Source organism: Myxine glutinosa, chromosome 1, assembly GCF_964187855.1.
Source record: "Myxine glutinosa chromosome 1, kmMyxGlut1.1, whole genome shotgun sequence".
Lineage (NCBI taxonomy): Eukaryota > Metazoa > Chordata > Myxini > Myxiniformes > Myxinidae > Myxine > Myxine glutinosa.
The window spans coordinates 207,432,080-207,504,168 of record NC_136261.1 but is presented as its reverse complement, the minus strand read 5'-3'; the positions used below and the strand labels follow the sequence as shown (position 1 = coordinate 207,504,168).

Below are 72,089 nucleotides of genomic sequence, written 5' to 3'. Positions count from 1 at the left end.
AAATCCTTATTTTTTGAGTAACTTTGATCGGATCGTCTCCAAACTTCATGGGAATCTAGTATATGGTCCGGCGCTCAGCTGATTAGTTTTTGGTGGCGATCGGCCTTGACCTTCATGGTTAGCGCTGGAGGTCGAAAATTATTGACCCCAAGGTCAAATTTTGAAATCGTAGGTACCATATCGAGTAATACCTCATATGAATGCCCTTGATGAGTGCTTCCCAGATCTGTAAACAGTTTGACGCTATGACGTCATTTGATGACGTCATGACGAAAAAACGGAATTTTCATGAAAAAATTATTTCCTCAGTTCTCATCAAAATCTTTCAATATTTCATGTGCGTTGGTCATGAAGACATACTATTCACGATACGAAATTATTAAGGTCAAGGTCAAAGGTCAAGGTCACTTTGCGGTCAATCATGGAGGTCAACGAAACCCTGGCAAGATACGGTTCACCCTGTGGGTGATGTTTTTTTTTGAGTAACTTTGATCGGATCGTCTCCAAACTTCATGGGAATCTAGTATATGGTCCGGCGCTCAGCTGATTAGTTTTTGGTGGCGATCGGCCTTGACCTTCATGGTTAGCGCTGGAGGTCGAAAATTATTGACCCCAAGGTCAAATGTTGAAACCCTTATCTTTTGAGTAACTTTGATCGGATCGTCTCCAAACTTCATGGGAATCTAGTATATGGTCCGGCGCTCAGCTGATTAGTTTTTGGTGGCGATCGGCCTTGACCTTCATGGTTAGCGCTGGAGGTCGAAAATTATTGACCCCAAGGTCAAATGTTGAAATCGTAGGTACCATATCTTCGCATATCTTCGCATGTAACTTCGCATATCAGAGTCCTATAGAGATACCCTTCAGCACACAAAATTTTGAAGGTCAAGGTCAAAGGTCAAGGTCACTTTGTGGTCAATCATGGAGGTCGACGAAACCCTTATTTTTTGAGTAACTTTGATCGGATCGTCTCCAAACTTCATGGGAATCTAGTATATGGTCCGGCGCTCAGCTGATTAGTTTTTGGTGGCGATCGGCCTTGACCTTCATGGTTAGCGCTGGAGGTCGAAAATTATTGACCCCAAGGTCAAATGTTGAAATCCTTATTTTTTGAGTAACTTTGATCGGATCGTCTCCAAACTTCATGGGAATCTAGTATATGGTCCGGCGCTCAGCTGATTAGTTTTTGGTGGCGATCGGCCTTGACCTTCATGGTTAGCGCTGGAGGTCGAAAATTATTGACCCCAAGGTCAAATTTTGAAATCGTAGGTACCATATCGAGTAATACCTCATATGAATGCCCTTGATGAGTGCTTCCCAGATCTGTAAACAGTTTGACGCTATGACGTCATTTGATGACGTCATGACGAAAAAACGGAATTTTCATGAAAAAATTATTTCCTCAGTTCTCATCAAAATCTTTCAATATTTCATGTGCGTTGGTCATGAAGACATACTATTCACGATACGAAATTATTAAGGTCAAGGTCAAAGGTCAAGGTCACTTTGCGGTCAATCATGGAGGTCAACGAAACCCTGGCAAGATACGGTTCACCCTGTGGGTGATGTTTTATTTGTTTGTTTTTTTGTTTTTTTGTTTGTGGTTAATCATTTTTTTTCACGTTTAGATCACTCTGTAGACCACAGTTATTATTGGAAACTCCTGTAACTTCGCATATCAGAGTCCTATAGAGATACCCTTCAGCACACAAAATTTTGAAGGTCAAGGTCAAAGGTCAAGGTCACTTTGTGGTCAATCATGGAGGTCGACGAAACCCTTATTTTTTGAGTAACTTTGATCGGATCGTCTCCAAACTTCATGGGAATCTAGTATATGGTCCGGCGCTCAGCTGATTAGTTTTTGGTGGCGATCGGCCTTGACCTTCATGGTTAGCGCTGGAGGTCGAAAATTATTGACCCCAAGGTCAAATTTTGAAATCGTAGGTACCATATCGAGTAATACCTCATATGAATGCCCTTGATGAGTGCTTCCCAGATCTGTAAACAGTTTGACGCTATGACGTCATTTGATGACGTCATGACGAAAAAACGGAATTTTCACATTTTGGCAAGATACGGTTCACCCTGTGGGTGACATATGTTTATTTGTTTTTTTGTTTGTTTTTTTGTTTTTTTGTTTGTGGTTAATCATTTTTTTTCACGTTTAGATCACTCTGTAGACCACAGTTATTATTGGAAACTCCTGTAACTTCGCACATCAGAGTCCTATAGAGATACCCTTCAGCACACAAAATTTTGAAGGTCAAGGTCAAAGGTCAAGGTCACTTTGTGGTCAATCATGGAGGTCGACGAAACCCTTATTTTTTGAGTAACTTTGATCTGATCGTCTCCAAACTTCATGGGAATCTAGTATATGGTCCGGCGCTCAGCTGATTAGTTTTTGGTGGCGATCGGCCTTGACCTTCATGGTTAGCGCTGGAGGTCGAAAATTATTGACCCCAAGGTCAAATGTTGAAACCCTTATTTTTTGAGTAACTTTGATCGGATCGTCTCCAAACTTCATGGGAATCTAGTATATGGTCCGGCGCTCAGCTGATTAGTTTTTGGTGGCGATCGGCCTTGACCTTCATGGTTAGCGCTGGAGGTCGAAAATTATTGACCCCAAGGTCAAATGTTGAAATCGTAGGTACCATATCTTCGCATATGTTCGCATGTAACTTCGCATATCAGAGTCCTATAGAGATACCCTTCAGCACACAAAATTTTGAAGGTCAAGGTCAAAGGTCAAGGTCACTTTGTGGTCAATCATGGAGGTCGACGAAACCCTTATTTTTTGAGTAACTTTCATCGGATCATCTCCAAACTTCATGGGAATCTAGTATATGGTCCGGCGCTCAGCTGATTAGTTTTTGGTGGCGATCGGCCTTGACCTTCATGGTTAGCGCTGGAGGTCGAAAATTATTGACCCCAAGGTCAAATTATGAAACCCTTATTTTTTGAGTAACTTTGATCTTATGATCTCCAAACTTGGTGGGTATATAGGGTGTGGTATGGCGCTCAGTTGATTAGTTTTTGGTGTCGATCGGCCTTGACCTTCAAGGTCATTTTGAAGGTCATTCAATTTTGACCAAAAGGTAAAATTTTCAAGTTTCAGTTACCATATCGAGTAATACCTCATATGAATGCCCTTGATGAGTGCTTCCCAGATCTGTAAACAGTTTGACGCTATGACGCCATTTGATGACGTCATGACGAAAAAACGGAATTTTCATGAAAAAATTATTTCCTCAGTTCTCATCAAAATCTTTCAATATTTCATGTGCGTTGGTCATGAAGACATACTATTCACCATACGAAATTATTAAGGTCAAGGTCAAAGGTCAAGGTCACTTTGCGGTCAATCATGGAGGTCAACGAAACCCTGGCAAGATACGGTTCACCCTGTGGGTGATGTTTTATTATTTATTTTTAGTTTGTTTTGCTTTATCCTTACATGTTTCTAACTTTCTCTTAACCCCTGACCTGTATGCTTTGTCTGGGGTGATATCCATAAAAATAAACTGCACCTCAAAGAGGCAAGTGCTTTAATGGAGAGTCGAAACAGCCCAACATTGCATGAAAATGCCAAATTTCAAATACAGTACTCACTTCCAGCAACCCTCCACATTAGCGAGTGCTTACTTTGAAAGTCCAAGATTGGATGGATGAGGGAAGTGCAATGCATGTCCTGCATTTAAACTTTCAGAAGTTTAAACTAAGAACTAACTGGAGGAGTGATAGGAACCAAAGAGTGTCTGTGACTGGGAAAGTGTCTGCCTGGAAAGATGCATGTCATGTAGTACCTGATGGATCAGTACAAGGACCGTTATCATTAGTGACTAAACCGACACCCATCACTGGCTTTGCTAGCGGGGAGAGTGACTGTGATACCCTGCCAGGTCTAAAAACAACACCTGACAAAGGGTGGCTGAGCTCCCTTCAGGAGCCAACGGCCTTCCAGTATGGAGATGGGGTCTCTTGAAAGACACCCAATGGGGGTAGGAAAATTAATTTTTCCACTGGCCAAGTTACCCCCTCTTACACAGTGGTCCTGTGAAGAGGTTTCCTTGTTTCAGGACTAAGTGAAGGTTTTGGCAGTTTTTCCTCTTCTTTTTCCTTGAAGCTCTTTACATGTGGTGGCTTTCAGCCTTGTTTTGGGGAAAATGGTTTTTTTTTATGCCTGCGCCCCCGAAGGTGGCCAGAGGCATTATGTTTTCGGGTTGTCCGTCTGTCTGTCCATGCGGGCTAAACCTTGTTTTTCTCAGCAACCACGTGTCCGATTGAGATGAGACTTTCAGGGTAGGAGTGACACCCATGCACAATGTTTTTTTATGATAATTGTGACGTCATAGGTTACATGGTATGGCAACCGTTTTGGATTAAATGCGAATAATTAAAAAATAATTTATCGGAAACCTCTGAATGGAAAAATTTGAAACCTGACACATTGTCAAGTACTCCCAATGGGGAACAAAAGCATGATGATGATGTCATCAATGGTGAAGTGGCACACCAGCCAAAAAATTACCGAGAGAGATAAAAATTAAAAAGGCAATTGTTAATATTCAAAACAACGATAATAATTGTTTAATTTGGTCTGTTCTTGCTCATCTACATCCACCACAATGGAAACCTGAAAGAGTATCACATTATAAAAAGTATGAAAATACTCCAAATGTTAAAGTTTTAAAGTTTCCTATGTCATTGATTGATATTCCTAAATTTGAGAAAATGAATAATCTATCTGTTAATGTTTATGGACCAACAGAAACAAAGTTCAAATTTTGATTATGATTATTAATTTATGTGATTTAATGTTGGTGCTTATCGCATGGCTGGTATTGTTTGTGTCATAAGGAACAAAGGGAAAACCACGGAGGCAATTTACACACTGGGAAAGTTACCTTTATCCCCGAACTAAGTAGCATAGCTCCACCCCTCGCATGGAGACATGTAACGCTTACACGGACATCTGGGCCTGATTTAATTAAAGGAAGGTTTCTTCTTCTTTGCGACAGTCAGAGCACACAACCCTAAACAATTCTACCTGGACTAAGGTATTTCATTACCTACCCCCACAAATGTAAATGTCATTCAAATATTTCAACAAATCTATAAAACATCCATTTGTGATATACGCTGATTTTGAAAATAACCTTGAAAAGATATAGGGGAAGGCGGGGCAAGTTGAGCATAGGGGTAAGTTGAGCCACCACCTCCCAGCCAGTTATGAATGAGTCAGACTTTGTGGTGGCGCCATCTATAGATGCCCCATTGCATAACTCCAAATTCTGCCATATTGTTTTCTAAATTGAAACAGAAACCAGTGTTGCAGAGGGAAAAATCCAATTTTCAGCCATAAAAGTAAAAAGGTGTAAAACAGGTAAGTTCACGTTTCTTCCATATGCAGCATAGATATAATATGGATATCAGATGACAATTGTTAGTCCAGGTATGTGTCTCCATTCTTGTCATAGACTTTAATACGATGGATGCATAGAATATTAAATGTATGTGGAGACATAGTATGTGGAGACATCTCAGAAAGTTCAGACTGGGGTAAGTTGAGGCAGACCCTACGGGGCAAATCGAGCCATGGCTCAACTTGCCCCATAGGGTCTGGCTCAACTTGCCAACTCATGTTGGTGGAGATAATAATAATTAGCATTTATAATGCGCTTTTCCCCAAAGGCTCAAAGCGCTTACAGAATACCATATTATTACCGTCATTGGATACATTGCGAGCCTGCACCACAATGGGTGTACCATCTCCACTCCCCAGGGAGTATTCCTTGCCGTGCTGCCATTTCAAGCGCTCCGAGCAAAGTCATTCACAGAGGCTTTCACATCCTACCAGGTCCCCATTTCACTCCTGGGTACGCGGAGCAGCAAATGTGGATTAAATGCCTTGCCGAAGGACACAAGTGCCACGATTGGGGATCGAACCCGGGACCTTCTGATTGAGAGTCAAGCGCTCAATCCACTACACCATGACACCCCCACACACGTGTGTGTGTGTATGTATATATATATATATATATATATATATATATATATATATATATATATATATATATATATATATATATATAACGAAGCAATTCACATGGTATTTTAGATTTTTAAAAACAAACACACCTGGAAAATCTGTTTAACTGTAGACAAAAAGGACCAAAAATCATTGTAGTATTTAGAGCATGTTTTGAGCCTATAGTTAATAGGCAAGTGATAGGCCTATTTGATTAAGAAAAGTCGTGCTGGAACTTGCCCCATAGCTTTTGTACACACGGCGGCCATTTTGGAAAAATAATATAAAATATCAAATAACGTGGACCTGCCTCCTCGTTTTTTAAAATCCTGATGAGAAACTATTATTAATTCTTTTTACTTGGCCTTAAACTCATTGCATTGAAGTAATAACAATGTTTTGAGGTGGACTTTCATTACCATGTAAAACATATATATTAATATCCATTTTTCTCTTTCAGAAGCACATGAGAAATGCGTAACTACAAGCGAAAGACAAACCGAGGACAAACTCCCCACGATGTTATGGAACGAGCGGCTGATGCTGTTTCTGGCGGACAGAGTGTGCGGAGTGCAGCTAAGGACTTTGCCATCGATCAAATGACGCTTAAACGATACATTGGAAAGAGAGATAGACAACAAGGGACTGCCTATGCACCCGTCGCCTTGCGGCATCTGGTGTTTTCTCCTGACATGGAGAAAGATTTGGGCAATCATGTGAAACAGTTGGCAGACATGTTTCATGGTTCGTCGGTGAACAGGTGCTGTACATTGGCATATGAGCTTGCCAAACGAAACAATGTTGATGTGCCAGCCAGCTGGGATCGTGAGAAGAAGGCTGGCCAGGATTGGTGGTCAGGCTTCAAGAAGCGACAAAACCTGGCAATAAGGCAACCAGAGGCCACATCTTTTGGACGTGCCACTGCCTTCAACCGACCAGTGGTTGATAAGTTCTTCAACAATCTTGCCCAGGTGATGGACAAATATAAGTTTTCACCATGTAATATCTACAATACTGACGAAACTGGGTGCACCACAGTTCAAAACCCTGCAGCTGTTGTGACCGAGAAGGGAAAAAAACAAGTCGGCACAATCACCTCTGTTGAACGTGGGGAACTGGTAACCGTTGTGTACACTGAGTGCAATTGGCTCAGTCGTGCCTCCTTTAATAATTTTTCCAAGAGTACACTACAGAGAACACTTCATTAGGGGTGGACCAACTCAGTGCATAGGCAGAGCAACGCGCAGTGGCTGGATGAATGAGGAGACATTCGTGGAATACCTAAATCACATCATCAAGCACACCAGATGTTCACCAGAGAGGAAGATTCTCCTGATACTCGACAACCAAGACACCCACATTTCTCTCAATGCTGTGGACACTGCAAGATCTCATGGTGTTGTCCTGCTGACAATACCACCTCACACTTCGCATCACCTCCAGCCTATTGATCGATCAGTGTATGGGCCATTTAAGACCGCTTACAACAGAGCCATGGATGGGTGGTTACGTTCTAACCCTGGGAAAACCGTGACAATCTACGAAATTCCAACCATCGTGAACCAAGCCCAAATGACTGCCTTGACGCCATTGAACATCATTGCAGGCTTTCGAGCGACAGGTATCTACCCATTCAACAGGGACATTTTCAGTGACACAGATTTTGCCCCTGCTGCCCCAACCAGCCGTGAGCAAGATGATGCTGTTGCAGATGGCGCTGAGGTGAATCCAATCCCTGAAGATGCAAGGCCACCAGATGAGACTCCTGCTGCTGACTTGTCATGTGATGATGTCCAGCCACAACGACAGCAAGTAGATGGTGTTCAACCAACCACCTCCGGGAAACCCAATTCACCCAATCTGAGGGATGTCGTTCCTCCTCCATACGTATCACCATCTGATGTTCACCCATTTCCGAAAGCAACAGCAAGAAAGAAAACGAAAGCTGGTCGCAAAAAAGGCAGCACAAAGATTCTGACTGACACCCCAGTACGCCAGGAGCTTGCAGCCCTATCTGAAAATCGCAAACGGAAGCCATCAGCCAAGAAATCAAAGAGATGCTTGTTCAAAGCTAATGGGAAAAAGACATGTCCCCCAAGATCAAAAACCCCGAGTTCCAGTGAGACAGATGGTGATTCAGAAGTTGAGTATGATGACGAATCAGATGTGGACAGTGATATGGATATCATTGAAGGTGACTTTGTAGTTGTCAAATGTGCTGGCAAATCAAGATTTGTGCATTACATTGCTCGGGTTGATGTACTGAATGGAGAGGAATTTCAGTTTGAAGGTGTCTTCCTGCAGAAGGTTGCTGGAAAAGTTGGATCTGACAACCCAGTGTTTGTTCCAAACCCAAAGGATGAAGCAGGATTTGAACTGGAAGACATCGTGCGTAAGCTGCCACAGCCTAAGTGCGTTGGCAGTTCTACCCGTTGTTCTGGACAGCTTGTGTTCAATTGTGACTTGTCAGTTTGGCAGCTTAATTGACTTTTTTTTTTTTTTTTTGTATACTGAATCGAGTCTCGTGAAAGAGCTAACATTTATTTCACAAACAAATCAACCAGACAAACAAAATATACAAAAAGAGGGAGCGGAAGACAAGATGGGGAGAGAAGGGGAAGCACACAACCACAACATTTGAGAGCAGGGAGAAGTGTGGGAGGGAGAGGGCTTGGGGGGAGGAGGCGTGGGAAGGGGGGGGGGGGGGAGGTATAAAACACAAGGGGACCGAAATTAGCGGGGGTAGAAAAGATCAAGGTTTTGGATGGGGGAGGATAAGAGATGGTGGTGAACAGCTGTTTTAAAGACCTGGAGGGTGGAGGAGTGGGATTGAAGAGAGTGAGGGAGTTTGTTCCAGAGGCGGGAGAAAAGAGGAATGAAGGAGTGAAGGTGAGCAGAAAGTCTTGATTTTGGCAGTTTAACCATAAGAGGGTTGCAGGCAGATCTTGTGCGACCTGTAGGAATATTTGGGGGACAGAGCCCAGAGAGAGCTGGGGGGGCAAGGCCAGAGAGGAGTCGGTAGAAGACGGAGAGACCACCAACCTGCCTGCGGTGAGCGAGTGAAAGGCCCTTGGAGTTAGCTTCATCGCGGGAGATTCCAATGATTCTGAACGCTTTGGTTTCAACAGCGTGAAGACGAGCTAGGTGTGAGGCAGGAGCACCAGACCAGAGGGGACAGCAGTATTCCATAGAGCTGCGGATGAAAGCCTTGTATGTGGTGAGGAGCTCAGGTTTGCCGAGAAAGGACTTCGCACGACGGAGGATGCCCAGTCGGCGACTGGCTTTGGAGGCCAGATTTGAAATGTGGTTTTCCCAGGAAAGACCATGGCAGATAGCGAGACCCAAAAGCTTGAGTGACAGAACTTCTTGGAGAGGATTATTCAGAAAGTGGATGGGAGGGTTGTCCAGTCGGTCCTTTCGGAGAGACATCGTAAGAGTGTGAGATTTATCAGGATTGAAAGACATGTTCCATTTGTTTGCCCAGTCTGTGATTTTGTCCAGGTCTGCAGAGAGTGAGGAGGCTGCAGACTGCCGATCTGAGGGATGAGGAATGGAGCGACAGAGAGTAGAGTCGTCAGCAAAGAGATAGAGAGACTTGATTTCTGACATGTTTTAGTTTTAGTTCCAGATCCAAATGATGAAGCTGGCATTGATGAGCAAGATATTGTGCCTTAATTGCCACAGTCTGACTGTTGGCCTTTCTGGGTGTATTTGGGACACTTTTGTTTTATTGTGACTTAAAACTGTGGCAGCTGTTTTCAACTCAATCCAGCTGCCACATTGAATTATAACCATGAACACAAGGTACATGTAAATATTTCGTTCAGTGTTGTAACAAGTACATTAAATATTTTTCAGGCAGACCAATTTTTGTACTTCAGTTATCTTTATTTGGGGCAATGATCAACTATTTGGGATACTTTTTGTTTAATTGGGACTTGAAACTGTGACAGGTGGATTGAGTTGACTTTTCTTCCCACAGTTGACAATCTTGTTTTTCTATGAGAGTGACTCAATTTGTTCGTAACTGATTACTATAACCATGAACACAAGGTAATCATTTCGTTCAGTGTTGTAGAACTTTACAACATTAAATATTTTTTTGGCAAAACAATGGTTTTCTACTTTAGTTATCTTTATTTGGGGCAATGATCAACTTACCCCTATGTGGTACAACTTACCCCAGAGGTTGGATCAACTTACCCCTCAGGTGGACAAGTTGAGCCATTTGGCCTCCGTTTTTTCAAAGGTCACAGTGACTTTCAGTGTGGGGATAGAAAGTAAGAACTAGCTACAAAATGTTTCCCAAGGATTAAATTAGAAGGCAAGATACTCATTTGTGCAAGATCATCAGTAAGTTCAGTCCTAACATTCCAAGAACAAAAACTGGCTCAACTTGCCCCGCCTTCCCCTACTGCTTCTCCAAATCCAGATCAATCACACACAAATAAATATCAAAAACAAACTCCTTGTGGTTTGTGTGGTTTCTACCCTCTGGACTGTGGCTTGTATCGAGCGATAAAGTTATTGGAGCATGGAATGAAGGTATTGGAAAGGGTGTTGGAGAGGAGGATAAGGAAGAACGTGAAGATTGACGAAATGCAGTTTGGATTTATGCCAGGAAGAGGAACGACAGACGTGCTTTTTATTGCAAAGCAATTGCAGGAGAAGTACATGAAGAGGAAGAAGTTGTTTCTTGGGTTTGTTGATCTGGAGAAAGCATTCGATAGGGTTCCACACGAAGTAGTGACATGGGCATTGAGGAAGTTAGGAGTGGAGGAATGGTTGATCAGTGTAGTGATGGCAATGTATGACAGAGCGTGCACAGCTGCAAAGACGAAGGATGGGAACAGTGGTGAGTTTGAGGTGAAGGTGGGAGGGCATCAGGGGTCGGTACTTAGTCCACTACTATTTGTAGCTGTGATGGAGGTGCTGGCTCGGAATGTAAAGGAGGGTTTACCGTGGGAGTTGTTGTACGCAGATGATCTGGTGTTGATTGCGGAAAGTATGGATGGACTGAAGAAGAAGATGAACAAGTGGAAGGAATGTATGGAGACAAAAGGTCTGAAGGCGAATATCGGAAAAACGAAGGTGATGGCAAGTGGTAAAGCATGTGGTGAGGTGGAAAGAACTGGGAAGTGGCCGTGTGCTGTGTGCAGGAAGGGTGGCCCAGTGAACTCCATTCAATGTACAATGTGCACAGAGTTGGTTCATCAAAAATGTAGTGGTCTGAGAGGGTCATTAACCAGCGTGGCAGCTACATTCAAGTGTAAGGTGTGCACAGAGGGAGCTGCAGATGGAGGAAATCTTGAGTTGGATCTTGGAGACGGCATGAAGCTGGAAGGTGTGAAAACATTTTGCTACCTAGGAGACATGTTGAATGGATAAGGTGGATCAGACTCGGCAACGGTTGCTGGAGTGAGATGTGCATGAAAGACGTTTCGGGAACTGAGTGGCGTGCTGACGAGGAGGGGGGTGTCGTTTAAGTTGAAGGGAAAGGTGTATGCTGCATATGTGAGAAGGGTTATGATTTATGGGAGCAAGACATGGGTAATGAACGTAGAGCAGCAACGAAGGCTGGAAACAACTTGCCTCCATCTCCTCGAAAGCAAATCCAACGGAAGGAAATCTCATTTCTTTTCAAAAAGCCCGAAACAAGTGTGTGTCCACCCTCAGGAGAGCAAGGAAACAATATCTCTCCGTTCTAAAGACCGAACTCTCTTATCTGTCTCCCTCTTCCAAATCCTGGTGGCGTCTGGTCAAATCTGTTTCTGGTGTTTGTTCCCCCTCCATCCCCTCCCTTACCTCAAACGGCTACACAGCTGACTGCGCACGTGAAAAAGCTGAATGCCTCAACTCTGTGTTTGCCTCTAAATCTTGTGTCCCAAACCCATCCCTCTCTGTACCCACCGTACCCAGTCGTACCCAGCTGCTCCTGGACTCTGTGTCCTTTCCTCCTGACAAGGTGGAAAAGTTTCTGTCAACCCTCGACTCTGATTCTGCAACTGGACCTGACGGCATCAGCCCACGGGTCCTAAAATCCTGTTCTTCCGCTGTTTCACTCCCTCTCTCTGTTCTCTTCACCCTCTCTTTTGCTCAAGGTCAACTGCCATCTGCTTGGAAATCAGCCAACATCACCGCTTTGCACAAAAAAGGTGCAAAAACATATCCTAGCAACTACAGACCAATCAGCCTTCTCCCAATTATCAGCAAAGTCATGGAATCCATCATTGCTTCAGATATGAAATCTTTCCTCTTCTCCAATGGCTTGATCTCTGATCATCAATTTGGTTTCAGACCAGGTCACTCTACTCTGGACATGCTGCTTCTGCTGTCTCAACAATGGATGGAGGTCCTCAATGCCAAACAAGAAATTAGAGCCGTCTCCCTCGACAAATCACGTGCTTTCGATACGGTCTGGCACCCCGCTCTGCTCACCAAAGTCTCCTCCTTTGGTATCCATGCAAATCTCCACGCATGGCTGGCGGACTTCCTCTCTCGTCGTAGTCAACGTGGCCCTGAATGGGTTTCTCTCATCTGCTCTTCCTGTTCAGGCTGGAGTTCCCCAAGGTAGTGTTCTGGGCCCTGTGCTTTTTCTGGTCTTCATCAATGATCTCTCTGACTCTCTTGAAAATCCTCTCTATCTCTTTGCTGATGACTCAACTCTCTGCCGCTCCATTCCTCATCCCTCAGATCGGCAGTCTGCAGCCTCCTCACTCTCTGCAGACCTGGACAAAATCACAGACTGGGCAAACAAGTGGAACATGTCTTTCAATCCTGACAAATCTCACACTCTTACGATGTCTCTCCGAAAAGACCGACTGGACAACCCTCCCATCTACTTTCTGAATAATCCTCTCCAAGAAGTTCTGTCACTCAAGCTTTTGGGTCTCACTATCTGCCATGATCTTTCCTGGGAAAACCACATTTCCAAGCTGGCCTCCAAAGTCGTGCGAAGTCCTTCCTTGGCACACCTGAGCTCCTCACCACATACAAGGCTTTCATCCGCAGCTCAATGGAATACTGTTCTCTCCTATGGGCCGGTGCTCCTGCCTCACACTTAGCTCGGCTTCACGCTGTTGAAACCAAAGCTTTCAGAATCATTGGAATCTCCCGTGATGAAGCTATCTCCGAGGGCCTTTCACTCACTCACCGCAGACAGGTAGGTGGTCTTTCTGTCTTCTACCGACTCCTCTCTGGCCTTGCTCCCCCAGCTCTCTCTGTGCTTTGTCCCCCAAATATTCCTGCAGGTCGCACAAGATCTGCCTGCAACCCTCTGATGGTTAAACTGCTGAAATCTCGGCTCTCTGCTCACCTTCACTCTTTCATTCCTCTTTTCTCCCGCCTCTGGAACAAACTCCCACGCTCCCTTCAATCCCACTCCTCCCTCCAGGTCTTTAAAACAGCTGTTCACCACCATCTCTTTTCTTTCCCCATCCAAAACCTTGATCTTTTCTACCTCCACTAATTCACCCCAGATCCACCTTGTTTGAAATTCCAACTTCTTTCCTGGAAGTCCTGGCAGTGTCCATATGTTTTATACCTCTCCCACCCCCCCCCCCCCCTTCCCATGCCTCTCCCCCCCCCCCAAGCCCTCTCCCTTCCATAGATCTCTCGATGTCCCTGCTCTCAGATGTTGTGTTTGTGTTCCTCCCCCTCTCATCCCATCTTGTCTTCCGCTCCCCATGTTATATGTTTTATGTGTCGGTTTGTCTTTCTGTGTGATTAATGTGAGCTCTTTCACAAGCCTCGATCTTGCATACAAAAAAAAAAAAAAAAAAAAAAAAAAAAAAAAAAAAACTCCGAGGGCCTTTCACGCACTCACCGCAGGCAGGTTGGTGGTCTTTCTGTCTTCTACTGACTCCTCTCCGGCCTTGCTCCCCCAGCTCTCTGTGTGCTGTCCCCCAAATATTCCTACAGGTCGCACAAGATCTGCCAGCAACCCTCTTATGGTTAAACTGCCCAAATCTAGGCTCTCTGCTCACCTTCACCCTTTCATTTCTCTTTTCTCCCACCTCTGGAACAAACTCCCCCACTCCCTTCAGTCCCACTCCTCCCGCCAGGTCTCTAAAACAGCTGTTCACCACCAGTGTCCATTTGTTTCATACCTCTCCCACCCCCTCCCCTTCCTCTGCCCTCTCCCTCCCACAGATCTCCCAATGTCCCTGTTCTCCACTGTTGTACTTGTGTGCTTCTCTCTCACCCCATCTTGTCTCCCGCTCCCTTTATTATATTTTTTTGTGTCCGTTTGTTTCTTTGTGATGAATGTTAGCTCTTACACAAGCCTCAATCTTGGATACAAAATAATCTATCTATAATTCCAGTAATCTCTGTGTGTGTGTGTGTGTGTGTGTGTGTGTGTCTGTGTGTCTGTTTGTTTGTCTGTGACCGCTGTTTCTCGACAACCACGGGTCCGATATACTTGAAACTTGCCAGGTATATTGCTGGGGACCCGAGGATGTGCCTTTTCAAGGTTTGAAATTAATCGGACAAGTAGTTACCGAGCTATGTCCAAAAAACGATTCAACCAATCAGAGAGCAGCGAGCTATCACGTGTGCCGAACGTGGCGAACAGACTCTGCCTCGGACGGCACATTTGAGAGCGTATTCATTTATTTCACGTTGGAAAACTATGTTGCCGTTAAACTATGTTTTAAAACTAATTAAAACTAATTTGCGATTCTTTCGCTTTCCTGCGCGTTTGTGCACGCTATGGCGATTTCTTTACCAAACTCCGCAAGCCGTTCGCTTTGGACCAAACCATTTCATGTAAATAGAGGGGGGGGATTGTCACCGTACTCGCAAGCCGTTCGCTTTGGACCAAACCATTTCATGTAAATAGAGGGGGGGGGATATAATTTTAGATATAGATATAGTACGGGCATGCCCTAGTAATAATAATAATAATAATAACAACGAGCCGAAACCCGTGGAACATCCACGGAAGGGAGGATGTGGTGCATGGATAGAGTGTACCATTATGGATGGCATAGGCCATAGGGGATTTGCTTGTCCGAGTAAGAGTGAGGAAGAAAGATGAGAATGAAAAGTGCGTATATGAACAACAATCGCCGACACTGGCACAAATGCATGCTCTGGATTGTCCACTCAGTGGACGGCTTGCTTTCGCCTTCACCTGTCCAATCAGCGGACGGCTTGCTTCGCCTTTGCCCAGCAGACGCCAATACGATGGCGTCGTAAGATGGCGTCGTATCGGCAGTTAATCGGATGCTTTTGGGCCCCAACGTCGGCTAATTCAGATTTTTCGAGTATGGCTGTACGTGATAAACAAAGAGCGCGGTTCGTAGATCGTAAATCCATTAGTGCCGTGGGCATCGGATCACTGGGTACGGCATAAAAGGGATAACAAAGTCGAGTCCTTAGGCTATTATTATATAGATAATAATAATTCACATTCCTCTCTTCAGATCAGGTACCTCCTGACGCTTGTCATTTGCACTTCTCGATAGACATTCGTATCACCTTTAACTTTCTCTTCTTCGTCAGATACCTCTCCCTTATTTTGGAGTCTGGCTGTGGGAACAGTTGTAGCAGTGGGAACAGGTGTGGTTCAAGATTTTCACGAATCGGTTGACCAATCGTTTTGTTGACTGGCAGGAATTTGTCATTTGTTCAGGGTGCCGGCAATAATTTGTCAACTCTTCACAAGAGACATGTCAACTCAGTTTAAACAACTCAGTGGAATCCATCAGCTCTGAAACCTCCAAACAATGGTCCTGAAAATATTTTAAGAACAAGATGTGATTGAGGTGCGACAGGGAGAGCTTGAATTTCCTTAAAGGAATACCATTTCCATTGCGTGCACGTTTCATGTCAGGACATTCCAAAGGGATATTTTCTCATACTTACACGTCACGTGCAATGTCACCACAACACTTGCTCTTCTTTTGTGTGGTAAACTTTTGCCTAGGTTGAAAAAGATTGAAATGTTAGCTTCTTGTACATTTGTTATGGTCGACATAGTCAAAAACAAGTTTAAAAAGTCAAGAGGAGGAAAACAAAATTATTTACTTCAGATGCCTCAAACAACCGATTTTCTTCGTCTTGGATGGTAAAGACTTGTTAATCTTTGGTTCCCTGCAAAAGAACAGATCTATTCATCCACAACCGAGTTCAAATGTGCTAAACCGGTGAATAATCAATAAATTAATGAATTCAAATAAATAAATATGTAATAACGGTAATAAATAATAATAAATGGTAATAATGCTAATGATGCCACTAATCTGTATATATAAAACAAAGTTTTTGTTTGTTTGTTTGCACGCGGTAATCTCATGAACGGTGAAAGATAGGAGGAAACCTCTGAAACCAAAAATGTAGGAACAGGCCACGGGAAGGTTATAGGCTGGGTGGCGAGGCTGGTCGAGGCCGCCTTGGCCGGGCTGGGCCCATTTCGCAATTGAAACCCGAGCTGAATTATAGTAGTCAATCTTCTATGGCCACGAGTAAAAGCTGAATTATACTAGTAAATTCATTCAAAAAGAACCATAAATGTCGGGACGGGCCACGGGAAGGATATAGGCTAGGTGGCGAGGCTGGTCAAGGCCGCCTCGCCTGGGCTGGGCCCATTTCGCAATTAAAAGCTGAGCTGAATTATAGTCGTCAATCTTCTACGGCCGCGAGTAAAAGCTGAATTATGGCAGTAAATCATTCAAAAGAACCCGGGCAACGCCGGGTGAATTCGGCTAGTATGTAATAATGGTGAATAATGGTAATAAATGTGTGAATATGACAGGGGGAGCTTGAAATACGCCAGGAAGATACGACAGGGAGAGCGTGAATTTCCTTAAAGGAATACCATTTCCATTGCGTGCACGTTTCATGTCAGGACATTCCAAAGGGATATTTTCTCATACTCACACGTCATGTGCAATGTCACCACAACACTTGTTCTTGATATCATGTGTGGCAAACCTTTGCCTAGTTTGAAAAAGATTGAAATGTTAGCTTCTTGTACATTTGTTATGGTCGATATACTCAAAAATAAGTTTAAAAAGTCAAGAGGAGGAAAACAAAATTATTTACTTCAGACGCTTCAAACAACTGATTTTCTTCGTCTTGGATGGTAAAGACTTGTTAATCTTTGGTTCCCTGCAAAATAACAAATCTCTTCATCCACAACCGAGTTCAAATGTGCTAAACCGGTGAATAATCAATAAATTAATGAATTCAAATAAATAAATATGTAATAATGGTAATAAATAATAATAAATGGTAATAATGCTGATGATGCCACTAATCTCTTCTCTCTTCTCTCTTTTCTCCATATTATAAAAGAAAGTTTTTGTTTGTTTGTCTGCGCAAGATAATCTCCTCAACGGTGAAAGACCGGAGGAAGCCTCTTCTACAAAAAATGTTGGGACGGGCCCCGGGAAGGTTTTAGGCGAGGTGGCGAGGCCGGTTGAGGCCACTTCGGCCGGGCCGGGCCCATTTCGCAATTAAAAGCTGAGCTGAATTATAGTAGTCAATCTTATATGGCCGCGAGTAAAAGCTGAATTATGGTTGTAAATTCATTCAAAAAGAACCAAAAATGTCGGGACAGGCTAGGTTAGTCGTAAATTCATTCAAATATTATTTCAATTCGGGTAAATTCAAAAATTATAGTAGTAAATTCATTCAAAAAGAACCAAAAATGTCGGGACGGGCCCCGGGAAGGTCATAGGCAAGGTGGCGAGGTCGGTTGAGGCCGCCTTAGCTGGGCTGGGCTCATTTCCCAATTGAAAGCTGAGCTGAATTATAGTAGTCATTCTTCTACGGCCGCGAGTAAAAGCTGAATTAAAGTCGTAAATTCATTCAAAAAGAACCAAAAATGTCGGGACGAGCCCCGGGAAGGTTATAGGCGAGGTGGCGAGGCCGCCTTGGCCGGGCTGGGCCCATTTCGCAATTAAAAGCCGAGCTGAATTATAGTAGTCAATCTTCTATGGCCGTGAATAAAGGCTGAATTATAGTAGTAAATTCATTGAAAAAAAAACCACCTTTAGAGGCCATTTTTCCCCGCAAAGCGGGGGTTGGCCTTTTTCGGGAACCGTGGTTGTTGTTGTTTTTCGGTCCCCTTTTTGAAGCAATGTTTTACGGCCGGATGCCCTTCCTGACGCCAACCCTTTTTGCCGCCTTTAACGACAAACAGGGAATTACCAGTGAACTGGTACTCAATTAGCCGACCTCGGAAGGATGAACAGGCTGAGTCAACCCCCCTGGTGTTAATTCAGTGATTGACCGGGATTCGAACCCAGGATCCTAAGATCCTAAGCCGGCACCGTAGCCGCTAGCCCAACACCAGGGACTTAAATTCATTGAAAAAAGAACCAAAAATATTGGAATGGGCCCTGGGAAGGTTATAGGCTAGGTGGCGAGGCCGGTTGAGGCCGCCTTCGCCGGGCTGGGCCCATTTCGCAATTAAAAGCCGAGCTGAATTATAGTAGTCAATCTTCTACGGCCACGAGTAAAAGCTGAATTATCGTAGTAAATTCATTCAAAAAGAACCCGGGCAACGTCGGGTGCATTTGGCTGGCATGTAATACAACAACAACAACAACAGGCATTTTAAGGCCATTTTCCCTGCAAGAGCGGGGGTTAGCCTTGCGGTCCCCATGACAATGTTCTCCATTTTGCCCTATTTTCTGCATCTCCCCTTGTCAACCCCCTTGCCTGCATTTCTTCGTCGACCATCTTTAGCCAAGTCTTTCTCTGTCTTCCCCGTTCTCTACTTCCTTCTACATTCATTTCCATCACTCTTTTCAACCAGTCACTTTCATCCTTCCTCAACACATGACCAAATCATCTAAACCTGTTTCTCTTCACAGCATCCATCACAGGCTCTATTCCCATCATCTTTCGCAATTCATCATTTGTCTTCGGCTCTCTCAACGATACTCCACACATCCACCGAACCATTCGCATTTCCACCCTTTCCAGCCTTCGTTGCTGCTCTACGTTCATTACCCATGTCTCACTCCCATAAATAATAACACTTCTCACACATGCAGCATACACCTTTCCCTTCAGCTTCAATGACACTCCTCTCCTCGTCAGCACGCCACTCAGTTCCCGAAACTTCTTCCATGCACATCTCACTCGAGCAACCGTTGCAGAGTCTGATCCACCTTATCCATTCAGCATGTGTCCGAGGCAGCAAAATGTTTTCACACCTTCCAGCTTCCCGCCATCTCCAAGATCCAACTCAACATTTCCTCCATCTGCAGCTCCCTCTGTGCACACTTTACACTTGAATGTAGCAGCCACACTGGTTAATGACCCTCTCAAACAACTAAATTTTTGATGAACCCACTCAGCGCACATTGTACATTGAATGGAATTCACTCCGACACCCTTCCTGCACACAGCACACGGCCACTTCCCAGTTCTTTCCACCTCACCACATGCTTTACCACTTGCCATCACCTTCGTTTTTCCGATATTCACCTTCAGACCTTTTGTCTCCATACATTCCTTCCACTTGTTCATCTTCTCCTTCAGTCCATCCATACTTTCTGCAATCAACACCAGATCATCTGCATACAACAACTCCCACGGTAAACCCTCCTTTACGTTCTGAGCCAGCACCTCCATCACAGCTACAAATAGTAGTGGACTTAGTACCGACCCCTGATGCACTCCCACCTACACTCAAACTCACCACTGTTCCCATCCTTCGTCCTTACAGCTGTGCATGCTCTTTTGTACATTGCCATCACTACTCTGATCAACCATTTCTCCACTCCTAACTTCCTCAATGCCCCTTGGCTAGCATGTAATAATGGTGAATAATGGTAATAAATGTGTGAATATGACAGGGAGAGCTTGAAATACACCAGGGAGATTGAGATACGACAGGGAGAGCTTGAATTTCTTAAAGGACTACCATTTCCATTGCATGCACGTTTCATGTCAGGACATTCCAAAGGGATATTTTCTCATACTCACACGTCATGTGCAATGTCACCACAACACTTGTTCTTTTTATCCTGTGTGGTAAACTTTTGCCTAGGTTGAAAAAGATCGAAATGTTAGGCTATTGTCCATTTGTTATGGTCGATATAGTCAAAAACAAGTTAAAAAAGTCAAGAGGAGGAAAACAAAATTATTTACTTCAGACGTTTCCAAAAATTGGGGTTCTTCGTTGGCATTGACGGTATAGGATGGTTCACACCGTCCTCATTTGAACAAGTAGACTTGTTCATATTTTGTTCCCTGAAAAAGAACAAAACCCTTGAATCGACAAATGAGTTAAAATGTGCTGAACCGGATAGATAGATAGATAGATAGATAGATATAATATATATATATATATATATATATATATATATATATATATATATATATATATATATATATATATATATATATATATATATATATATATATATATATATATATATATATATATATATATATATATATTATATATATATATATATATACTGTTATATATATATATATATATATATATACTGTTATATATATATATATACGTATGAAGGAACTGCGCTCCAACGCGAGTCGAAAGAATTGACGCGACCAAAGACGGAATTCGTCCGAGTTGCTTTATTGAAACAAAACAGCTCAGGTATTCTGACAAGCCCGTTTTTCGGGCAACAATATATATACACATTTATGTCGGGAAGTTTGCCCGACAAAAGCTATACCGGGCATGCCCGGGTATCAAGGGCGAGCCTTGGAAAGGCGAGTCTGGACCTGCCCGGGCGTGTTTGGCTGCGGCCTGGCAAGTCGAGGCTGGGCGTGCCCGGGCGCTCTGGGCGAGCACTGGAAAGGCGATAGCGGGCATGCCCGGACGCTCTGGGCGAGCCCTGGAAAGGCGATAGCGGGCATGCCCGGACGCTCTGGGCGTGCCCTGGAAAGGCGATAGCGGGCATGCCCGGACGCTCTGGGCGAGCCCTGGAAAGGCGATAGCGGGCATGCCCGGACGCTCTGGGCGAGCCCTGGAAAGGCGAGAGCGGGCATGCCCGGGAAAGACGAGACCGGGCGTGCCCGGGAGGTTCGGGCGTGCCCGGGAACAGTGAGTCCGGGCATGCCCGGGAGAGGCGCGTCTGGCCGTGTTCTGGCCGGTGCAAGGCGATTATGTACATCCAGCGGTAACCGCTACACGTATATATATATATATATATATATATATATATATATACACATTCTCCATTTCAACAACTGACACCACAATGCCCCTGCACTAACTAAACATCACGTAAAATAAAATATCGGGCAAAGGTGCATAAAAAGAATAACAAAAAAACCCCATGATTCTGGTCGAGATGAGCAGGTGGACAAATGAATGTGCTCTCGATGTTTGTTCATCCATCAGCTGACACACCTCATTCCCTGATGATGCTCTTGTATGTCCTCCGCAATCACGCACCACTCCTTCCTCCCACCGGCAAGTGATCATAAGTAAACTAGAGAGTTCAAAGAACACCTTACTCCCCGCAATCTTGACGGGCCCCGGGAAGGTTGTAGGCCAGGTGGCGAGGCCGGTCGGGGCCGCCTCAGCCGGGCTGGGCCCATTCGCAAAAAATCTTCTTCTTCTTTCGAAATTCTCTTCAAGTACAACTTATGCACTTAATAGGAATATCTGACTGATTGCAACACACGCTTGCAAAATTCTCTTTCGCGGGGCCCGACAGAAGAAAGAACAAGGAATCGTTGAGCACCAACTGATACTCATACTGGGCCCGCGTCAGACCGATGGAGCCGACAGAAGATTAAATTCATTCAAAAAGAACCCGGACAACGCCGGGTGCCTTCAGCGAGTCATAAATAAATGATAAACTACCCGAATGAGGTGATGACGCCGATTTCCTGAGGCGATTCCGTACATTGATTAGCACACGATACTCGACATGAAAAGAGAAAATTCACTCAATGCTGTGAAAACCAGGTGAGATACCTTCGTTGCGATCTCTTCGTAAAAAACCGCATCTTGGGAAATAAAAACGTACGGAGGAAGAGGGGTCGAGAAAATTTCGATGAAAAAATTTGCCAGGTGACGAAAAGACGTCCAATGTCCACGAAATGTCTGCATCGAAATGATTGTTTTAATGTTATTGGTCCATGGTTACCACGTGATACATTTGTGACGTCAGCCTTCCGAGTCCTAAAATGACGAGGCGCTCAAACACGATCAGATTGGTCGATTTTAAGTCTTCATCATCGGTATTTATTAATTTTTAAAATAAATCAATCGTTATATATTTATTTTGGGGAAGTTTCTTTCAGGGTGGCTTGGGACACCGGAAGGGTCTGGAGACTATTTCGATATTAAGCATGGTGATCGTAATGTGAATTTAAAAATTCCTTTCTTGAATTAATAAAATACTAGGGCATGCCCGTACTATATCTATATCTAAAATTATATCCCCCCCTCTATTTACATGAAATGGTTTGGTCCATGAAATGTTTTGGTCCATTCGCAACGCCAAAGCGAACGGCGAACGCTTTACATGAAATGGTTTGGTGCATGAAATGTTTTGGTCCATTCGCAACGCCAAAGCGAACGGCGAACGGCTTGCGAGTACAGTGACAATCCCCCCGGGGTTTTTATTAGTTTTAAAACATAGTTTAACGCCAACATAGCGCCAACATAGTTTGCAAACGTGAAATAAATGAATACGCTCTCAAATGTGCCATCCGAGGCAGAGTGTGTCCGCCACGTTCGGCACACGCGATAGCTCGCTGCTCTCTGATTGGTTGAATCGTTTTTTGGACATAGCTCGGTAAGTAATTGTCCGATTAATATGAAACCTTGAAAAGGCACATCCTCGGGTCCCCAGCAATATACCTGGCAAGTTTAAAGTATATCGGACCCGTGGTTGTCGAGAAACAGCGGTCACAGACAAACAAACGTACAAACAAACACACAGAGATTACTGGAATTATAGATAGATTATATAGATTTTAAAATGCTCGTACCCGACTGCAAAGCCGCAATGAGCCGCTGAGGCCAAAGCATCACTATTGGTGTGATTGGTACTGCGTACTGCGTAGTGCGTAGTGACGTAGGGGGCGTGGCTGGAGTTGTTAATGGCGGTTGGCGGCTCGTCATGATGGCCGTGTGCTCTGTGAGAACTTGGTATCGTCTTTAATAAACGACTTGATTAAAGGAGATTCCTGAACCTACTACATGGTGGCAGCGCAGGATCGTGAAGATCAACAAGCAGTTTGAGGTTTGGGCTTGTTTTCTTTGCGGATTGCCACGTCGGCACGTTCCGTGTGGTTTCAACATGGCGAAGTTCCCGACAATGGACTGGTCCAGCTCGGACCTGGCGGAGACCTTCAAGTTATTCAAGCAACGAATGAACTTGGTGCTGTCGGACGAGGGCATCGATACTAAAGCCAGGCAGGCCATCAAGATTCAGATTGCTGTGGGAGACGAAGGACTGAGGCGGATCAATGCATCGACTCTGACTCTGAGTGAGGATGATAAAAAGGATCCGGATAAATTATATAAATTATTCGAGGATCAGTTGGACATTCATGTAAACTTTCGGATTCACCGGCTGGAAATGATGAGATTTCAGCAGCAAGAAGGAGAGTCCATTGATGATTTCGTCAACAGATGCCGACGGAAGGGAAGGTTGTGCAATTTCTCCGAAGCAGAACTGTCGGAACGGATTATCGAGTTGATTGTTGCGAGCACCCCACATGATGATTTTCAAAAGCATCTGCTCGACCAGGAGGTCAGGTACTACATGGACCTGGTTTTAAGTGAGGGACGCAAGTACGAAGCAATGGTAATCGGAAAGCAGGCCATCCAGAAGATGGAAGGGCCTTCATCGTCTGTGAATGCCATGACACATCGACAAAAGTGCAAAAGGTGTGGACTATCACATCCACCACGGAACTGCCCAGCATACAATGATTATTGTAAGTATTGTGGTGAACTGGGACACTGGGCCCGTTGTTGTGAAAATCCCAAACGAAGCACGAGATATGCTGATGGATACGAGTGGAGCCGCCGTCCTGCAATGGGTGGAAGAGGCCGTCGAGTCAGCAGAAGCAAGTTGAGAGGTATGCTTCGGGGAAGTAACAATAATGGGACCTCGGTGAATGAAGTGTCGGGGTATTGTACTGAAGGCGATGAAGACAGTTACGAAAGTGACACTGAGGCATATGAACACACCAAGCCGTTTCACGTGATCAGGGTATCCGCATTGTGCATGAAGGAGACGAGGGATGAAGTGTACACATTGTTGAACATTGTATGCCCTGACATGAAAGGTGTATACAAACTGCAGTTGAAAGTGGATACAGGTGCGTCAGGGAATACTTTGCCAATGCGTATTGTGAAGGACATGTATGGAAACAAATGGATGTCAAAACTGACTCCGCTTGGTGGGACCAAGCTCACTGCTTACAATGGCAGTGAGATCAAGTGTCATGGAATCCTCAAGCTTTTGTGTCGATATAAAGACTCAGATTGGTTCAAGAACAGGTTCTATGTGGTTGAAGTACCTGGACCTGCAGTACTTGGACTACCAGCGTGTGAACGGCTCAACATCGTCACCATAAACAGCATTGCTGGGCAACGGAGGACATTGCTGAAGGCTGCACCTCCAGCATCAAGGATTCCGAAACCAATGCGCCATGAGGAACAGGCCTACAAGGTGAATTCCGTGGATGATTTGAAAAGGCTGTTCCCGGACAGGTTTGACTGCATTGGGAATTTTAAAGGAAAAGTGAGGCTTCATCTAAAGCCTGATGCAAACGCATCGATTGACGCACCAAGGAAGTGTAGTGTTCACATCAAAGGGAAGTTGAAGGAGGAACTAATGAAAATGGAAAAACAGGGTATCATCAGGAAAGTGGACTATCATACGGATTAGTGCTCTTCCATCTGTAATAGTGTAAAGAAAGATGGGAGCTTAAGAGTATGTCTCGATCCGAAACGCCTGAACTCTTGGCTGAAGAGGTGTCCACATAAAATACCGACATTAGACGAGCTGAACCCAGAATTTGCTGACACCACAATATTCTCAAAATTAGATGCTCGGGCTGGTTATTGGGCTGTGCATCTGGACGAGGAAAGCCAGGATTTGACCACATTCCGCACACCTTTTGGGCGCTGGTGCTTCAAGAGATTGCCTTTTGGGTTATGTGTCAGCCAGGATCTGTTCCAGCAAGCCAGGGACCGCATACTCGAGCAAGCACCAGGCTGTATTGGTATCTCCGATGATGTGGCAGTATCAGGACGAACTGAAGAGGAGCATGATCGTAATCTTCTGAACCTGATGAAAGTAGCACAAAGAGAGGGTCTGGTTTTCAACTCTTTGAAATGTATCATCAAGACCGACCGTATCAACTTCTTCGGCTCGATCTACAGCAAACAGGGAATCTCACCTGATCCTGGGAAGATCTGCGACATCCGGAAGATGCCGTCACCGCAGGATAAGGAAGACTTGAGCCGATTCATTGGACTGATGAGCTATCTGTCACCACATATTCCCCACTTTGCGGATAAAGTGGCACCCCTCCGAGATTTACTGAAGAATGGAGTGCCATTCATGTGGCAGGAAGACCATCAGTTTGCATTTGAGCAACTGAAACAGAGTGTTGATGCAGATGCCTGTCTAACATACTATCATCAAGACAAGGAGACAGTTTTGGAAGTAGATGCGTCACAGAAGGGAGTGGGTGCATGCCTTTTGCAGGATGACAAGCCTGTTGCTTTTGCGTCACGTACTCTGACACCCACTCAGTCTGCATATTCAAACATTGAACGAGAAACCCTGGCCCTTGTTGCTGGCATACAGAAGTTCCATACTTATGTGTTTGGGAAACGCTTCAAGGTATACACAGACCACAAACCATTGGTCATGATCATCAGCAAACCGCTTACAAGCGCCCCTCCACGGCTTCAGCGCCCTCTTGTGAAAATCCAAGGCTACGATTTTGATCTGGAGTATAAGGCCGGCCGTGAGATGATGCTATCAGACACGCTGTCGAGGCTACCGAACCCAGAGAACAATCAGGAACTGCAGTTGGACACACGTGTAGATGGTATTGAGCTTGATGATGTGGATGATCATCATCGCTTTGACCTCATTGATTTCAGCTCAAGGAAACAGGACCAACTCGGAGAGTGTGGAAAGGCTGATAGAACCTTTCGAGCATTGCAGCAGGTTGTACATCGAGGGTGGCCTGCTAGGATTACAGAGCTGCCTGTGGACCTACGTCCGTACTGGCCATACCGTGATGAAATTGGTATTTGTGACGGTGTTCTCTTCAAAGGTCGGGTACTAATTCCAGAGCAGCTACGGAAGGATATCCTCGACCAGCTCCATGAGGCGCACATGGGGATCGAAAAGACAAAACGTCTAGCACGCGAATGTGTTGACTGGCCAAGTATATATCTGGACATTGAGAGAGCTGTCAGAACATATAAGGCATGTCAAGAGAACCAACCAGAACAAAGGCGTGAGGCTATGATAGCTCATGAGATACCAGCGGTACCATGGACAAAGGTAGCCAGTGATATGTGTGAGCTACACGGGCAGACCTACCTCTTGGTGACGGATTATTACACCAAGTACCCAGTTGTGAAGAGAATGGAATACACGATGAGCAGTGCAGTAGCCAAGGCCACATCTGAGTGTTACAGTATGTTCGGCCCACCTCTGGAGATCATATCGGACAATGGACCTCAATATGTGGGTAAGCCGTACCGTGATATGTGTACCAAATGGAATGTAAAGCACACGACAACATCGCCGAGGTATCCACGCAGTAATGGATTGGTTGAGAGACAAGTTCAAACAGTGAAGAACATATCATGTTTATAGCTTCAGTCAGCTAACACCATGCAGTTTTGGTATACCGTCCACCAATCCATTAACGAGCAATTTTTGCAGAGCAGCTGAGGCCATCTATTTTCCACATACGTGTGGAGTGGGGCTAGAATTATGAGGTTGCAATAAATAGGAGATGTACTGTTCATAAGGGAACATAAGGTAGGGGAGAGTGTAGAGGAGATGGGTATCTTCTCTGATGTGCAGCACGTTGCTGCGGGTTACATCATTCCTGTAGGTTGGGACAGGCATTTGTAATTTGTTCAGGGTGCCGATGATAACGCAAACCTACTCTTCATTGTAAGACTACATTGAGCATTTGGGATATTTTGGGATATTTTGGGATTTGGGATATTTTTGGGATATTCATCATTTTGGGATATTTTCTCAGCATGGCTTTTATATTTACAGCATGGCTCTTAGATGTTCTGATGTACATCAAAGATATTGCAAACAATGGGGTTCAAAAGTTAACTTCCTGATCTTTTCCTCCAACCTATCCCAAAGCGATGAAATGGTACCAGTGGCGGCGTCAGGAAAACGAGGTGAGATATCCATCCGAACGACTCTGCCATAATTATCCCGTCCTCCAGGTAGCGGGAGATGGGTTTTGCGTGTGTGTGCAGGTTTGCTTGTGCCTCCTGGTTATAACTCTTTTGAAACCATAAATTGAGCTTTTGTCATCAAATTTTCAAAAAGCCTTTATTGTGAGATAATGGACAACACTCATTAAAAATAGGACCACGGGTCCTGAAACTCACAAGCATCAGCAGCAACTGTCAATGACGTCATCAAGTTTTGCTGCTGATGCAATGCCCTCTGAAGGTAAGGGCAGGTATTCTTTGCGTTTTAGGCCTGATTTCAACCAGTTAATGAGCACAGAAGTTGATGCTGTCAATGCACCTTCGCTAAGCATCATATATGAAGCATGTTGCCATGTTTCATCAAAATCATATGTTTGGTTCCCTGAAAATGACTGAAGTGTTTACAGACTCTCTGACTTTGGCTTTTGACTTTGGCTTTCACTCACTCTCTGGCTGACTGACTTACCAATGGACTCTGCTCAATCACATAAGCTCACCGGACTGAAGTCCAGGTGAGCTAATTATGTTGCAGTTTTCCTCCGTGGCATGAAGTGAAAGGTGGGGTTAAGCAATTTGGTCAGTTTGTCTGTCTGTCCACAACGTCAGTTTATGATCGAGGAACAAGTTAATCCCAATCGAACGTTATATTTTGAACACGAGTTGCAACATGAATAAGAAACTGAACATGTAATTTAACAGGACTTTGGCTCCGAATTTGTCTTGATCGCTCATGTGCTGAGTGGAGTGAGATCATATTGTCACTCTGCCTGTCTGGCAGTCAAATAGAATAATTGAAAAGAATTGAATCATCAAACTTACTGTTTTTGAGGATGTCAGAAAGGACACAAACAAGCACAAATAACTAATTAACTAATGACATGACTAATATAATATAATAACTAATATATAATATAATCACTAATGATCATAATATTACTAATAATAATATATAATATAATAACTTATATAACTAATAACAAATAACTAACGTGTTAACTAAGGTGGTGTGAAAAACGCTGCATCAACGGTGTTAAACTTCCCCAAAAAATCTACAACTTTTTAAATGTTTTTTATCTTTTTAAAAACTTTTACTTTGTTTCAATTGAAAATATATATTTGAACACTGGAGAATACAAATCGCCCTTTTTGCCACTTTCAAAAACCTTTCCTTTAGCAGTAATTGGACAAAATATTACAGCATTTTACATCATCTTGACCAATCCAATTTGCCGCTTCCAGCCCATGTCCATGTCCTTTTTTCTCAAGAAAGCATGGGGAAAGTATTCTATGAACTCTCCAGTTGTTTTTTAAGCTGTTGTTTTCATATAGTTTCGTTCGAGTACAAATCGGATGCGGATGGGCTTTTCATTTTAAGAGACATTTTTAGTTTTTTTCACTTTTATTACTTGAGCTGTAACAAAATGAAGTTCGTCCTGTTAGCCAGTTCGTCTTGTTTGTTTCAGAATGTTTCATGTTCATTTCTATTTATCTTCACACCTTTTCACCGAAAGGACTATTGTAATCGGTCTGGATGTCAGTGAGTGTGTCCACGCACAGATCTACCTTGATATAGATCGTTTACTCTCAGCCGTTCCTGGAGGGATGAGAGAGTCTATTGTAGTCTATCTGTCAGTCAGTCAGTGAGTGTAAGTTCGTACAGAGATTTACTTTTGAAATAATAATTAATTATATCGTATAATTATCTAGTGGTTGGTGTTATCTATCGTATATTATGATATCGTATATTATCGATATCGTGTCGATAGAATTATCTATCGCATAATTATCTATAAGCCTGGTGTTGCCTTAGCGGTTCGGGTGCAGGCTTGGGATCATACGATCCTGGATTCGAATCCCGATCGATCGCTGAATTGACATCAGGGCGGTTGACTCAGCCTGTCATCCTTCCGAGGTCGGCAAATTGAGTACCAGCTTGCTGGGATGAATGATCACGGTGTGTACCCCGATTTAGAATAGGGACACCATATACCTGCGCATCGGAAGAGGCAACTCAGGGTTGCGTCAGGAAGGGCATCCGGCCATAAAAACATTGCCTCAAACAGGGAACCATGAGGTCATGGGGCCCGCAAGGCTAACCGCCGCTCTAGCAGCGAAAAATGGCGTCAAAACGATCGTTCATTCATATTTCATTCAATTATCTATGATTATATGATATAACTAGCACAGCACCTGGTAGCGAGCATACCTCCGCCTGGTGAACAGTTTACGTTTTGTATCCCACTGATAGGCCGGATCTGGATTCGGACCTGAACCAAAATCTAATCGGCTTGTTCTTGTCACCTAACCAACTCGTTCCTCCAAGTTTATTCATAACTCGTCCATAACTTTTTTTAATATCAGGTTATATATCAGTTTTAGCCCGATCTATCAATGGTGAAGCATCACTTAGAAAAATTAAATAATTCTCATATCCGAATCCATTTTCAGATATTCACCAAAATCGAATCCATTAGTCCTTGTCACACACACAACCTGTCTACCAAGGTTCGTCCAAATCCGTCGATAACTTTTTGAGATATCCTGCTATGTATCATTTTTGGCCCAATCTCCCAATGGTGAAGAATCACATAAAAAATTGTAGTAGCCGGATCCGAATCTGGATCTTCACCAAAATCTAATCATTTCATCCTTGTCACATACGCTACCTCTCTGCCAGATTTCGTCCGAATCCGGCCACAACTTTTTGAGATACTTGTTCACAAACAAACAGACCGACAGACAGAGGTGAAAACATAACCTCCATCAACCTTTGGTCGCGGAGGTAATAATATTTCCCCGTCTCCCTCACCTCTTTTTGTCTGTTAGTTGGCGGTTAGTTTGTTCCTTTCCTGTTTCGTCCCCGCTTTTCCCCTTCCCATTCTAGCTGTGTTACATTCAGTTTGTCTACAAAATTGTACATACTTTTCTGCAAGTGCATGATGGTCTGTGGACCAATATACAATAAAATCAATGTAGATTTTAAAAAAATAGGGGCAATACCCCCATGGCACTCACCTGGTAGAATAAGACAGTATTCTACACTGACTAAAGGTATTTTAAACAGTATCACAGTATTTTAAGCCAATTTCAATGGTTGCTTGGAGACAGGGCAGCATGTACAATCATATACTAAAGTAATCATAAGACTTTAAACAAGCAAACAAAAAAAATACCTATTTTAGGGGGTTAACCCTCCCTCCCCTCCTTCCCTCCATGACTACCTTAGGGCCTGATTTTTTTTTTAATTCCGTGAACAAGCTTTGATACATCACGGGTGATGAAGGTTGTGATCAAGTTTCATCGAAATAGTATGTGTAGTTTCAGAGGAAAAAGCAAATTCCTATTTTAGGGGATGGAGGGGTCAAACTTGGATCCACTTTGATCACGGTAGTCCCCCGAAGACCTCGACAAACTTGAGTTGCAGCATCCGAAATATCATTTGTGCCAAGTTTCGTCACAATCACAACAGCAGTTTTGGAGAAGAAGTTGCAAGTGTTTACGGACTGACGGATGGACGACGCGCCATCGCATAGGCTGACCGGAACTACGTTCCAGATGAGCTATAAAAAAAACATGCCAAGAAAGGTGTGCAGTGTCGTGAGTTGTGTGCGTGTCTTTGCAGTTGGTGCACAGCCCACCACCTTTGGAAACAGATGCATCCGGTCTACTGAGTACCCGAGCTCAACCAGGTATCGTATCGAGTTATTTGCATTCAGAAAAAAAGGAAAAAACAGCCATCAGGTTGCACTTTATATCATTTATTCCTTAAAAATAATCTCAAACCCTTTTGACGTTTTCTTTTGCAGGCATAAAATTTCTTTTTGTTTTATTATTTCAGTGCTTTCTCAAGATCGTGTTGAAAATATGTTGATGAGGAAACATTGGCTCCAAAGACGAATACATTTTTGAAGAGAATGTGTCTCCGGTCATTGTGCAATTTTCCGTCGATGAGATAGTTTTCTCCATTTTTGTTCAACCCCGTCCCAAAGACTGCAGCATCGGTGATAAGAACCACTCCACTCTGGCAAAACGCAACTTTGAACTAAAACCGGCAGCCCTGATTCACGACTGTTCATTTGAAGGTACCGTTCATTTCTTACACCCACTCGAACACTCTCTATTGGTTTTTATTCCTTGTTACGTGAATAACCTTCTTCTTTTTTTTTTTGGATACAAGATCGAGGCTCGGGTAAGAATCCAACAAAAATCACAAAAAAAAACTGACACACAAAACATACAATAAAGGGAGCGGGAGACAAAATGGGAAGAAAGAGGGAAGCACACAAGTACAACAGCAGAGAAAAGCGACAACGGAAGATCAACTCCGTCGGAGGGTGGGGGCTTGGGGGGAGGAGGCATGGAAAAGTGGGGGTCGGGGGGTGGGAAAGGTATAAAACACATGGACACTGCTAGAACTTCCAGGAAAGAAAGAAGTCGGTATTTCAAAAAAAAAGTGGATCTGGGGTGAATTGACGGGGGTAGAAGAGATCAAGGTTTTGGATGGGGGAAGATAAGAGAGGGTGGTGAACAGCTGTTTTAAAGACCTGGAGGGAGGAGTGGGATTGAAGAGAGTGAGGGAGTTTGTTCCAGAGATGGGAGTAAAGAGGAATAAAGGAGTGAAGGTGAGAAGAGAGTCTAGATTTTGGTGGTTTAACCATAAGAGGGTTGCTGGCAGATCTTGTGCGACCTGCAGGAATATTTGGGGGACAGAGCACAGAGAGACCTGGGGAACAAGGCCAGATAGGAGTCGGTAGAAGACAGAAAGACCACCAACCTGCCTGCGGTGAGTGAATGAAAGGTCCTCGGAGTCAGCTTCATCGCGGGAGATTCCAATGATTCTGAAAGCTTTGGTTTCAACAGCGTGAAGCCGAGCTAGGTGTGAGGCAGGAGCACCGGCCTAGAGGGGAGAACAGTTTTCCATTGAGCTGCCGATGAAAGCCTTGTATGTGGTGAGGAGCTCAGGTGTGCCAAGGAAGGACTTCACACGATAAAAAGCTAATCATGTGTGTTTGTGGTTTATAATATTTTACAAGCATGGCTCTGCCGCTGTTAGAGTTTGTCTCGTTTTACAGTAACTGCAGACTGCGATGCAATTACATACGTTGATGTTTAAAGTTTCTGTTGCATCTTATGGTCAGATGTGTGAGCCACACATGGACAGATGTCAGATGTGGTCAGATGTGTCAGATGATGTTAGATGTGTGATTATCGAGCTTTTTAAAAATGCATCATTGATTCATATTTGGAGTGGAAAACATTTATTTCCCCATTTGCATCATCCTGAGTTTAAAGACTGTTGGTTTTCATTGTTTTATCCTCTCCGATAATGCGTGCATATCCTGTTTATAGCGTCAGTCAGCTAACACCATGCAGTTTTGGTATACCGTCCACCAATCCATTGACGAGAAATTTTTGCAGAGCAACTGAGGCCATCTATTTTCCACATACGTATGGATTGGGGCGAGAATGTATGGAGTGGGGCTAGAATTATAAGGTTGCAATAAATAGGAGATGTACTGTTCATAAGGGAACATAAGGTAGGGGAGAGGGTAGAGGAGAAGGGTATCTTCTCTGATATGCAGCACGTTGCTGCGGGTTACATCATTCCTGTAGGTTGGGACAGGGATTTGTATTTTGTTCAGGATGCCGATGATAACGCAAACCTACTCTTCATTGTAAGACACCGTGGGATATTTGCTCAGCATGGCTTTTATATTTACAGCATGGCTCTTAGATGTTCTGATGTACATCAAAGATATTGCAAACAATGTGGTTAAAAAGTTAACTTCCTGATCTTTTCCTCCAACCTATCCCAAAGCGATGAAATGGTACCAGTGGCGGCGTCAGGAAAACGAGGTGAGATATCCATCCGAACGACTCTGCCATAATTATCCCGTCCTCCAGGTAGCCGGAGATGGGTTTTGCGTATGTGTGCAGGTTTGCTTGTGCCTCCTGGTTATAACTTTTTTGAAACCATAAATTGAGCATTTGTCATCAAATTTTCAAAAAGCCTTTATTGTGAGATTATGGACAACACTCATTAAAAATAGGACCACGGGTCCCGAAACTCACATACGTCAGCAGCAACCGCCAATGACGTCATCAAGTTTTGCTGCTGATGCAATGCCCTCTGTCGTTAAGGGCAGGTATTTTTTTGCGTTTTCAGCCTGATTTCAACCAGTTAATGAGCGCAGATGTTGATGCTGTCAATGCACCTTCGCTAAGCATCAGATATGAAGGATGAGGTCAAGTTTCATAAAAATCATATGTTTGGTTCAACCGAAAATGACTGAAGTGTTTACAAACTCTGACTTTGGCTTTTGACTTTGGCTTTCACACACTCTCTGGCTGACTGACTTACCAATGGACTCTGCTCAATCACATAAGCTCACTGGATTGAAGTCCAGGTGAGCTAATTATGTTACATTTTTATTCCGTGGCATGAAGTGAAAGGTGGGGTTAAGCAATTTGTTCAGTTTGTCTGTCTGTCCACAACGTCAGTTTATGATCGAGGAACAAGTTAATCCCAATCGAACGTTATATTTTGAACACGAGTTGCAACATGAATCAGAGACTGAACATGTAATTTAACAGTACTTTGGCCCCGAATTTGTCTTGATCGCTCATGTGCCTCGTGGAGTGAGATCATATTGTCACTCTGCCTGTCTGGCTGTCAAATAAAATTGAAAAGAATTGAATCATCAAACTTACTGTTTTTGAGGATGTCAGAAAGGACACAAACAAGCACAAATAACTAATTAACGAAGAACATAACGAATATAATATAATAGCTAATATATAATATAATAACTAATAACAATAATATTACTAATAATAATATATAATATAATACCTTATATATCTAATAACTAATAACAAATAACTAACGTGTTAACTAAGGTGGTGTGAAAGACGCCGCATCAACGGTGGTAAACTTCCAAAAAAATTCTACAACTTTTAAAATCTTTTTCATCTTTTTAAAAACTTTTACTTTGTTTCAATTGAAAATATATATTTGAACACTGAAGAATACAAATCGCCCTTTTTGCCACTTTCAAAAACCTTTCCTTTAGCAGTAATTGGACAAAATATTGCAGCATTTTACATCATCTTGACCAATCCAATTTGCTGCTTACAGCCCATGTCCATGTCCTTTTTTCTCAAGAAAGCATGGGGAAAGTATTGTTGCGGATATGGGATTTGGCCTCCATATCCGCTTGTAAATATTCCCCTATTTCCCCAATACTCCCCAACTATCCCCAATCCCCCATTCCCTAGTCCCATTGTCTGTAAACAACACTCTGTAGAACCGACCTTCCCCTTCTTCCCCCATTAAATGTCGTGCCCAGGTCCACCGCATCTCACGTAGACAACTTTAGGACCTCTTGCTAGTTATTCTTAGTCTATGTCAGTTAAGGACTCGTTTCCATTAATTCTGACTCTTCGTTGCACCAGAATGTGATTGTATGGCACCAGTAGTGAGTTTAGGACCTCCCCATACCTCCTCCCATCTTCCCCATGAAACAACAACAACAACAACTACCACAACAGCGCGCGGGGAGTGTGCGTCCTCACTCCGGCTCGGTTAGCCGCCATTACCCATGTGCGCCGACGGGGTTACCACGAAGGGGCTGCCTGTCGGCCCCTCGTCAAGGGCGGAGCCCGGTAACCCCCGCACCCAATAAGAAGCAACGGGCCGATTCCATCTGGGGCGGAGCTAACGAGCCGAGGGCGTGTCACTCCCCGCCGGATATACGCAGCGACTTACCGGACGTGACGTCAGATGCGCCCCGAGCTTGAAGAAGAACCAGTTGCGACCTCCGAGCGCTGAGAGACCTCCCTGCATCTTTCGGACCGTGTGGATCCTGTCCCTGAGCCAAGAGTGCACCTTGTGCTGTCCACCGACTACCTGCCCTTCCTTGCCATCAATCCCGTTGTGAGTCAGTCTTGTCCCGTTTATCTGTCGTCTGTCGGGGCTACTATAAGACCGTATTTAAGTGCCTACCTTTCTATGCTGTCTCTCTCGTCCTTGTAATCTAACGTTCCGAAATATTATAACCTCCTCCGGAGGTCTTGAGAACTGTACCCCTGGTGTCGTGTCATTTTAACCCAGCCGCTGTGTCCTTTCCTCAATTGATTTAGCGTAGCGCGACTCGCAGCAGTTTTGGAGAAGAAGTTGCAAGTGTTTACGGACTGACGGATGGACGACGCGCCATCGCATAGGCTGACCGGAACTACGTTCCAGATGAGCTATAAAAAAAAACATGCCAAGAAAGGTGTGCAGTGTCGTGATTTGTGTGCGTGTCTTTGCAGTTGGTGCACAGCCCACCACCTTTGGAAACAGATGCATCCGGTCTACTGAGTACCCGAGCTCAACCAGGTATCGTATCGAGTTATTTGCATTCAGAAAAAAAGGAAAAAACAGCCATCAGGTTGCACTTTATATCATTTATTCCTTAAAAATAATCTCAAACCCTTTTGAAGTTTTCTTTTGCAGGCCTAAAATTTCTCTTTGTTTTCTCATTTCAACGCTTTCTCAAGATCGTATTGAAAATATGTTGATGAGGAAACATTGGCTCCAAAGACGAATACATTTTTTAAGAGAATGTGTCTCTGGTCACTGTGCAATTTCCCGTCGATGAGATAGTTTTCTCCATTTTTGTTCAACCCCGTCCCAAAGACTGCAACATCGGTGTTATGAACAACTTCCACTCTGGCAAAATCCAACTTTAAACTCAAACCAGCAGCCCTGATCCACAACTGTTCATCTGGAGGTACCGTTCATTTCTTGCACCCACTTGTACACTCTCTATTGGTTTCTATTCTTTCTTTCGTGAATGACCTTATCACAATTTTTATTCTTAATTTATCTAAGGCTTACATGGAGGAGTTCGTATTACACATATTTCACTGGTATGCACACTCATTTTAAGCTGTCTAGCCTGGGTTTGAATTTTTTTTGTCTTGGTACACAAGATTGAGGCTCATGTAAGAGCTAACATTAATGACAAAAAAAACAAATGGATACATACAGTCACGTGAAAAATTAAGTACACCCCATGTACAGTTTTGACTTTTTCAACATATTTCAACATACTGCTATTTGATCTTCATTTCAACAATATTGATCGATAAAGGTGATATAATATAACAAATATCATGAAACATTTACATTTTGTCGTCCATTGTATAATTTAAATAAACATAAATGCAAATTTCACATGTGGAAAAAGTAAGTACCTTAGTACCCCCTTGGCTCTAATAGGTGGTATTGCCCCCTTTGGCAGAAACCACCTCAAGTAGGCGTTTCTTATAACTGTCTACCAGTCTCTGCCATCGACTCGGATAAATTTTTGCCCACTCCTCCATGCAGAATTCTTTCAGCTGTGCGATGTTTGATGGGTTTCTTGCATGCACAGCTCGTTTCAAATCCCCCCACAACATATCGATGGGATTTAGATCCGGGCTTTGACTTGGCCATTCCAGAACCCTCCATTTCTTTCTTTTCAGCCATTCCTTGGTTGATTTACTGGTATGCTTAGGGTCATTGTCATGTTGCAAGCTTCACCTTCGGTTGAGCTTCAACTTTCCAACAGATGGCCTCACATTATCCTGAAGCACCCTCTGGTACAATGAAGAATTCATAGTGGATTCTATGATGGTGAGCTGCCCAGGCCCTGATGCAGCAAAGCTGCCCCAAACCATAATATTTCCACCACCATGCTTTACAGTTGGTATCAGGTTCTTGTGGTCAAATGCTGTCTTTGGTTTTCGCCAAACATGTCTTCTGGTACTGTGGCCAAATAGCTCTACCTTTGACTCATCTGTCCAGAGCACATTGTTCCAGAAGTGCTGGTCTTTGCCTAGGTGTTCATTGGCAAACTTTAGTCTTGCCCTGATGTTCTTTCTGGACAGCAAAGGTTTCCTCCTGGCACACCTCCCATGTAGATCAAATTTGTGCAGCCTCTTTCTAATGGTAGACTCGTGCACTTTGGCATCAACAGTGGCAAGAGCTACCTGTAGGTCCCGTGATGACATTCTGGGGTTCTTCGAGACTTCTTTCAGCACCTTGCGGTCTGCTCTCGGGCTGAACTTGCTGGGGCGGCCTGGCCTGAACAAGTTGGCAGTTGTTTGGAATCTTCTCCACTTGTAAATGATCTTCCGGACAGTCGAACGATTGATTTCAAATTGTTTGGAGATCTTTTTAAATCCCTTCCCAGACTCGTAGGCATATATAACCTTCTTTCTGAAGGCCTCAGAGAGCTCTTTTGATCTAGGCATGGTGACGCCACACACTTCAACAACAAAGAGCAAACCAAACTAAATGTCTGAGGTTTAAATAAGACAGGTTCCTCCAAGATCCTCTCTAACGATGTTCTAATCATTTGCACCTGAGCTGGTGCACCTGATTCTAATTTTAGGTATTTGAAGTCGTGATAAATGTAGGGGTGTACTTACTTTTTCCACATGCGAAATTTGCATTAATGTCTATTTAAATTATACAATGGACTTCAAAATGTAAATGTTTGATGATATTTGTTATATTATATAACCTTTATCTGTCAATATTGTAGAAATGAAGATCAAATAGCTGTATGTTGAAATGTGTTGAAAAAGTCAAAACTTTACATGGGGTGTACTTACTTTTTCATGTGACTTTAAGACGAAATAAAGGGAGTGGGAGACAAGATGGGGAAAGAGGGGGAAGCACACAAGTACAATATTTGAGAGCAGGGACATCGGGAGATCTGTGGGAGGGAGAGGGCTTGGGGAGAGGAGGCGTGGGAAGGGGGTGGAGGGTGAAACACACATGGACAGAGCTCGGACTTGCAGGAAAGAAGCTTGTATTTCATTAAAGTGGATCTGGGGTGAATTAACTGGGGTAGAAAAGATCAAGGTTTTGGATGGGGGAAGATAAGAGATGGTGGTGAACAGCTGTTTTGAAGACCTGGAGGGAGGAGTGGGATTGAAGAGAGTGAGGGAGTTTGTTCCAGAGGTGGGAGAAAAGAGCAATGAAAGAGTGAAGGTGAGCAGAGAGTCTTGATTTTGGCAGTTTCACCAGAAGAGGGTTGCTGGCAGATCTTGTGCGACCTGGAGGAGTATTTTGGGGGACAGGGCTGGGGGGAAGGGCTCGGCCAGATAGGAGTCGGTAGAAGATAGAAAGAAAGACCACCAAATTTCGACCCAGCTATGAAATGGCATTTTGGCGTTTCATTGGCAGGACGATACATCAATGTGTGTGCCGGCCCTTCGATGGACGTTGAACTGGCATCACATCTGCCACCATTTATTGGTTGACATTGAAGATCCCGCAGTGTCCTTCGCGAAGAGTAGGCGAGCTATTGCACCCTCAGGCAATGATGCTGCCCTGCAGCCTTGGGTTGCATACAAACGAAGATCACTGGGAAGATGGAGAGATCGGTGTTTTTGCCTTGGATGACATTACAGGGGTGAGTGTGAAAAATAAATAATGCATTTGGGATTTGGCCCCCCGCTCAAAGGATCACGAGCGATGTTCTTGGATGGGAACACCACACACATCGGTTTATCTGGATTATTTTGAACATTATGCTATTCGGCAAGTCACAATGTGTGCTGAAAGGGTTGTCTTTGCTTTTTGAGTTGTTCCACTCATACATACATAATTAGATCACATGACTGTGTGTAGATAACCTCATAAGGGACATTTGCATAATTCTTTACAGAATATCTCACCTTTAAAACACTGGAATGCAGATAAATGTTTTTTTTCTTAAAGCAAAACATTGTCTGATTTTTGCATTACAAATGTGTTGTTTAGTCATGCGGTGCATGCCCGTCTGATAGACAAGATATAGCTGGCTATTGCTCTTCTTTTAAGTGGTCATTTTACTTCAACTCACCCCTGCAAACAGGTGGTCGTCATCCGATGAGAGCAAATAAAAACATCCAGCAAGATGACTCTGGGTACATCATGCCTGTGCCACTAAAGTTGGTGGATTACTTTGTACGTACTTACATCATCTTTGCCATCCACTTTGCCTTCACTCATTCCATACCTGCCTGACTCAAAGGAACCAAGCAAACCGATTACTGTGCAAACCAGACCGCTCTACGTACATACACTGCATTCTTATATTTATGATGTACATTATGGTGATTTTTTTTTTTACTAATCCAAACTCTGATCTCCATCCATCATTATTTCCACCATTATCCCCACAACCTCTAAAGACACATCCATCCTCCATCGACATGCAGCGCGTATCATCTTTGACCTTTCCTAGAAGCCCATGGTATTCACTGATCCAACGCTCACGACAGCGAGCGATGCTGCCAACGTGGCTATTTCTGTACCAACTGTGACATCCGATCGCAGAACGACATCACATCATCTTGTCTTTTGCCGACTTCTACTCCACTTTCCTTGCATTATTTGGTCTGTGACACTTACTAGGTTCTCCTCCTTCATCATCACACATGCCCACACGGCCACATCACCTCAACCTTTTCCTCATCACTTCTATCATTCATTGTATAATAGGGAAAGATGATATGATTGATGGTTGGGATTACTCAAAGATAATCACTGCTATGATTTCTGGAGGAATGTAGACTCTACACTGTTTTGATACCTCACCAAACTGGCATACAGTTCCTCTGCACTGGCAGCTGTAATCATAAGGTTATCTGCAAACAACAATTCCAATGGCAAGCCTCTTCTTGCATGTGCATACAGTACATGGATTACTACAATAAAGAGTACAGCAGATAGATGACAAAATTGTGCCTTTGATGATAAAACCAAGCCACTTGGCATGATGTAAGGAATATTAAATATATCCTTAGGGAATATTGTTGGCTATTGGGACATTGCACATTTGTCCTGTGGCAGCCATTGCGGTGAAACTGATTGAAACCATAAACATAATGACATAAGTAATCCTGCTTCAAACTGCATACATCACGTTTATTCGCTTTGAAAAATACCAAACAAAAAAGGCATTTTACATTACGTCATGAAACATGAGGTGATGAAACTTCTATTGACGTTAGGTCATGAAACATATATCTTGACTATCATCATGACTTCGACAAATCATTAATTGCACAAATCAATCATCCATCTTACTATAATTCACCAAATGTCCGTCCGTCTGTCTGTCTGTCTGTCCGTCCGCTCCCAGGTACCGCAAAAACGGCTGAATCGATCGCAACAAAATTTTGGGAGGGTAATCCTGGGACCCCCTGGAGTAAAATAGGCTATTTAGTTTTTCCAATTTCAGCTTTGGTCTCCAGCATTTTCAGGTTTGGACTCCCGCATGACGTTATTTTCCTGGGTACCGCACAAACGGCTGCACCGATCGCAACGATACACCTCCATGCCCGTGGGATTCCCACGTGTGACCCCACTAGTATTCATAATACAATGTCCAACACAGTACAACGTTCATTATAAGAAACAACATTGATGCACAATGTCCACCATTTGTCCATAAAAGCATCACTTTTCCATTCATAAACTCACTTCTTTGGTAGGATGCTGGTAGGCCTATCTCTCGGTTTAGCAAACAAAAGCAGTTTAAGATGAACACTCTCTGAACTACATGGTCCAATTTCCTTCAAACTCTGCAAGCACTGTCTCCACAGATGACATATTTTTCTGGTCTACCCACCGAGTTAGAGACATCACGACTTTGAGATTGTTCCACACTCGTGCACACGTGGTCACATGACGTTGTTTGCATCGACCTCACAACAGTGTGTCACAAAAAAACATTATTCCCAAATATCATCCATTTTCATTTGCTCCGTGAAACATCCTCCCCCCGATGGGGAATACACCTCATCTAGTTAGCTAGTTACCTTCTGCTGGATATATAACAGCAATCTTTGTGCTGTTACACAGCATACATCGTCGCCATCGTTACACAGCATGTTACACAGCATGTTACACAGCATACATACATACATCGTCGCCAATACTCAGTTGACCATTCTGTGCCTTACTTTGACATTCCTGATTTTTTTCCGTCAGAACCAGGATACACCTGGACAACACTCCACATATTCCACTTTCTACTGACAGCATTTGCGTCAAAAACCATGACCACATCGTCTACATGAACATTTAGTCTCTCCACATTCCTCATTTTTGTGGCACCAACAATGGGAACATGTTTCTGGTCCAGCGTCTCCAAAGCGAATCGACTACCTTTTACACAAACTCGACTCGATGCCTCGGATTGCGTGTCTCTCTGAAGGGTCCTTGAGGGACTTCACTCGATGCTCATCTGAGCAGCATGTCGTTTGGGCACAGATACACTCCACCATCTGGGTAATTGGGAACATGGCCAATGGCACATTGGTTGGCTAGGTTTGCTACATTCAGGCATGTGTATCGTTCAAAGGGCGTTAAAACCTGATCTCCGATGGCCTTTCTCAGTGCAAACTTACAGCCTTTCACCAGGGATTCCGCAGAGCCATTCTGGTGTGACGCTGCTGGGGTGATAAACCTCCAATCCATACCTCGTTTTGCACAAAACTCTCAAAGTTGATCATCACTCCATCCCTTTATCGCTCTATATTATAAAAGAAAGTTTTTGTTTGTTTGTCTGCGCAAGCTAATCTCCTGAACGGTGAAAGATAGGAGGAAACCTCTCATACATAGGTTCTCAAAGTGGTCCCTACCGCCCCCCAGTGGGCGCTGGGAACTTTCAGGGGGGCGCTCGAGAGTCCACGGGCGGTAGGGAGCGCTGGCAATGATTTGGGGGGCACTGGCGATTTAGAGGAGCAGCGGTGATTTGGAGCGCTCATTGGGCTTCCTGCAGTCTGAACAGGTTACCCGGCGCCATTCGGAAAATTGGCCATCCAATCAACGACCATATTCTGTCCCCCTTCGCATGGTTTTTATGATCACATATTCGCTGATGTCGTGTCGGTATTTTCTTGTCCACATATGCTCACGCAACAAACATGATAGTGTATGACACCAGCGAAATACTATTGGCCGCCAATGCGGCCAAAAGTACAACACTAATTTTTGTCACGTGGTGCCATTTCAACCAATCGGCTTGCAAGAATTTTTTTATGTGGGATATAATACACTCTATTCGTGCTGGACTATTCAACGTGCCTGGTTCAACTTTACAGCCTGGCCTTGCCAGCACAGACATTGGGCAAGGTATGAACAGTCAGTGTTAGCGCTGGTGTCAGTCTTTCGACATTTTGGCGTGTTGATTTCGTTATTCAAAAAAGCTTCACGTCCGGTCGACTTCAAGATGTCGGCCTCAAAGAAAAGGTGTCGTCAGTATTCCGTTGAATACATCAAGTATGGATTCCTTCCATCTCCGACGAACAAACAGTTACCGATGTGTTTGTTGTGTGGTATCACGCTGTCCAATGAAGCAATGAAGCAATGAAACCATCTCGACTGAGCGAGCACCTGAGTAAAAAGCACAGTGATAAGGCTCGTGCAGAGGTCAGCTATTTCCAATCGCTGAAAGAGAAATTTGAGAAGCGATCCACGGTAACGACGATGTTCAAAGCCAGCCAAAAGCTCGTGGATAAAGGACTGGAAGCGTCGTATAAGCTGTCATTGCTCATCGCCAGATCTGGAAAACCGTATTCAATTGGCGAACAGTTGATCAAACCAGCTGTTGGGGAAGTGATAAAAACCGTTATGGGCCAGGATCCGAATCCAGTTCTCTCGTCGATTGCGCTCAGCAATGATTCCGTGGCCAGGCGGATTGATGAAATGTCAGCAGATGTAGAAGACAAGCTGTGTAGTGAGCTGAGAAGCACACACTTCGCCATCCAGCTGGATGAGTCCACTTTGCGTGACAGTGAAGCTCTGTTACTCTGCTGCGTTCGCTTCATCCGTGATCAGGAAATGGTGGAAGAAATGTTGTTTGCCCGCTCTCTCCAGACCGATACGAAGGGTTCTTCCATCTTCCAAACGTTGGAGAAGTAGGCCTACTTTACTGATAAGAACATACCGATGGAGAACATTCTCGCTTGCGTGACGGACGGGGCACCAGCGATGGTTGGCCGCCAGCGTGGTTTTATTGCGCTTCTGAAGAACCAGGTACCGCCCGTGTTCGCCATTCACTGTGTCGTGCACCGCCAGCATCTTGTAGCAAAAGCTCTCAGCACCAGACTTCATACATCACTCCAAACAGTAATCAAAGCAGTGAATAAAATCAAGGTGTCGTCTCTGCATGATCGGCTGTTTCGTCAGCTTTGCCAGGAGAACGATGAGGCATTCGAGCGGCTCCTGTTGCATACCGAGTTCGATGGTTGTCCAAAGGCGCTTGTTTGACCCGTTTCCATGCCCTCTTCTCAACAGTGGTCGAGTTTCTGTCGGAAATTGATACGGAGCTATCGGAGAAAGTGAATGCGATTGAGCATGATGTGGCTTACCTCACTGACATATTCAGTATACTGAATGATGTCAACAAACAACTCCAGGGTGACCATATGACGCTGATTAAAGCAAAGAAAGTGATCGGCGCGTTCGTAACCAAGGCGACTCTGCACAGGGAAACCCTCGGCCGCAGAGATATGTACCACTTTCCCCAGTTGGCAAAGGAAACTGCTGTTTCTGATGAAGAGCTGCTCGTTTATTGCAATCACCTTGAGAAGATTCGTGGAGATACGGAGCAGCATTTCAGAGACATCCCAGAACTGTCGGTGCCAGCATGAGTGATCAACCCATTCAAATGCGACATTCAAGATGTGAAGCGCGAATTACAGGACAAAATTATCAACCTCCACAATGATGATGAGGCGAAGGCAAGATTCTCGCAGCATGAATACGGCAAACTCTGGATTCTGGAGCGGGGCGAATACCCCGCAATGTGGACAGAGGCAGAACTGCTCCTGATGGCGTTCCCCACATCATACCTCGTTGAAAGAGGGTTCAGCGCCGTGATGGTGCTGCTGACCAAGTATCGAAAACGCCTTGACATTACCAAGAGGGGCAATCTGCGTCTCTACCTCACTGAGATGGAGCCAGACATTCGTAATCTCGCAGCGAGTCAACAGGCCCACCCTTCACACCAACGATATTTGGGCCTGTGATAACAGATTCCCAGTTTGCCTCACCTGGACCTGTTCTGCTGAAACATTGTAGGTCGTGCAAGATAAAATAAAATGTAAAGTACAATAAAGTAAAATATTATTCAGAAAATATTTGGCTTCTGTAATTTTTGCTTCCTATCTACATAAATTCTGGGTGTCCGACCACGAACGATAGGACAAGGGGGGCATTGGGCCGGTCCAAGAGGGCAGAAGGGGCGGCAGTCCAAAAAAGTTTGAGAACCACTGCTCTAATACAAAAAATGTCGGGAAGGGCCCTGGGAAGGTTTTAGGCTAAGTGGCGAGGCCGCTTCGGCCGGGCCGGGCCCATTTCGCAATTAAAAGCTGAGCTGAATTATCGCAGTCAATCTTCTATGGCCGCGAGTAAAAGCTGAATTATAGTAGTAAATTCATTCAAAAGGAACCAAAAATGTCTGGACGGGCCCCGGGAAGGTTATAGGCTAGGTGGCGAGGCCCCTCAAGGCCGCATTGGCTGAGCTGGGCCCATTTCACAAATAAAAGCTGAGCTGAATTATCGCAGTCAATCTTCTATGGCCGCGAGTAAAAGCTGAATTATAGTAGTAAATTCATTCAAAAATAACCCGGGCAACGCCGGGTGCTTTCAGCTGGTCTACTATGTAAGAGAGATGTCTGTCTGTGTGTCGCCATTTTTCTCAGAGATGGCTGAACAGATCTTCGTCAAACTTTCAGAGATTCATCAGTGAGTGCCTGCGAGTGTTTTTGGCAAAAAAAAAAAAAAATTAAAAAAATTGAGCAATAACAAGGTCGTTTTTTTTGCAGTTAGAAAAAAAATTTGCTCGATAGTGCCTAAGCTTTTTAAAATTAATGACGGTTATATACAAGAACACATTCACATAAATAAATAAAAAAACAATCACCAGGCATTTGAACACAAATAAATCAAACAATTCCGGAAGTGTACGAATTTGGTAGTATGGCTTCTTCGTCTTCCTGATCGGCATCACACTTAACTCAGAAACGTGATGAACGCCACATTCACCCACCAGCATATATATGAACCCCCTTCCTCTCCTGCCTCCCCCCCTCCCCTTCCCCCCTCCCATCCCCATCCCCATCCCCCCTCTCTCCCTTCTCCCCTCCTCCCCCCCCCCCCCCCCCCCAGCCATCCCCATCTCCCCTCTCCCCCTTCCCCCCTCCCCCTCCTCTTCCTTCTCTTCCTTCTCCTCCTTCTCCCCTCCCTCCCCCTTCCCCCTCCCTTTCCCCCCTCCCCCCTTCCTCCTCTCCCCGCCCTTCCCCCCCTCCCTCCTCTCTCCCTGCCTCTTCCCCCCCTCCTCCTCCCCCTCCCCCTCCCTTTAATGACAGTTATATACAAGTACACATTCGCATAAATAAATACAAAACAATCACCAGACATTTTAATACAAATAAATCAAAGAATTCTGGAAGTGTACGAAGTTGGTAGTACGGCTTCTTCTTCTTCCTGTTTGGCATCACACTTAACGCAGAAACGGGATGAACGCCACATTCACCAGCATATATTAAACGAAAAGGTGATGAACCCCCTTCCTCTCCTGCCTTCAGCCCCCTCTGCCCTACCCCCCCCTTCCCTCCCCCTTTCCCCCCTGCCCTCAACCCCGCCCCCCTCCCTAGCCCAGCCACGCCGGGTACTTCTGCTCGTCATCGACAAAAAAAATCTCTCGTAGTTCTCTCTCTGCACCTATCAGTTGTGTCCCGTTATCACTCAGCAAGTATGCTGGTTGTCCTCCAATACAAAAAATTGGCATAATAGGCCTACTTGCACGAACTCCATGGTTGAACAGTCCACTGCTAGCTCTACATTAACTGCTCCCGTATTTAAACAGGTTAAGATGACCCCGTCGTGTTTGGTCATCTTATTATGTCCAACCTTCACAAGGTATGGACCAAAGTCATCACAGGATGTGTCGTGGGAAGGTGGAGTAAATGGTGCCGTGTGATGCCTTGGTAAGTTGGCCATCACCTGATATTCTTCTCGATGCTCCATTTCTCGGCAAAATACACATCTTAACCTGATAGACTTGGTGAGCTTTTCGTCTGGTCTTTGCTGCCATGGTTGCCACTCCATTGTACCCATACTGGTGCATCTGATGTGTAAACAAGAAAGATATCCGATTGCGATGTGGAAGTAGTGCTGGATGCTTTGACTCACAGGACATCATAGATTCATCTGCCCTACTGCCAACTCTGATGGCTCCCTCGTCATCCAAAAAGGGGCTCAGGGTCTTGAATTCACCTCTATCAAGGCTATGTCGAAGGGTCTTCTGGGCTTCTTTGATCCAGAAACTCCCAAGCTTTTGTAACTCATGCGGTGTAAGAGGTCCCTTTGTTTCAGTTGTGGCAATTTCTTCATTCAACTTCATCCGACATTTAGCCTGTACTTGGTCCACACATCTCATTACCTTGCGCTCGCAAAGCGAAAAGCTGGGTTAGGCATTCAGTTACGCACGTGTGCTGTGTGCCGTATGTGTCTGCATTTAAAAAATTCATTTTCTCGGCAACCGTTCGTCCGATTGACATGAAATTTTCACCATAGGAGCGCTCTTCCTTTAGAATATTTTAATGATAATCATGACGTCATATGTCATGTGGTACAGGTGCCATCTTGGAAAAACCGAAAGACTTTGCACCTCTATATCTCCAAAACCGCTGAATGGAAAAAATTGAGACGGCTCATTGTAAAGAACTCTCCATGTGGAATAACATATGTTAATGATGACGTCATTGGTGCCATAATTGTGATGTCATAATTCGACAGGGACAACACTAGAATAGATGCAACAATTATATTGAAACACTAGCAATTATATTGAATCGATGCAACAACGCTAGCAACAATTATATTAGAGAATATAAATTTATGATGTCATCGCTCATGTGGTCTGGCAGCCATATTGGATAAAAATTTTAAAATGTTCAAAAACAGAAGAGTTGCCTCGCAACAAGTTGACTGCGCAGGGTAAGTGTTCGATGAATACCATCTAGTTTTTCTCTGCAACTATTGGTCTGATGGACACAAAATTTTCACCATGGGGGCACCTCCTCCCATTTGGAATGATTTTCGGTTTTTCTGATTGCCAGAGAGACAGGCAGACTTAAATTTTTTTTTACCTTACTGCGCATGTGTGATTGGGACAAGATTCCATACACTTTGCCAAATTCAGAGCGAAATTACTGCCAAACTGCAGGTTCGTGTTCCGATTCATGTTCTATAGTGTTCAAAATTTAACATTCAATTGAAATTAAGGATCATAATAGATCATAGACTGACGTCTGTAGACAATATGAACCAATTGCTTAACCTCGCTATTCGCTTCGTGCGCAGAGTAAAAATAATGTCGAGAAAGATATGGTGGGGAAATGATGAGCGAGTGAACTGAACCAGCAACGTGGTAAAGTCTGGCCAAGACAGTCATGCACATCAAACTCTAGCCCAGTGAAGATAACATACACAGCACGATTAAATGCCACAGAACAAGTAAGGTACATTGTGAATAAAGGACAGTAATTAGCATTTACAGTAAACAAACCATTAAACAGATTAGTAAGATCCTCAAATTGGAGAAACACTGTTTTGCTGTTCCAATGCAGGTTCGCATTCAAAGCTGTTTCGTTCATTTCACCTGCATTTGCAGCGCACTTGGGCAGCACGTGGGACGTTCTAAAATATAAAAGATCAACGAATGATATATCCACAGTCGACAAACGAAATCCCACAGTCGTCCAAGACACACCAACAAGCATAATAGAATGAGTTATATATTTAAATTATAATGAAACAGTTATACCAACTACTTCGACTTTGTCTTTAAAGGATGAAATTACTTGCATCTTCTTGTGTGGTTTGGCCTGAGACGTTCACGAACTTCCTTGTATCGAACACACAGTGGTGCAGTGATGGTTTGTGACGTTCGGGGCAAAGCTCAAAAAAACGCCCCCTGCAGGCAATGACATAGTCAGAAATTGCTATTGAGGGGGCCATATGAAATATCTTAAGCTTCTCCAGTGGGCTCAGCAGCAGAGCCCTGGAAGCTGTTCAAAATGAGAATAGATTTAGATATGATCGGCTGAGATGATTAGGGTTTCCTGTGTTTATAAACACGCGCAATGTTAAGGTGTATAGAGCAGTTTAATAAGACCTTCCAGAGCATGGTATTCCTATTACAAAATAACTACCAAAACAATGATAATGAAGGAGCTGCGCTCCAACGCGAGTCGAAAGAATTGACGCGACCAAAGACGGAATTCGTCCGAGTTGCTTTTTTGAAACAAAACAGCTCAGGTATTCTGACCAAAAGCCCGTTTATCGGGCAGCAATATATATACACATTTATGTCGGAAAGTTTGCCCGGCAAAAGCTATACCGGGCATGCCCGGGTGTCAAGGGCGAGCCTTGGAAAGGCGAGTCTGGACCTGCCCGGGCGTGTTTGGCTGCGGCCTGGCAAGTCGAGGCTGGGCGTGCCCGGGCGCTCTGGACGAGCACTGGAAAGGCGAGAGCGGGCATGCCCGGACGCTCTGGGCGAGCCCTGGAAAGGCGATAGCGGGCATGCCCGGACGCTCTGGGCGAGCCCTGGAAAGGCGATAGCGGGCATGCCCGGACGCTCTGGGCGAGCCCTGGAAAGGCGATAGCGGGCGTGCCCGGGAGGTTCGGGCGTGCCCGGGAACAGTGAGTCCGGGCATGCCCAGGAGAGGCGCGTCTGGCCGTGTTCTGGCCGGTGCAAGGCGATTGTGTGCATCCAGCGGTAACCGCTACACACGCCCCTCCAGAATCGACCTGCACCGGCAGGGTCAATTTAAGGGGGGTCCGGATGACCCGGCCGAAGCGACCCCTGGAGGGTCGTGGGGAGGGGTCCGACGTGGTGGTGGGTGGTCGAGCGGGGGGAACTGTGGACGGGGGGCGGCCTCGCCGTGGAGGAAGGGCCAACCGTGGTGGTCGGTCGACGTCCATGTGCGCCGGTTTGAGGCGGTCCACAGAGATCCGGTCCGACCGGCCGCCAACGTCGACGACAAAGGACTTGTCGCCCCGTCGCAGGACCCGGAAGGGCCCGTCGTACGGCGGCCGGAGTGGCCCCCGGTGCGCGTCATGACGCACAAAGACGTACTCCGCTGTGCGAAGCGCCGGGGGGACGTAGGACTGGGGGCCACCGTGGCGGGACGTTGGCACGGGGGCAAATCGGCGGGCGGCCTCCTGGAGGTCCGAGCGCTGGTGTGCGGCGGACCAGGGTCTGGTAGCGTCGGGCACGAACTCGCCCGGGATGCGGAGCGGCTGGCCGTAGACGAGCTCGGCGGCGGACGCCCGGAGGTCCTCCTTGGGGGCCGTGCGGAGGCCCAAAAGGACCCACGGCAGCCGGTCGGTCCAACTGTCGTCCTGAAGGCCGGCCATGAGTGCGGCCTTCATGGAGCGGTGAAGCCGCTCGCACAACCCGTTGGCTTGGGGGTGGTAGGCCGTGGTGCGGTGCAGCGTGACCCCCAACGAGCGGGCGACCGCGCCCCAAAGTTCGGACGTGAACTGTGGGCCGCGGTCGGACGAGATGTCCGCCGGTGCGCTGAAGCGCGCGACCCAGGTGGCGATGAACGCCTGCGCCACGTCGGCGGTGGTGGTGGAGGTGAGGGGCACGGCCTCCGGCCACCTGGTGGTCCTGTCCACCATGGTGAGCAGGTGGGTGAACCCCCGCGATGGGGGCAGGGGACCCACCAGGTCCACGTGGACGTGGTCGAAACGCCGTGCAGGCACGGTGAAAGGTGCCAGCGGGGCCTGGATGTGGCGGTGGACCTTGGCCCGCTGGCAGGCCGTACAGGCGTTGGCCCAGTCACGGACGTTCCGTCGAAGGCCGTGCCAGACGAAACGCGCCGACACCAGCTTCTGAGAAGCTTTCCGGCCCGGGTGAGAAAGGCCGTGGATGGAGGCGAAGATGCGGCGCTGCCAGGAAACGGGCACGATGGGGCGAGGCTGGCCCTGGGAGACGTCGCAGAGCAGGACGGTGCCCGCGAAGGGGATGTCAGCCAGGCGGAGGCCCGTGTCCGCCGCCCGGAGGGCCTGCACCGAGGTGTCGGTGGTCTGGTCGGCCACCATGAGCGCGAAGTCCACGCCGGGGTGGACCGCGTTCGCGCTGGCCCGAGAAAGACAGTCGGCCACAGCGTTGTCTTTGCCGGCGACGTGCCGGATGTCCGTGGTGAATTCCGACACGGCGGAGAGGTGGCGCTGCTGGCGGGCCGACCACTGCTCCGTGACTTTGGCCATTGCGTAGACCAACGGCTTGTGGTCGACGAAAGCCGTGAACGGGCGGCCCTCCAGGAGGTGTCGGAAATGGCGAACGGCCAGGAATAGACCGAGCAGCTCGCGGTCGAACGTGCTGTATTTTAACTCGTTCGGCCGGAGCTGCCGGCTGAAAAAAGCGAGTGGCTGCCAAACCCCGTCCACCCATTGTTCATGGACGGCGCCCACCGCGTAGTTGGAGGCGTCCGTAGTGAGGGCGATGGGCGCGTTGAGCACCGGGTGAGCCAGCAGCGTTGCGTCGGCGAGGGCCCGTTTTTCGCTCGCGAAGGCCGCGTCCATGGCCGCGGACCAAACGATGTCATGCTTGGCCGGCTTGCCCCGGAGGGCCTCGTAAAGGGGCCGCATGAGCTGAGCAGCGCGGGGCACGAATCGGTGATAAAAATTCACCATGCCGAGGAACTCTTGTAGGGCCTTGATGGAACGGGGACGCGGGAACGTGGTGATGGCCTCGACCTTGGTCGGCAGCGGCACGGCCCCGGTCTTGGTGATGCGGTGGCCCAAAAAGTCAACGGTCGTCGTGCCGAAGTGGCATTTGGCCGGGTTGACAATTAAGCCGTGCTCGCTGAGGCGACCGAACAGTGTTCGGAGGTGGAGGAGGTGCTCGGCGCGGGACGTGCTGGCAACGAGGATGTCGTCCAGATAGACGAAAAGAAATGGCAGGTCGCGCAGCACACCGTCCATTAAGCGCTGGAACGCCTGGGCCGCGTTCTTGAGGCCAAACGGCATCCTCAAAAATTCGAACAGGCCGAACGGCATGATGACGGCCATCTTCGGGACGTCGGCCGCCCGGACAGGTACCTGGTGGTATCCCCGTATCAGGTCAATTTTGGAAAATATGACCCGTCCCGCCAAACGGGCGGAAAAGTCCTGGATGTGCGGGATCGGGTACCTGTCGGGGGTGGTAGCATCGTTGAGGCGGCGGTAGTCGCCACACGGGCGCCATCCGCCCCCCGGCTTTGCACGATGTGCAGTGGTGAGGCCCACGCGCTATTGGAGCGCCGCACGATGCCGAGGTGCTCCAACGCGTCGAACTCGGCCTTTGCCATGGCGAGCTTGGCCGGGTCGAGGCGGCGGGCCCTGGCGTAGACCGGCGGGCCCGTAGTGGGTATGTGGTGCTCGATCCCATGCCGCACTGCGACGGCCGAAAACGTCGGCCGTGTGAGGGCCGGGAATTCCACGAGCAGGCGAGCGAACTCGTTCGCCGTCGGGAGGGCGCACGCCAGTTCGGTCGGCGCGGAGCTGCTCATCGTGCACGCCAGGGAGCTGAAGGTCTCGGCGTTGACAAGGCGACGATGTTTGACGTCGACCAGCAGCCCGTGCGCGCAGAGGACGTCGGCGCCCAGCAAAGCCATGGGGACGCAGGCGGTCATAAAGGTCCACTGAAAGCGCTGGCTGCCGAAGCAGAGGGTGACGTTGCGCGTGCCGAAAGTGCGTATGGCCAAGCCATTAGCAGCGACGAAAGAGGGGCCGCAAACGGCATCCCGCCTGTCCTGCTCGGAGGCGGGAATGACGCTCAGTTGGGCGCCGGTGTCACAAAGGAAACGCCACCCGGACGCTTTGTCCCGAATAAAAAGCAAGTGGCCCGAGTGGCCGGCGCTCATGGCTGGGAATGAACGCCGGCCCGGCCGTTTCCCGACTTTCTGAAAGTGCACGGGGGTCAGCACGTCCGAGCCTTGTGTCCGAACCTGGCGTGGTGATAACACCACGCCTGGTCAGGTGGAGGCCCCGGCCGTCATGTCGGAAGCGGTCGGTGCGGCGTGGCGGCCGCCAGTTTCACTGGCAGTTCGGCCTCCAACCGCGCAGGGCGCTCGGGCGTCGCCTCGGACGGCGGCAGGCTCCAGGTAGCCGCGCCGATGTGTTGGCCCGCCGAGGAGATCTTATCGGCTTCCCTGGCGAGGGCGTGGGGATCGGTGATCGACGTGCCAGCCAGGGCGAGGCGTACCGGGTGAGGCAGCTGGCGAAGGAACAACTCGCGGAACAGAAAATCCGGAGAGTGCTCACCGAGCAACGAGAGCATATAGTCCATGCGCTCGGACGGGCGCATGTCGCCGAGCTCGGGCAGGTCGAGCAGGCGCCATGCGCGTGCCGCCGGTGAGAGGGCGAAAGCGTCGAGGAGGAGCGTCTTCAGCGCGTCATACTTGTCGGCAGCCGGCGGGTGCTCGAGGAGGCTCAGGGCGCGGGCCGCGGTGGCGGAACCGAGCGCTGCCACGACGTGGTGGAAGCGGGTGTCGTCCGCGGTGATGCCTCGCAGGGCGAACAGGGAGTCCGCCTGGGCGAACCAAACAGCCGCGTGAGCCTCCCAGAAGGTAGGCAGTTTAAGAGTCACTGCCGTGTCCATGTCGGTAGGTCACCAGTGAAGGAGCTGCGCTCCAACGCGAGTCGAAAGAATTGACGCGACCAAAGACGGAATTCGTCCGAGTTGCTTTATTGAAACAAAACAGCTCAGGTATTCTGACCAAAAGCCCGTTTATCGGGCAGCAATATATATACACATTTATGTCGGGAAGTTTGCCCGGCAAAAGCTATACCGGGCATGCCCGGGTGTCAAGGGCGAGCCTTGGAAAGGCGAGTCTGGACCTGCCCGGGCGTGTTTGGCTGCGGCCTGGCAAGTCGAGGCTGGGCGTGCCCGGGCGCTCTGGACGAGCACTGGAAAGGCGAGAGCGGGCATGCCCGGACGCTCTGGGCGAGCCCTGGAAAGGCGATAGCGGGCATGCCCGGACGCTCTGGGCGAGCCCTGGAAAGGCGATAGCGGGCATGCCCGGACGCTCTGGGCGAGCCCTGGAAAGGCGATAGCGGGCATGCCCGGACGCTCTGGGCGAGCCCTGGAAAGGCGAGAGCGGGCATGCCCGGGAAAGACGAGACCGGGCATGCCCGGGAGGTTCGGGCGTGCCCGGGAACAGTGAGTCCGGGCATGCCCGGGAGAGGCGCGTCTGGCCGTGTTCTGGCCGGTGCAAGGCGATTGTGTGCATCCAGCGGTAACCGCTACAATAACATTGTAATAAAGCATTTATTAATACTAATAATATTAAGAATAATAATATTATTCGTACCATTTGTCAATAATAACACGAACATATAATCCCCGTCCTGGTCCAAGCAGACCTGTGCTTGGTGGAAGGTAAACGAATGCTGAAGCAGCACAGCAGGCAGGTATGCTACAAGGCCATTAACAGCTCCATCAAACATGCATGCAGCATGGTGTGGTATTTATTAGTTTAAAAGGACAGCATGACCTGGGTGGGGATACCAGTTACCAGTTAGCAAATAATGTAAACATTTAAAATTTGACTTTCGGCATGGACAACCAGTTCGTGAATGACTTGGGTAAAAAATAAAACGGCGAATGCTGCACCATGAACCAATAAATTCCACATTCCTGTGCCACATTCAGTCAAACATCAGGCATTGGCAGCAGGTTCGTGAAGGACTTGCACAAAAAATACGTACCCAGGATGAATATTGCTGTGTCCAGTCAATGGCGAAACTGCAAATTCGGAATCCGCGAATGTCACAGATGGAAACCCTTACGTCATTTCCTCATTGTGCTTTAAACTCAATATCTCTACGTTTTCATTTCAAACAGCATCATTCATCATTCCAATCACAAATTAACACTATAGTGTTAATATATCAAAATATAATGTTAAATCACAACTGCCTCGAGATATTATCAAACCAGCGAACCATCGGAATCCGTTCACTTCCGGATTCGGGCGTAAGATCCGCGCCGATCGCATTTCAAAATCATAATGGTATTGAGGAATTTCTGAAACATCCTACTGACCTTATGACACCCACTGGGACCCCAAAACGTTCCACAAAAGGTTATTATATTTCCTTTTAGTAAAATATGCAACTGTAATTGTTACAAAGCGCTGTCCCCGTCATGTGACCAGATCCTCAGCTCTGATTGGTGGACGTTTGTGAGGGACATACATACGGACATACAAACGCTGTTCTAGACGGCGTAACCTGTAGGCGATTGGACAGTTCATCAAATCACTTTCCAATGTATCGCAAAATCTTATTATAATAGAGCAAACGTATATGGTTATGTCGGTTTGTATGTATGTAGGCTATATATGCGACCAACACGTTTTCTTCTTCTTAAACCAAAATTAACACCCTCTTCATTACGTTTAGACTGCTGAGACCCCTCAGACCTTTGATGACCCTTTAAGTCCCCCAAAATACCCCAAAGACCCAAAATGCCCCAAAGACCCAAAATACCCTTAAATGCAATTATTAGTCCCCTACCAGTGTACACCGGAGGGGACTATAGGTTTGCACGCCGTCCCTCCGTCACGCAAAGAACAGTTTTCCGGACTTTTTTTCTAAACGCTTAACGCTAATGATTTCAAACTTGGTACATGGTTTCCACATGATAAGATACATATCAAGTTCGAACTTCACGACGTTTCAATCATTTTTGACAAAGTTATGGCACTTTGAACTTTGGGAATTCTGATAATTCTGATGATCCTTAATTCAGTGCGATTTTAAGTTTTAATTTCCTGTAAAAAAGATTTTCTCTGCAATAATATGAACGATTGAGATCAAATTTTCACCATATAAGGGACTCGGTCTGTAGAATATTTTAATGGTAATTATGACGGCACAGGTCACGTGGTTCGGCCGCCATATTGTTTTTCGTGAAAACACGAAAACCCCTTTTTCTCTGCAACGGCTGAACAGATCTAGGCCAAACTTTGCAGGCAGAATCGCATACCCATGACGAACAAAAAAGTCAGCGAGCATGACGTCATGCGTCACATGGTTTCAGAGTTATGACGTTTTTAAGCATGAACATTTAAAACCGAGCTCCTCTCTCATTTTTGATCCAATCGAGGGGAAACTTCACAGATATGTTCAGCATGTCAATCTACTAAAATGTCCTTTTGGAATTTGCGATAGGGCACGTGGTTTGGCAGATATCGTTAATTAAACGAAAAAAAAAAAAAAAGATATCTCTTGTCTATTCTAGAGTTCTCCTCAAGCCGCACCGCGCACCCTCAGCCTCGTCTCGCGAACGTCAACAGCGCGCGCTTTCGGGAGGGGCGGAGCCAAGCCAAGCAACATATATATACACATCGATCATTCATCGTGAACCGGAAAATAGAATAAATTACTGATATTTAGCGACTCGAAAGGTTCTTTATCAACAACTTATTTTCTCGTGCTTCTGCTGACCTGTCTGCAAGGTGTACAAATCGAAGTCCCGAGTGCGAATCACAGGTGAGCCCATCCTGAGGTAATTAAAGAATTTGGAACGATTCAGAACCTGTGGATAAATAACCCTTGGTAATTTCCCCAACAGTTTTCCGGACTACAGACTGCCGGTAGGGGACATGTATTGCAGTGCAATACTCAGAATGCTTGTTATTATTCTTATTTTTGTATACAAGATCGAGGCTCGTGAAAGAGCTAACATTAATCACACAGAAAGACAAACCGACACATAAAACATATAACATGGGGAGCGGTAGACAAGATGGGGCGAGAGGGGGAGGAACACAAACACAACATCTGAGAGCAGGGACATCGAGAGATCTGTGGGAGGGACAGGGCTTTGGGGGGGGCATGGGAAGGGGTGGTGGGAGAGGTATAAAACATATGGACACTGCCAGGACTTCCAGGAAAGAAGTTGGAATTTCAAACAAGGTGGATCTGGGGTGAATTCGTGGGGGTAGAAAAGATCAAGGTTTTGGATGGGGAAAGATAAGTGATGGTGGTGAACAGCTGTTTTAAACACGTGGAGGGGGGAGTGGGATTGAAGGGAGTGTGGGAGTTTGTTCCAGAGGCAGGAGAAAAGAGGAATGAAAGAGTGAAGGTGAGCAGAGAGCCGAGATTTCGGCAGTTTAACCATCAGAGGGTTGCTGGCAGATCTTGTGCGACCTGTAGGAATATTTGGGAGACAAAGCACACAGAGAGCTGGGGGAGCAAGGCCGGAGAGGAGTCGGGAGAAGACAGAAAGACCACACACCTGTCTGCGGTGAGTGAGTGAAAGGCCCTCGGAGATAGCTTCATCACGGGAGATTCCAATGATTCTGAAAGCTTTGGTTTCAACAGCGTGAAGCCGAGCTAGGTGTGAGGCAGGAACACCGGCACATAGGGGAGAACAGTATTCCATTGAGCTGCGAATGAAAGCCTTGTATGTGGTGAGGAGCTCAGGTGTGCCGAGGAAGGACTTCGCACGACGGAGGATGCCCAGTCGGCGACTGGCTTTGGAGGGCAGCTTGGAAATGTGGTTTTCCCAAGAAAGATCATGGCAGATAGTGAGACCCAAAAGCTTGAGCGACAGAATTTCTTGGAGAGGATTGTTGAGAAAGTAGATGGGAGGGTTGTCCAGTCGATCCTTTCGGAGAGACATAGTAAGAGTGTGAGATTTGTCAGGATTGAAAGACATGTTCCACTTGTTTGACCAGTCTCTGATTTTGTCCAGGTCTTCAGAGAGTGAGGAGGCTGCAGACTGACGATCTGAGGGAAGAGGAATGGAGCGGCAGAGAGTGGAGTCATCAGCAAAGAGATAGAGAGGATTTTCCAGAGAGTCGGAGAGATCATTGATAAAGACCAGAAAAAGCACAGGACCCAGAACACTACCTTGGGGAACTCCAGCCTGAACAGGAAGGGGAGATGAGAGAAATCCATTCAGGGCCACACGTTGTCTACGACCAGAGAGGAAGTCCGCAAGCCATGCATGGAGATTTCCATGGATACCATAGGAGGAGAGTTTGGTGAGCAGAGATGGGTGCCAGACCGTATCGAAGGCACGTGATATGTCAAGGGAGACGGCTCTGATTTCCTGTTTGGCATTGAGGACCTCCATCCATTGTTGAGACAGCAGGAGCAGCATGTCCAGAGTAGAATGACCTGGTCTGAATCCAAATTGATGATCGGAGATCAAGTCATTGGAGAAGAGGAAGGATTTGATATCCAAAGCAATGATGGATTCCATGACTTTGCTGATAATTGGGAGCAGGCTGATTGGTCTGTTGTTGCAACGATCTGTTTTTGCACCTTTTTGTGTAAAGCGGTAATGTTTGCTGATTTCCAGGATGCTGGAAGATGACCTTGAGCAAAAGAGAGGGTGAAAAGAACAGAGAGAGGGTGAGATAGAGCGGCAGAGCATGATTTTAGGACCCGTGGGCTGATGCCGTCTGGTCCAGTTGCAGAATCAGAGTCGAGGTTTGACGAAAACTCCTCCACCTTGTCAGGAGAGAAGGACACAGAGTCCAGGAGCAGTTGGGTTCGACTGGGTAAGGTGGGAACAGAGAGATGGGTTTGGGACACAATATTTTGAGGCAAACATAGAGTTAAGGCATTCGGCTTTGTCACATGCGGTGTCAACTGTGTATCCATTTGAGGTAAGGGAGGGGATGGAGGGGGAACAAACACCAGAAACGGATTTGACCAGACGCCACCAGGATTTGGAGGAAGGAAAGAGGTTTGAGAGTTCATTCTTGAGTGTGGAGAGATAGTGCTTCCTGGCACTCCTGGGGTAGACACACACTTGTTCCGAGCTTGGTGGAAGGAACTGAGATTGCCTTCAGTTGGATTAGCCTTCCAAGAGGCAAAGGCAAGTTGTTTCAGGGCAACTGCCTCACCACAATATTCAGTGTACCATGGACGGGAGGAAAGGTAAGACAACTGAAGACGAGATGGGATAAATTTGTGCATGAGAGAGAGAGCAGTTTGCTTTGGAAGAATTCCCAGGAAGAGTTGATGTCAGAGGCAGTGGAGATGGGAGACCAGCCCAGATGATTGATGGCTGCTTGAAGACCGTGCCAGTCGGCCTGAGTGAAATGCCAGACTCGGCGACGCTGAGGAGGCTCTCTGAGAATGGCCAGAGATGTCCACTTTAATAAGCACATGATCAGAAGAACCGATTGGGGCAGAAGAAGAGCAGCAGACATTAGCAGGGAAGTTTGTCACAACCAAGTCTAGGAGAGAAGATACACCATTGGCTGAGATCCGGGTCGGGAAATTGACAGATTGTGTCAATCCCAGTGAGTCGCAGAAGTTCTTTGCTGAGGTGCCATGGCTGGTGAGAGATGAACCCACACCCAGCCAGCTGGCAGGATGACAGTTGAAGTCGCCACATATGAGGAAGAGAGAGTTGGGATGAGTGGATAGAAGTTGGTCCATGTTGTCAGACAGTGAAATGTAAATGGAGTCATCACTGTTTGGAGGACGGTACAGAACACATATGAACAAAAGGTGGGAGCGGAGAGGAAGCCGTAGCCAGAGGTACTCCTGGGGGTGAGGTGGAGAGAGGGCAGTGCAAGGAGAGTGAGGAAGAGAGTTTTTTAGAAAGATAGCCATCCCACCACCAGGACGAGGCTCAGGTCTATCATACCGGAGGAGGGAGTAACCAGGAAGAGATATTAAGGAATCAGAGACATCTTGAAGGAGGAAAGTTTCTGTTAAGCAGATCAAGTCTGGATTGTCAGAAGCAACCTGTATGGAGAGATCAGTCAGGTTTGAGCGAAGGCCCCGGATGTTTGAGGTCCATACCGTTAATGAAGAGAGAGGGGGAGCATCGGGTGCAGGACAGGGGAGGGGAGAGGTAGGGTAAGATGAAGGATGAGAGGGGGAGGTAGGGAGAGCAGTTGATAGTGTGTCAGAGATTACAGAAGAGTTACAAGAAAGGGAAGGATGAGGAGAACGAAAGGTTTGATGGTGAAGGGATGAGGCACAGTGAGGGGTTGTTTGAGGGGGGGGGGGGCAGAGGAAAGTAGAAGGGGAGGAGGCAGCTTTGAGGAGGTGGAGGGGGAGGGAGAATTGGAGAGGAATGGTATGGGAGGAGATTTGAATGGGAGGGGTTGGGGGGGAGTTTAGGAGGAGAGGGGCAAGGGGGGAGTTTAGGAGTGGAGGGGCAAGGGGGGAGTTTAGGAGTGTAGGGGCAAGGGGGGGGGATTTGGAGGGGAGGGGCAAGGGGGGAGTTCAGGAGGGGAAGGGCAAGGGGGGAGTTTAGGAGGAGAGGGGCAAGGGGGGAGTTTAGGAGTGGAGGGGCAAGGGGGGAGTTTAGGAGTGTAGGGGCAAGGGGGGGGATTTGGAGGGGAGGGGCAAGGGGGGAGTTCAGGAGGGGAAGGGCAAGGGGGGAGTTTAGGAGTGGAGCGGCCAGGGGGGAGTTTAGGAGTGGATGGGCAAGGTGAGAGTTTAGGAGTGTAGGGGCAAGGGGGGGATTTGGAGGGGAGGGGCAAGAGGGGAGTTTAGAAAGTGGATGATTAATGAAAGACGAACATTGATAACAAATTGGGTTTATTGTGATTTTCAAGTGAAGTGAAGGCTTCACGTGAAGGCTTCAGGCTTCACTTCACTCTTCACCTTCAAGTGAAGGCTCAAAAAGACCCTGAAGACCCAAATGGTCCCAAAGACCCAAAACACCCTAAAGACCCCAAAGACCCTGAAGACCCAAAACACCCTGAAGACCCCAAATGGTGCCGAAGACCCAAAATACCCCGAAGACCCCGAAGACTCAAAACACCCCGAATACCAAAAATACCCCGAAGACCCACAAAGACCCTAAAAAGACCCAGAGGAACCAAAAAACCCTTAAGACCCAAAAGTCCCTGAAGACACTGAAGACCCAAAAGATCCAAAATACCCTTAAAGGCCCAGATATCCAAAAGATCCCGAGGACCCAAAAGACCCTGAAGACCCAAAACACCATGAACACCCAAAACACCCTGAAGACCTCAAAGACCCTTAAAGACCCAGAGGAACCAAAAGACCCTTAAGACCCAAAAGCCCCTGAAGACACCAAAGACCCAAAAGACTCCAAAGACCCAAAATACCCCGAAAACCCAAAAGACCCAGAAGACCCAAAATACCCCGAAGACCCAAAACACCCTGAAGACCCAAAACACCCCCAAAAGACCATGAAGTCCCAAAACACCCCGAAGACTCAAAAGACCCGGCAGACCTAAAAGACACCAAAATGGTCAAAGATGCCTATCCCTCTGAAACGACGTGTGGTGAGGCGTGCGGAGCGCGCCGAGTCACGCTAGTACTTCTGATGGAAGTTAGTATTCGAGGAGTGATCAGTAAGTTGTAGGCCTGAGTTGGGAAGCAAACTGTACTGTCAGTAATTAGGCCATGGACTGGGGATAGCTCCCATACTTTTTCCGAAGAACACCATGGGATCTTTAACATCCACCAACTAATGCCGACAGATGGGACGGCCAGCTTAACGTCCATCAACCATTGCCGACAAAAGGGACGGCCAGCTTAACGTCCATCAACCAATGCCGACAGATGGAATGGCCAGCTTAACGTCCGTAAACTGATGCCGACAGAAGGGACGGCCAGCTTAACGTCCACCAACTAATGCCGACAGAAGGGACGGCCAGATTAGCATCCATCCGAGGGATGGCGCACACACTGATGAATTTCCCCGCCTGTTAAGCACCAGGATAACAGTTTATAGCAGTTCGGGATTCAAACCCAGGCTGGACAGCCTGAAGACTATTGTGCTACATCGAGGGTATCCTTCCAATCCATCACACTCGCTGAGGCGTCTCACTCTCACCATGTTTACCTTTGTGTCCAGTCCCTTGGAGCGCCAGCACCTTCGCTTTTTCCCCTCACACACGTCTACATCACACGTCATACATCATGGCTAACATGACACGTGATCCTGGACTTCTCTAATTGGAAGATTGGATTGGATTCTCTAATTGGATCCTGAACTCATACGCTGTGAGACATTTGGATCTGATCAACGCGTGAGAAATAAACGCCCAATAGTTACACCCCCTCCATCCCTTGGGCCAATGGATGATCTCCATGTTACACAGTGCACATATTAAATCCATTATACAAGATAAGATATTGTTATGTTTTGGGGTAGAGATGAAATACCTTAGTCGAGATAGAATCGTGAAGGTTTAGAATGCTCCAATTGTTGCGAAGAAGAAGAACCCACCTCGATGTAAATTAAGTTAAGCCGAATGTCCGGGTAAGATCATATATGTTTCTCCATACGAGGGGTGGAGCTATGCTAATTAGGTAGGGCTTAAGGATAAAACCCAGTGTGTAATTGCCCTGTGATTTTTCCCTTCGTTGTTATTGCATCACAAAGAGCCGCCACAATATCTACAACTATGGCACTGTAAATGGACTTCATTCACCCACAACACCAGCAGGGCTCGCAAAACCCAGACATTACGATCGGCAAAGGATCCCCGCCCAGCCGAACATTCCCGAAGGATGGATAGGCTCCGCCTCTGAGTATCGGAATTAACAGGCCATGCCCCGAGCTTTGTCATTGGGCAACAAGAATGGCCATGAGGCCACGCCCCAAAGGATGATTAGATGGAACGATTCAACAGCGCTGGGCGATTGGTCAAAAGGATGACGTCATCGAAACGTTAGAGAGGAAAAGAAAAGCGACCGCCATTTTATCCGACCAAACCACTTCCGGGTTCGGTTGCGAGAGGACGCTGGCGTTGCATATTCGCCGCTTCTCCGACTGGATGGATGTACAGGGTCTGCTTCTACCTTTCTGACCTGACATCTCACACCTGTCCTGCCTTTTCACACCCGCACGTGCCGCGTGTTCTCCGGCTGGATAACGGAATCTGCTTTTGATGGTACGGAATACGGAATTCGAAAGGCCCGCTCCCGTTGATTGTGGCCGTGGCCTTGTTTGCCGGTGGCCTTGTGGCCTTGTTTGCCGCTGTGGTCTTGATTAGCGGCTGCAGTCGTTTGCCGCTGCGTTTGCCGCTGCGTTTGCCGCTGCGTTTGCCGCTTTGCCTCCTCGACCTTGGCCTCGTACTCGTCCCTTCGCTCCTGCCTGGCATGGCTCTGAAGTACTCCGCCGCAAGGCTTCTTCTGCTCAATACCCGCTCCACCCCATCATGCATCTCTGCCATCAAATCAAATGGACTCCTCCGACGACCCAGGTACATTCACCGTGGCTCCGGTCGCAAGTTTGTTTATTTGCAATCAGGTCACTCCATCCCCGTCCTCTGGTCGGCTCAGCGCACTCTCACTCTTCGTCCCAGCGCACCTGGTCACAGCAACCCACACGATCGCACCTCTTGCCTACGAACCCTGGCTAAATCACCTGAATTCATCCCTGCTGTTCAAAACAACATCAAGCTCACCCTGTTCAACACCCGGTCCCTCAACAATAAATGCCTCATCCTGAACGAATACATCCTGGATAACAAACTGGACTTTCTCTGTCTCACCGAAACCTGGCAACAACCTCTGGACTACTACACACTCAACCTCACCACACCCAATGGATATTCCTACGTCAATAAACCACGCTCGGAGGGCCGAGGTGGTGGAATTGCCGTTATCCACCGTCAAGACATCAAGACCAACCTCATCTCCATCTCATCTGCTCCATCATTTGAACACCTGGCTTTAAAACTCTCTGGTCACACGCAGTCAGTCATGGCTGTCGTCTACCGCCCTCCCAAACCACACCCATCATTCCTGTCTGACTTCTCCTACTTTCTGACCCAGCTATGTTCCCTCTCCCCCTCAATCCTCCTCCTTGGTGATTTCAATATCCACATGGACTCCACTGACTCCACAATAACCACTGACTTCACTGATTTACTCACCTGCTTTAACCTCACTCAACATGTCGACTTTCCTACCCATATCCGTGGTCACATTTTGGACCTTGTCTGCTCCACTGGATTAAATTTGCACCATCTCTATGGCTCCGACCTCACCCTCTCTGACCACTTAGCCATCACTCTGACCATCAACATCCCCGCCCCAACACCAAGGCATTATCGCACAATCAACTTCCGTAAGCTAAACGCTCTTTCACCTACCTCATTCTCATCCACCCTCTCTGAAAAAATGTCCACTTCTCCCTTCATTGACCTCCACACCCCTTCCGACCTCACTGACTACTACAACCACACTCTCTCCTCCTGCCTTGACCAGCTTGCGCCTGTAAAAACCAAAACAGTTTCTTTCACCCATTCTGCTCCCTGGTTTACCCCTGAACTCCACCTGATGAAAACTCGTGCTCGCCAACTTGAAAGACTCCGCAATAAAACGGGTCTCACAGTTCACTCCCAAGCCTACAAGGACCACATACAACACTACAAAGATGCCCTCTCCCGCGCCCGCTCTGCCTACTACTCTCAAATTATCCACTCTGGCTCCGGAAACCCAAAAGCACTCTTCTCGACAATAAACAAACTCCTCCGCCCCCTGAACACCACCACCCAGTCATTCACAGTAGACAACTGCATCTCCTTCCTCTCTTTCTTCCAACGCAAAATTGACAACATCTACAACAGCTTGACCACCGCCGCACCCGCTCCCCCTCCAACCACCTGCCCCCCCTTGTCCTGCCATCCCCTGTCTCGGTTCTCCCCAATCTCTCCTACTGACCTCTCTGAACTCCTCATAGGAATGAAAACTGCCACCTGCACTCTTGACCCCATCCCCTCCAGCTTTGTCAAAGCCTCCCTCCCTGCTCTCTCTCCACTTATCATTGCAACAATAAACTCCTCCCTGTCTACAGGCATCGTCCCACCTTCCCTCAAAATTGCTGCTGTTACCCCCATTCTAAAAAAACCTGGTCTAAACCCTGACACCCTAAACAACTTCAGACCCATCTCCAACCTACCCTTTCTGTCAAAAGTTTTGGAACGCGCTGTAGCCACTCAACTCAAACATCATCTCTCTGCCAATAACTTGTATGAAACATTCCAATCCGGATTCCGCTCCAACCACAGTACTGAAACTGCTCTCCTCAAAATCACCAACGACCTTCTCCTCTCCTCTGACGCTGGCAACCTCAACATTCTCGTCCTCCTCGACCTCAGCGCTGCCTTTGACACCATCGATCACACTATCCTCCTCACCCGACTTGAATCCACCTTTAACGTCACCGGCACTGCCCTCTCTTGGATTAAATCATACCTCTCTGACAGATGCCAGTTCATCTCCATCAATAACTGCAAATCCCCCACTGCTCCCCTCCCCCAAGGTGTCCCCCAAGGTTCAGTTCTTGGCCCCCTCCTCTTCATCCTTTACCTGTCCCCGCTCGGTCACTTAATCCGCCGTCATGGTCTCCAATTCCACTGCTTCGCCGATGACATCCAGCTTTTCATCTCCACCAAGTCCGTCTCCACCGACACCCACTCTATCCTGACAAACTGCATCACTGAAATAAAATCCTGGCTTCAAATCAACTTCCTCAAGCTTAACTGTGATAAATCTGAAATAATCATCATTGGCCCAAAAACGCTCACAAAATCCACCCATAACTTTGCCCTCAACATCGACGGTATCCCAGTATCCACCTCCCCTCACATCCGGAATCTTGGCGTCATCTTTGACCAAACCCTTTCCTTCGACAAATACACTAAACAGATCACAAAGTCAGCCTTCTTTCACCTGAAAAACATTGCCCGTCTCCGCTCATCCCTCTCCTCCACGGCTGCAGAAACCCTCATCCACGCCTTCATCACCTCCCGTCTGGACTACTGCAATAGCCTCCTCTATGGTTCACCCTCAAAAATCACCAATAAACTCCAATACATTCAGAACTCCGCTGCCCGTCTACTCACTCATTCCCGGACCCGTGACCACATCACCCCCGTCCTTTACAAGCTTCACTGGCTCCCCATCCCCCAGAGAATCCAGTACAAAATCCTCCTCTTGACATACAAAGCCCTCCATAACCTGGCCCCTTCCTACCTGGCTGACCTCCTCTCCAGACACACTCCCACCCGCAACCTCCGCTCTGCTGGTACCAACCTCCTGACCCCCTCCATCCGGACCAAATTCAGATCCTGGGGGGACAGGGCCTTCTCCATCGCTGCTCCCACCCTCTGGAACTCACTACCTCACACCATCAGAGACTCCTCCTCACTCACCACATTCAAAACATCACTAAAGACCCACCTGTTCAACGCTGCATTCAACATTCAACCCACAGCATTTAACCCCTGACTATCTCTTCTCCTTCTCCCTCCTTTTGCTTTGAATATTTCCCTATTGATTCTTGTCTTGTCTTTTTGATTCTTGTCTTATATATATGCCGTATATCGCTGCTGTTTGTTTTCTTGATTCTTGTCTTTTTGCAATTGTTGTTTTCATGTATTGTTATGCATTATGTTTTCCACTCTGTCAAAGCGCCTTTGGGCTTCTGGAAAAGCGCTATACAAAATAAATGAATTATTATTATTATTATTATTATTTTCTCGCTCTCTTGGCCCTGATTGCCTTGGCGTCTCTCTCCTCTGTCTCGCTTCTCTCTCCTCTCTTCTGGTCCTGGCTTTGATAGTGGACGATCGCGTTTTATATCACTCTCCCTTTGCCTTCGGCAGAGGCGGCTACACTTTGAGCGGTGCACGGTAGTGAGGCGAGTGTTAGGAGCCCGGTGGGTTGTGACAATCGGAGGAGTAAGGATTTTGGCTGCCGCTTCGTGGGTCGGTGGCTGCTACTGGTGCGACTGCTCGCCATATTGTGCGCTTCCCACATGGTGACTCCCGCTTGATGACCACCAGGCCTTGGAGGGCCATTTGGGGACGCCATGCTGAGTACCGGCTAACACACCACACAAACGCATTTTCTTTTATTTGTCTTTCCTTGTCGTGTCTCTGTGTCCGTATGGAGGGTCCCTCAGTTAGAATTTAGTTTTACCTCACCATTTATTTCGTTTGTGTTACTCTTGCATTTATTTTCATTAAATCATTATTTGTCGAATCTTACTTTTCTGGTATTGTGGATTTTGTTGTCCGGTCTCTGTGTCTGTGGGGATCGGATAACCCCTGCGTGTGTTCCCGATCAGGTAAAACATCGAACCTTCCCGTGCGTGTCACTACCGCCAAGTTGAGTATACGCCTCGGAGTTAAAGCTCGTTTTGGCCATTCATCCTCTTGGGGTCTTAACCCCGGGAACACAACAATATCTATAACAGCAGGCAGAAACACCATAACACTGATTTATTTACTGTGCGAGGTGATATAAATAATAATTCCGAAAAAAGTTAATCGGATGGAAAGGAGTTTGTAAACATCGACATGACACATTGGCACGAAGCACGGAGTTTAAACTGTAAAACGTGGTTCTGAAAGTTGCTGCTCATGAACTCACTGGTTCCTTGTATTATAATTTATATACAACTAGGGCATTGCCCGTACTATATCTATATCTAAAATTATATCCCCCCCCTCTATTTACATGAAATGGTTTGGTCCAAAGCGAACGGCTTGCGAGTACGGTGACAATCCCCCCCCTCTATTTACATGCAATGGTTTGGTCCAAAGCGAACGGCTTCCGGAGTTTGGTAAAGAAATCGCCATCGCGTGCACAAACGCGCAGGAAAGCGAATGAATCGCAAATTCGGTTTTATTAGTTTTAAAACATAGTTTAACGCCAACATAGTTTGCAAACGTGAAATAAATGAATACGCTCTCAAATGTGCCATCCGAGGCAGAGTGTGTCCTCCACGTTCGGCACACGCGATCGTTCGCTGCTCTCTGATTGGTTGAATCGTTTTTTGGACATAGCTCGGTAAGTAATTGTCCGATTAATATGAAACCTTGAAAAGGCACATCCTCGGGTCCCCAGCAATATACCTGGCAAGTTAAAAGTATATCGGACCCGTGGTTGTCGAGAAACAGCGGTCACAGACAAACAGACGTACAGACGTACAAACGTACAAACGTACAAACAGAGATTACTGGAATTATAGATAGATACAACCAAATGGAACATGAAAACATTTTTTTGAGGGTGTCATTTGGCACCCCATCCAATTCACACTGGGTGCGGTCGCCCCCTCCGCCCCCCATCACTACGCCATTGCTAACATGTACTGTATATGTATATTTATATACTAGCAAAAGTACCTGGTGTTGCCGGGTAACAATGAGTCGCTTCCTGACAGGAATATTATATACGCAATCTGAGTTCTTCATTTAGAGGGAATTTTAAAAACAGATCGCAAGTACACTGGAGCAGTGACGTATAGAGGAAAAATGACGCTCAGGGTGAGATATCAAATTTCCGCCCCTCATAACTTCCCATAAGTCTTTGAATGGTGTGTGTGTGTGTGTGTGTGTGTGTGTCCCCGTGTGTGTGTCCGTGTGTGTGTGTGCGTTTCCCCATGTGTGTGTGTGTGTGCCCGTGTGTCCCCGTGTGTATGTGTGTGTGTATGTGTGTGTGTGTGTGTGTGTGTGTGTGTGTGTGTGTGTGTGTGTGTGTATGTGTGTCCCTGTATGTGTGTGTCCCCATGTGTGTGTGTGGGTGTGTCCCTGTGTGTGTGTCCCCATGTGTGTGTGTGTCTGTGTGTGTGTGTGTCCGTGTGTGTGTGTGTGTGGTGTGTATGTGTGTGTCCATGTGTGTGTGTTTTTTTTTTTAGATCTAAAGCCCAAAGGTCAAGGCTGCATAAAATCATCAATTTTCATTTTGTATTTCATTAAACTATTTCCGTTATTTTGAGCATACGGAAGAAGAAGAAGAAGAATGAGAAGAAGAAGAAGAAGATGTTTGATACAAACGGACGCGGACGGGCTTTGCATTTTCAGATGCTTTCTGGCTTAGCGGCTGCAACTGGTCCTACCCCCACCCAACCACCCCCCTCCAAACTCCCCACTCCACACCTTCATTTCATTTCCGCACACGGTTAAAAACCACAATGCAATAAGCTCCATAAACTCTTTATCTGAACCGATATTCAAAATTCCAACTTCAGAATTGACTCTAACAGTAACAGCTTCCCAACTACTAAAAAAGTGTTCTTCACTAAAAACGTTTCATTCAAAAAAACTCGTCTCAAAGCAGTTCCCATGGAAGTATGAATTAAGTTAAAAACGATTATTAAGTTAAATAAAAATCAACACCAGAACGAGAATCACAGCCTCGCTTAAATAAATACACTTAGTTATACAATCGCAAGATATCGTAAATTTTGCCAGATTTCACTCCAGATTTGGACATTATTTAGTCTACAGCATCCAATCCTCATATCCAAATCCAGATTTTCATGATATGATTCAATTATGTAATGATAATCGATCGTGTTTCCAAGGCAAGGCACATTTGAGTAGGTCGAAACAAAATGGCGGCTTAAGAACTCAGCGAGGTGCAGTGGGCTGACGAAGATGGCTGGCCGCCATATTGGTACACCACCACATCGGGTTTCTGGATTCACGGCATGTTCGTATCAAGTTAATTTCAAAATCATAATTTTATTGAGGAATGTTCGAAACCTCCTACCTACCTTAGAACATCCGCTTGGACCCCAAAACGTTCCACAGGAGGTTTGGTGGGGCTAGCCCCAAAACTGAGGGATTAGTTTGGGGACGGACAGACAGACACTCCTGTTTTATAATATAGATACAGATATACACATATATAACCTTGGAATGTCTTCGACAGTAATATATTGTTGGTAAAACCTTATAATCTCCTTGATCCTGATTCTTTGAACGTCCGGCCTGTGGTTGACAACATAGCAGGCAGCTATACTGAACAAACGTACTGAGGAGGATGATTCATTGGAGAGGGGATCTTTTCCCACCTTGCACTATATTTTTGAAAACATATAAAGCTGAAGTACAAATCATTTCCATTTATTGTGGCCTATTATAGCTGTATCAATCTGCAAAACGCAAAAGAGCAACAGTCTACATAACAAACCTGAATACTTTCTATGAAATTAACGAAACTTTTGGTCATATAAATTTTCATTATATACCACTCTCAGTTGGAGTATCTGTCTAAGTCTGGAAGCTTACATTGTCGAGTCACACCAAATACAGTACATTAAAATATCCTGCTTTCTCGCTTGAAGCTTGGCATTTAGAGTATGGAGCATGGATTTGGAAAGAGCACGGATCAACATTCAGAGGAGAGAGTACAGACAACCCCCATGTGTTGGCATACCATGAAGTCAGAGACTTTGTCTAAAAAGTCCTCTAAAACCCAGGAAAACTACGTCATTATATTGTGTCGCCAGATGCAACATGCTCCCTGAAGTTACTTTATTTTCTTCGAAGTCCCTGGCTTTTCATGCCTCCACCCCAGAAGGTGGCTGGATGCATTGTGTTTTTGGGTTGTCCGTCCGTCCGTACGGGCTAAACCTCGTTTTTGTCAGCAACCGCATATGTCCGATTGAGACAAAACTTTCAGGGTAGGAGCGACACACACGCAGAATGATTTTATGATCATTGTGACGTCATAGGTCACGTTGTATGGCAGCCATATTGGATTAAATGCAAATAATTAAAAAAACATTTCTCAGAAACCGTTGAATGGAGAAATTTTAAACTTGGCACATTGTCAAGTACTCCCAATGGGGAACAAAAGCATGATATTGATGACATCATCGGTGAAGTGGTATACCAGCCATAAAAGTTTTAATCGAATGCCTTATCCGAAAAATCTGAAATTGCATGCACATGATCTCTGGCGTTTGATAATTGTGTCCTGGCACATGGTCCCATTTGTATTGAAATATTAAATTTATGACATCATAGGTCACATGGTTTGGCAGTCATATTGGATTGAAGGGATATATAAAATAATTATATCTATCGATGCGAAATTTTACAAATGTTGTCTAACACCAATGTTGCGTATCGTATGAAAATGATAATGTCATAAGTCACGTGGTTTGGCTTCCATCTTGGATGGAAAAACGAACATTATCCGATCAACACGAAACTTCACAAACGTAATCCCCTACCCATACATATGCAGAGTGTATGTGTGTATATGGGTGTGTGTGTGTGTGTGTGTGTGTGTGTGTGTGTGTGTGTGTGTGTGTGTGTGTGTGTGTGTGTGTGTGTGTGTGTGTGTGTGTGTGAGACCTCCTACGTGATACTTAGAATCAGTAAAACAAATCTACATTCAGTTGTTTAACGTTACACGAATATTTTGCAATAAGGAGAAACATATAATGACGTATCAAGAGCATCAATGTCCTTTATAACTCAAGCATCATTGTCCGTAAAGTGTTTCAGGACAATATTTTCACCACGAATCGGCAAAAAGTGTTGAAATGAAAAATGAAGCACACACAGCTGAAATGGGCGATGAAACGATCCAACGAGTAATCCTTAAACAACGTAAAATTCCACCATTCATCAAACAGGGCGGGGTTTGTTTTGGCAATTCACACGACGGCGGATAAATCATTTGGCGGCAACAACAACAACAAAAACAGATGCACAACCACCGCAAAATCGCTCAGATGGAGTGGCTTCCAACTTCAAATCAATGGACAATGCACATGATGATTCCAATAAAAAAAATCTGTGGAGTTCATGGTGAGAATGACGATAAATTGAGAGAAAGTACAAGGTGAGTTTGATAACCTGTTATAAATGGCTTCCACGTGAGTAGTTAACGCTTTTATTCATAATCCCGAAATGATTTACCAAACTACAGCAATTTTCTCGACTTCATTAAAATGTCGCACCAATGGTGCTGCAGGGTGTATAAAAGGCACAGCCTCTGGTTCAGGGACTATCTGTCTTGAAAAGACCATTCGCATTAGTTACCTGCCCGACAGCATCCACGTCCATTCTCTCCATCATGTCCTGCAACACCTGCTGCCCAGCTCCTTGCCCGGAGCCCTGCATGCCATGCTGCATGCCGTGCCCCAAGCCGTGCCCTCCTCCGATCTGCTGCAATCCCTGCCCTCCACCCTCGGTGTGCATCCCGAGGCTGGACCTGGACCCCATCTGTCCGGCTCCCTGCATCGACATTGACCGCTCTGGACAGTTTATGCGCTCCAGTGAGAAGGAGGGAATGAAGTGCGGCAACGACCGTTTTGCCTCCTTCATTGACAAGGTGAGTATATGTACTATTTAGATATTCTTCATTTCCGCACAATAAGGGAGAAGAACTGGTCTTACCATTAATCTGACTGTTAATGAAAAGTTGAAGGCTGAATGTAGTTACCTCTGCCATCAGGTCTGTCTGTCTGTTTGGTTGTTTGTTTGTTTATTTGTGACCACGATATCTCAAAAAGTTGTGGACGGATTCGGACGAACTTTGGTGGAGAGGTTCGGTAGGTGACAACGAAGAAATGATTAGATTTTGGTGAAGATCCGGATCTGGATCCAAGAATTGTTTAAGTGATTCTTCACCATTGGGAGATAGAGCAAAAAATGATAAATAGCGCAATATCCCAAAAGTCTATGGACGGATTCGGACGAAACTTGGTGGACAAGTTGGGTTTGTCACAACTAAGAATTGATTCAATTTTGGTGAAGATTCAAATACGGATCCGGATCAGAGATTTTTAAAAGTGATTCTTCACCATTAAGTGATAGGGCTAAAACCGATATACAGTATAGCAC

General features: G+C 46.2%; 1 protein-coding gene, 1 long non-coding RNA gene and 1 pseudogene across 2 annotated transcripts in view; 2 read left to right on the top strand and 1 right to left on the bottom strand.

Annotated features, from left to right (window-relative positions):
• Nucleotides 1–19,979: 19,979 nt before the first annotated feature.
• On the bottom strand, nt 19,980–21,438 carry LOC137419340 (uncharacterized). Its single transcript, XR_013622059.1, has 3 exons — nt 21,378–21,438; nt 20,141–20,242; nt 19,980–20,035 (listed from the first exon to the last, which is right to left on the bottom strand). It is a non-coding gene; the product is annotated as an uncharacterized LOC137419340 (long non-coding RNA).
• Nucleotides 21,439–43,167: 21,729 nt separating this feature from the next.
• LOC137434673 (protein FAM200C-like) lies at nt 43,168–46,810 on the top strand (annotated as a pseudogene).
• Nucleotides 46,811–71,376: 24,566 nt separating this feature from the next.
• The window catches only part of LOC137434583 (intermediate filament protein ON3-like), a 3,565-nt gene continuing 2,852 nt past the window's right edge, over nt 71,377–72,089 (top strand). The window contains exon 1 of the mRNA XM_068127789.2: nt 71,377–71,577. Coding sequence (XP_067983890.2) covers nt 71,377–71,577 — 201 coding nt within the window. The remainder of the gene's footprint in view (nt 71,578–72,089) is intronic.